The following is a 69,696-nucleotide window of genomic DNA, read 5'->3' as shown; positions in this document are numbered from 1 at the left end:
TGCACTGTAAACATTTACCAGCATTTCACAACATTTAACAGTATTATTTTACAGTGACATATTGTAATTAAGGCCCCCTGTAATATCCCAACAAATACATGTAAAAAGGACTGTATCCTTGGATTTCACAGCATTTAACTATTATTTCACAATAAGATACTGCAATCAAAATCCTCTGTAATATCACAACAACATTGTAAACATTGCAAGGATTTCACAGCATTTAATAATCATATTACAGAGAAATATTGTAATAAAAAGCCCCTGTAATATCACAACAACATTGTAAACATTGCAAGGATTTCACAGCATTTAAGAGTATCATATTACAGAGAAATATTGTAATAAAAAGCCCCTGTAATATCACAACAACATTGTAAACATTGCAAGGATTTCACAGCATTTAAGAGTATCATATTACAGAGAAATATTGTAATAAAAAGCCCCTGTAATATCACAACAATATTGTAAACATTGCAAGGATTTCACAGCATTTAAGAGTATCATATTACAGAGAAATATTGTAATAAAAAGCCCCTGTAATATCACAACAACATTGTAAACATTGCAAGGATTTCACAGCATTTAAGAGTATCATATTACAGAGAAATATTGTAATAAAAAGCCCCTGTAATATCACAACAAAATATCTATAAAACTACAGTAAAATTGGATTTGACATTATTTAACTATTATTTCACAGTAAAGCACTGTACTCAAAATCATCTGTAATAGCACAACCCATTACTGTAAAATTTGAATTGTGCAGCATTGCACATGTGCAGAATAGACTATTCTAACCGGCGTGTGTCCTGCAGCATAGCCTACTTCTCAAACCGTCTGGAAGATTTGAACTGAGACATTCTATACACTGTAAAAAAATATCCTAATTTTACAGGAAATAATTATTTTTTTATAGTAATTATGTATTTTTAAATAACTTGCAAAATCCCGTAAAATTATAGATATGAACTATAAATTAACAACCCAAAACATTATTTTAAGTATTTTGACAACAACAAATAACATTTATTTCATTTTTTTTTTAAAGTCAATTTACTATATCATATTTACAGTATTTTTGCACTTTCAGAAAATACATGCAGATGTATGTAAAATTTAAATTATTATCTGCAATTAAATATGTAACTCCTCGTAATATAAAAGTGTATTACTATTATAAGACTTTAAGATATTTCTTTGTAATTTTAAGGTACCTACACATGAAACTGTAAAAAAAAAGTGTCAAACATTTTTACATAAATAATTTTCTCAATATTCGATTGAATCCACCACAAACACAAAATATCCAATGTTGAAACAAAAGTAAAAATAAATATGTTTTCATGAAATTCCTAACTTACTATATTGTAAACATCTACAGTTGACAATATCATTAAAAAAAAAAAAAAAATCATAGAAAGTGGAGAAATCTCTGCAGGGAGGACCAAGGTTTAAAACACACACTGTTATTTACTCAACAATAAGTCACAGTTATCCTTATTTTATTTATGTGTTATGTTGCTGTGTTTTTTTTCCCATTGGTCAATATACAGTAATAAGGGTTAGTTATAGTCTTACATGCAGTATAATGTATGGTTTTCGGATTCTGGCCGACAGCCAGAACTACGGCACTTGAAATGGAATTCAGCCATAACACGGCAGACAAGTCAGGCATGTTTGGAATGAATCCACAACACTCCTGATTGGTTAATATAAACGTCATCGAAGAAACCTGCCAATGAGAACTGTCTGCGCCTGTCGTTCACATTTGAAACATCCACGTCAGTTTGAGCGGGTCTCCTGTATTTCTGCTGCAGGAGTTTATGGATTAATATCGGGATCGTTTTACATCTACACGTTAAATATGAGCATCGGGACGTCGTCAACAAAGAACAGAAGACTTGAGATCTGGTGAGTCCTGCGACTGTAATGGAGTTAAACATGTATTTAGAATATCCTTAATTTGTGAATGTTTTATTTTTTATTTAAGGTTATGTTTCTTCTTCTGGTTAGCTGAGTTTCTTCCCGTTATGATTAATAGGTTGTTAAATGTTAAGAAGCCCTGAGATGCTGTTTCTTGCAAGATGTTGCGCCCGGGCCTTAACAGGTGGCAGCTAACATTAGTTTACAGCTTATTGCAATGCTGCTGCGCCACCCTCTCGTCTCCAACACGGGCTAGATAATTACCACATATAACAGCATGCGCGGGTGTCACGTGTTGTCGCCAAGTTTATTGTAAAGTCTTCACAAGCTTTCTTACAGTGGTATCCAGTTAGTTAATGTTCAGTTATAGTTTATAGTTATGTTCTAGTTACAGCTAGCCATTAGCATAAACGAGCTAAACCGCTAACGTTTAGCTAACTTGGCTAGTTAGCTCCTGCTCTATATATTTACAAGCTAACATGACTAGCTAATGTCACCACTGTGAACTTCAAAATAGGTTTTTGTTATTACTACATCATAACCTGCTTGGGTCCAAATCACTGCTTAAAATATAGTATGTCATTTTTTTTACATGTAAAAGGAACTGTATCCTTGGATTTCACAGCATTTAACTATTATTTCACAATAAAATACTGCCAATCAAAATCCTCTGTCATATCACAACACATTGTAAACATTGCAAGGATTTCACAGCATTTAAGAGTATCATATTACAGAGAAATATTGTCTCTATATATTACAAGCTAACATGACTAGCTAATGTCACACTGTAAACTAAAATAGTTTTTGTATTACTACATCATACATGCTTGGTCCAAATCACTGCTAAAATTATAGTATGTATTTTTTTACATGTAACAATAATGTAAAAGGACTGTATCCTTGGATTTCACAGCATTTAACTATTATTTCACAATAAAATACTGCAATCGAAATCCTCTGTAATATCACAACAACATTGTTAAACATTGCAAGGATTTCACAGCAGTAGTGAACTACTACACACTGTGAACTAAAATAGTTTTTGTATTACTACATCCTACATGCTTGGTCCAAATCACTGCTAAAATTATAGTATGTATTTTTTTTTGCATTTTTATCACACTTGGCCTAAACTATTTTAGTTCATCATTTAAGAACGGGAGAATGAAAATAATGATTTGTGGTAATCAAAAACAAGGCATTTAATTAATACTTTGAATATTAATGACTAAAGGAATAGATTTGAAAATGTATAGTAAAGAAACACTCAGCCATGCATGAAATAACATAGCAAAATAATACGGATCATCTTTTTACCCATGTTGTGAAGTGTAGTGATACAAACATGATTTGTATTCAAAAAGTAAGAAAGGAAAAATTAAAATTTGGTGTTGATCCAAAACAGGTTAATTGAGGAATACCTGGAATCCTGAATGATTAAAATAATTTATTGCAAAGATATTTACAATTAAAACTAATTCGGGTCACTTTTGACGCATGTTGGTTGTATGTTGTGTAACAAAGGGTTAACATGACAGCTGTGATGTTCACTCTTTTGACAGAGCACCAGTGGACAGTAAAGACTATGGAAGAGAAGATGTGATGGCTGTGTGGAAAGCTGCTGACGCCAGCCTGTGTTCCTCATCAGTTTCTCCAGGCAGCACCCAGCTATTCTTCCATCTTGCAGATGAAAAGACTTTGATATGTGAGTAATAACTTGTGTCTAACATAATATTCAATGTGGTTTAGTAAAGTATTTAAAAATACCCCACATTGTACATGTACAGGACAATCAGACCTTTTTCAACAAAGATCATCACACTACGGTGGCCCGGAAGTGCAAGACACCACAGCATTTCAGAAAACACCGCAGCATTTCAGAAAACGCTACAGCATTTCAGAAAACACAACAGCATTTCAGAAAACACAACAGCATTTCAGAAAACACAACAGCATTTCACAAAACGCCGCAGCATTTCAGAAAACACAACAGCATTTCAGAAAACACAACAGCATTTCACATTGGACAGAAAGGGTATTCCTTTAGGGAGAACACTTCTTGTTTGTGATTGGACAGAGCCAGCCAGAGAAGCACTGCTGTGATGGTTGTTTTTGCTGCCAGTCCAAGAAATGACACTTCGTGATTGGTCAGCACCCGAGCGCAACATGTCCCAACACATCAGCCGTTAGCTATTTGCACACACTCAGAGCTCACAGCTCCTCATATCTGTTCAGAAACGGGACAAAAGTTAAACAAGTACAAACCACAGACTGTCTATGTCATGGCGAATACAGTCGCTGCTTTATTTATGTCTGTATGACGCTGTTGTGAGTGTGGACGGAGCAGCTACAGGTTAGTTTAGCCTGATCGATCCGCCCCCTCTCCAGCACGTCTTGTTTGAATGACAGGAGTAAACACTGACAGCTGCGGTGAAACTCGACAACAAAATGAACATATTGACCGTGATTTAATTGTAATACACGTTTCAAAGTGATGCCGAAGTAACTACATACTGATACCGGTTAGTAAAAACCATGAATTAATGCTTTGACAAGTCTGCAGACAAGACGGCAGGCGAAAAGCTTTTAAAATGCGTGTTTTCTGAATGGAATCGGATCCATCAGGCTAAACTAACCTGTAGCTGCTCCGTCCACACTCACAACAACGTCATACAGACATAAATAAAGCAGCGACTGTATTCGCCATGACACAGACAGTCTGTGGTTTGTACTTGTTTAACTTTTGTCCAGTTTCTGAACAGATATGAGGAGCTGTGAGCTCTGAGTGTGTGCTAACAGCTAACGGTTGATGTGTTGGGACATGTTGGCTGTCGGGTGCTGACCGATCACGAAGCGTCATTTCTTGACTGGCAGCAAAAACAACCAATCACAGCAGTGCTTCTCTGGCTGGCTCTGTCCAATCACAAACAAGAAGTGTTCTCCCTAAAGGAATACCCTTTCCGTCCAATGTGAAATGCTGTTGTGCTTTCTGAAATGCTGTTGTGTTTTCTGAAATGCTGTTGTGTTTTGTGAAATGCTGCAGCGTTTTGTGAAATGCTGTTGTGTTTTCTGAAATGGTGTAGCGTTTTCTGAAATGCTGTTGTGTTTTCTGAAATGGTGTAGCGTTTTCTGAAATGCTGTTGTGTTTTCTGAAATGGTGTAGCGTTTTCTGAAATGCTGTTGTGTTTTGTGAAATGCTGCAGCGTTTTGTGAAATGCTGTTGTGTTTCTGAAATGCTGTTGCGTTTTCTGAAATGCTGTGGTGTTTTCTGAAATGCTGTTGTGTTTTCTGAAATGCTGTGGTGTTTTCTGAAATGCTGTTGTGTTTTCTGAAATGCTGTTGCGTTTTCTGAAATGCTGTGGTGTTTTCTGAAATGCTGTTGTGTTTTCTGAAATGCTGTGGTGTTTTCTGAAATGCTGTGGTGTCTTGCACTTCCGGGCCACCGTATCAGACAATTGTTTTGTCTTTTGAGGTACAGCCGCAGCAGAGAGTCTGAGTTTGAAGAAAACCCTACAATTGTATTCAGTGTTGTTTAATCAATCAATATTTACTGGTCTTGAATTTCCTCACTGGATTACAAAATGCTCGAATCTTATTGTACAGGGACATTATGCAGATTTCATCAACTGAAGATGAAAATATAGATTCAGCGATATGTACCATTTTAAGGAAATAGACTGTTAGCGGTATTGACCGAAGTTCCGCAGCTGTAGCTAAGCGCTGCTAATGAAAACTCAAGTGCTCAATTTGTTACTTTTGCTTTTTTATTAAGAATTGACAAAGCATATCTTCCTCTTCGAAATCCCAGTTGTACTTCGCTAACACGCAGTGCCTGCGAGAGTGCGTTTGATTGTTCCCACCCTTACCCTCATTTATGGACTAGGTCATGGTAGACAAGCAATCCAGTGGTTAGTTTTAGGGTAAGGGTTTTTTTATTTATTCACTTTAAGAGAAAGGGATTTCAGAAACAAGTCTCACAAGTTTGCCTCAAGGTAACATTAACAAAAGCTAACTGTTGTTAGACTATGTTCCCCGCTTCTAAACTTATGAAATGAATGAGAAAAATATGAACAACTCTTCATAGAGCCACATCCACACAGCTTTAAAGTGGTAGGAAGCTGAAGCACTGCATTCGTGCCAGCGCCTAGTTGTAGTTTCTAAGGTATTAGAAAGTTGTTTTTTCTGGAAGGGGTTTAGCATTTGATCAATTCCCTTGGGATGCCATCAAGAACTGTTTTTACAATCAATAGTGTGTTTAAGTTTCCAACCCTGCTTCAAAGGTCCATCATACAAGATGGGGGATCTATTGGCAGCTGCTGATAATAACATTCATCATTATGGTTTACTAATTGTTGTCTTTTTGTCCTCTAGGTTGCACTGCCACATCTACAGTAGCGCAGAATGGACAGAGGAAACATGATTGGGCCTCAAGTTTTTTGCAGCCAATATACATTCTCCTACAAACTTGGGATAGGAGGGTGAGTGAACAAGTTATCCATTGGTTGGAACCTACCATTGTTAGACGTACTAAATCCTGCACACTGCTCCTTCAAATGGACAATGTGAACATATGTCTCCATTTTGTAATTTCTGTTATTTCAGTTGAGAATGTTTCAAAGTAATCTTAAAAAATTAAACTTACTTTTTGTTTATACTGTTTATAAGTAGATGTTTAAATATTAAATGCTGTATTCATTAATGGTTGTATAATTCTACAAATATTTTTATATTTTAAGTTTTAACATTTTTATAGTAATTGTTCCCTACAGAACATTTTGTGCTGTCTTTTTATTGAACGTCTTTGATTGGAAAATGTTAGAAAAAAGCTGTAAAATAACAGTATTCTACCTGTAGAACTTTAGGTTCTGCATTTACTTTTGTGTTTGATCATAAAAATCTAATAAAAAAAATGTAAAAAACAGTTTTTCTCATCAGAACTTTATTTAAGGTATTTGAATGTAACATTTTAAGACAATGGATTTTGAAAAGAGAGGAAACATCTGTAACACTACAATGTTTTCCTGTAAAATCTTTAAGGACAATTCCTGTTTATTAATTGCTTTAGCACTTTATTTCAGTGAAAGTATTTTACTTTAATTTAAGGGTTTTTGTTTGGCAGTTTTCTTTTTTACAGTGTAGCCTATTTGATTTGACCCAACTGGACTCACGGGTGAGATGCTTTTTGTGCATTTTTGCTTGCTGTATGTGGATGACGTGATTAGTCATGTCATCCAATAGTATTTGACAGGAAACCATTGTATGAGCTTCCTCCAGGAAGGACCGGAGCTGGGGAGTACAGTTATGCACGTCTATCATTGTAAATTGACAGTAAATTGCTGGCTACTCATCTGCATTACTTTCACAGTACACATTGTACATTCACAGTAAATTACTGGCAACTCTTTTGCATTACTTTCACAGTACACATTGTACATTCACAGTAAATTACTGGCAACTCTTTTGCATTACTTTCACAGTACACATTGTACATTCACAGTAAATTACTGGCAACTCCTGCATTGCTTTCACAATAGAAATGTAAAAGTACAGGCCCTTGTTGTAATGCATGTACAACAAAATGATGTAATTCCCCAGTAACATACTGTAATATCACAGTAATTCCTTAGTCATTGAAGCTGTGAAGTTACAGTATACAGTTTTACCTTTACAACAATGCATTGTAATATCATGGGTGTGAAATTACAATACATTGCTGTGAAGACATTCACAGCAATGTATTGTAATATCATGGGTGTGAAATTACAATACATTGCTGTGAAGACATTCACAGCAATGTATTGTAATATCATGGGTGTGAAATTACAATACATTGTTGTGAAGACATTCACAGCAATGTATTGTAATATCATGGGTGTGAAATTACAATACATTGCTGTGAAGACATTCACAGCAATGTATTGTAATATCATGAGTGTGAAATTACAATACATTACTGTGAAGACAATCACAGTAAATTGCTGTGAATCTTACTGTGAAAGTCATGCAAAAATTGGCCAAGTATTTATTGTGAATTCACGGTGAAAGTTTTTACAGTGCACCTACTTCTATAGAGAGGCGAAGTCCCTCCCTTTCCGGGGGACCTCCATGGGACCTTATTTCGGAAAAAGTATGCATTGAAGTCAATGGGGAGAGAAAGATTATCTTTCGATCCCGTTTGAATTGAGCCACGAATTATGATGTTTGTCAATTTAAAAGATAATTTTACAAGTCAAAAGAATAAAAATGTGTCGTAAAAATGTGAAGTAACACTTTTTTTGTGTGAAACCTCTCAATGAACTACCTCTCCCGTCTCGCACCACACACCAAGACGGCCGTCACGTTGGTACATTTCACTTCTTTCTTTCAGAATGAGGCGGAAAGTATTAAAAGAGGTGAAAATCACTCCAAGTCTGGGCATGTTGAGAGCTGTACATACACACAAGGGGAGTTAGTCGTTCCGTAAGAGCCAGCATGCGGGACCGGGATTCTGGGATTTGTAGTCTTTCTAGTTGCGTATTTTTCATAGTCTTATATTTCAACAGTTTTACGACAAACTGTGACTTTTTTGACATGGAAATTATTTTTTAAGATTGACAAACATGATATGTGTAATTCATGGCACAATTCAAACGGGATCGAAAGATAATCTTTTTCTCTCCATTGACTTCAATACAAACTTTTTCCGAAATAAGGTCCCATGAGTCCCACCGGAAGGGGAGGGACTTCGCCTCTCTATAGTAGAAGTTGTTGCAGATAAATAACAACAATACATGATCATTTCCTGTTTGAATGAATCTTTAACGTTTTTGGATATCTTGTATAATAACTGAAACCCAGTATATTATAAAGACTATACTTTATAGTGTACTGTATATACAGTAAAACACAGTATATACAGTATTTTTAATATGTGCTATAGAATAGGGACACAGGTCTCAGTCAAAATGCTGAGGATATTTGTAGATATACCTTGAAGCTAAAGATCAGAACACTTCTTCCTGGAAGCTCAGTCAGTGAATGTTGAGCTGGTTTCCATGGAAATCAACTGTCCCAGTCTTCAGCTTAACTAAATAAAGGTTTTTCAGATTGACTTTAACAGTGAGATGACATCTCAGTTACCGTGATATTATTCTTTTGAGTGGAAAAAACCTTTGGGGAAAATGTTGTTATTTACACGCCAGACCGAATATAAAGGTACAAATCTAAATCTACAGTGAATACAAAACAAAAACAGGAGAATATGATAACAAATATTTTCCTCCTCAGACCCATCATGCTGTGCGGTGGTCCCTGGTCAGGAGATGCTGCTGGAGATCTGTAAAGGAAGATCAGGACTTGGACTCAGTATAGTGGGAGGAAGAGACACCCAGCTGGTAACACACACACACACACGCGCACACACACACACACACACACACACACACACACACACACACACACACACACACACACACACACACACACACACACACACACACACACACACACACTTCTATAGTGATGTTTACTTATTTACTTAAAAACAGCTGCTCACTGAAGTTTTTATTAAACCAAACACTAGAAATTGTGCATTTGTTAGGGACTATTTTCAGCGACGGATGAATCCATATTTGGTGCTCTGCTGAGTATTTGTGGCAGCAGGACAGTGTGTGTGGGTTTGAGCCAGAACAAAGTACAGTGTGTGTCCATGAGAAAGAAGGATACGTCACACAGTGTAGCTCTTTCGTGTGTTTTTAATAGTTTTGGGCCAAAAAGTGTGCTCTATGGCACAGAAGAAGAATATTCATCAAGCTTTGATACACACAGTTCTTGTTACTGTAGCAGATATAATCACTGTTGGTTTGAGTCTGAACATGAAAGCACATTTTGAATATCACCTGAGTTTTACATCAACATTTAGCTCTCTCTCATAGTTCCTCTCGGTCTCTCAATTAGGACGCCATAGTGATCCATGAGGTTTATGGAGAAGGAGCAGCAGCCAGAGACGCACGGCTGTGGGCAGGAGACCAGATACTCGAGGTACTCACACAGTACTACAGTACAACTAGTACTGTTAACACCTGTCCTGTCTTCTTGTCTTGATTTGGTTTCTTACCTGCTAAAAATTCTGATTTAATATATTTAAACAAAAACAAAAACAAATCCCTAGTAAGAGACAACACTGTCCCATTTAAAAACTCTTTTGTAGTTGACCTACAAAATTATAATATGAGTTTACATCATAATATTAGGCCATGTGTTGCATTCTGTAAAGTTGATTTCAGGTTTTAACAGCAAATCAGGTATGAGAGATGTATTCACTGTCTCTGAAATATGGGCTCAGAACAGTCTCATAATGCACACATGCACACAGAAGGAGTCACACTTGTATTTCATGATCCACAAAAGGAGTCACACTTGTATTTCCGGATCCACACTTGTGTTTTTTTTCACACAAATGTGTTCCGTTTCATATACATGTAAATAAAATCCAAATACAGCAAAAAGTTTTACATATGTATTTTTGATCCTCACATATTTGTTTTCCGTTTAAAACCGCTGCACCTACAAACACAAACCGCTTTCTGTGCATGGATCGCTGTGCATTCGTGTGTGGGGTTTTTTGAGACTCCCCGGACGGTGACCCGATTCGTACTTGTAATTTTTTCTATCCAAATCAGATGTCTCCTCAATTCTAAGCCAATCACATGAGCACGCCCCCACGAGGGTAGATTTCTTGCATTCATGACGTAGCGCTTCATGTACGCATTTTGCGCTGTCCGGAGCTGACAGGTCCATGGAGCCTGCCTGCAGGCGCTAATCTCAGGACCGAAGGACCGTGGTATAGTCGTCTTTATTTTTACGTCATTATTATTCAAAGATAAATAAGGAAGTGTGTGTTATATGAGATGGCAGAGAGGTTTCAGCTCCGATTATTAAATCAAAGAGGCTTAATATTTTCGATTATATTATTTCACTATAGCTATGTGGACGGTATCAAGGTCCAATGTTGACTAAATTAATCAATAGCGGGTGTAACTAAAATACAAGATGTCTTTATTTATATATATATTATTAATAATAATAATATAAAAGATTGTATTTGCGTGCATTTCCTGTTCGGAAAGTGGCGCTGTACTGAGAGTGGCGATTTTATTTTGTAATTATATAATACTTGTAATAATGGTGCGTTCACACCGGACGCGATGCGAATAATCGCTCGAGTTTCACGGCGGCTGTCAGCTGTGTCTACTCGCCTCATTGATCACAGGGTGTTTCTCAATCGCGAGTAAAGCTGCTTCAGAGCCACTATTTCAAGCATACTACGTCATCGAGTGCCGCCGAAGTACTGTTCCAATCTCCAGCATACTTGGAAATCTACCGAGCCCGGCGTACTCCGTTTGGAGAAATATCGAGTGTGCACATGAGTAGACTTCGCGGTCTTAAAATCCCCACAATGCTTTGCGCACGGACCAATTTCCCCAAATCTGTGGCGGAAGATGTAAGGCGGGGCCTCTCATATGACGCACACCTGCACACTTGCTAGCGTGTTCCTCTCTTTGTTTTCCGAATGTCAGGAAGTATTCTTGACTCGCTTCTGAAGCAAGATGCTCGGCAGACATGTGCTACCAAGCAAGCGTACTCGACATTGAGAAACACCCTGAGTCAGCTTCTCGAGCTGTTGTCAGTACCATATGTGTTCGCCCTACCATATGTGTTCGGGGTCCGTCGCTTACCAATGACGTCACGCATTGTGATTGGCTGTATGGTAATCGCACGCTGATTGGTGTAACTAGGGGCGCTGACTAGGGTATACCGGGGGTCTGATCAAAGGATGAAGCTGTTAACGTGCTGCTACCATAAACTGGCTGTAGCCCACAAACTGAAGCAGAATGATCTAGGGCTGTCCCGAATACCATTTTTCGGGCTCCGGATATTCGGTAGTAATCAGCAGCGAATATTCGAATATTCGGCCCGCGCGGGGGGGCGTAGTAATCAGCAGCGAACTGCTTCAACACGTGTATTTCGGTGTATTCACGGCATTCATTTTGTTATTCTACAGTATTGTTGTTTTATAGTTATTTGTTAATGTAACCCAATTTGTGTTCTTTGAAATTGAAAAGGATATCGCATTGTGTTTGTTACTTTCGTTGCAGTTGTATAGGTCTTAAGTGTAATTTGGCTTGGCTTCCTATTTATGGACATGCTTTTATTTTGAAGGAGAGTTAGCGCAGATGACAGGAAGTTGTTGTTGCTTTGGAAACAACGTGACAGAGATTAACGGAGAAAAGTAATATCTACATAATAAAGACGGAGAAAGTAAACGATAACGTTTATGGTTAAGTCTTAGCACCCCCCCGAAGAGGCACAAGCTCTTACGTTGATATTGGAGATTTCAATAAATTCAATTTGAAAAAAAACGAATATCCGAATAACGAAATTGAAACCCGAATAGTACTCCAACGAACGAATATTCGGGTACAGTAGGGCTGTAGTATTCGGGTACAGTAGGCCTGTACCCGAATACTATAATAAAGTTATAGTAAATAATAACAAACTCCAGTGTTAGAATTCCATAATTCCATATTCATAAATAAAATGATATGCAAATAACATTTTCTTGGCTGTGGACTTGTACTCTACATAATTATGTTGAGCTCATGGTAATCTAATTCAATAAACAATAACTGCAATGAACAGATAGCATTTTCTGACTCGTAAAATGATTGGATATGGTGTAATTTGGTAAATGATTCTGTGTTGAAAAATGTATATCTTTAAAAACTGCGTTGGTGTATTAGGGCGGGCCATACTAATTGTTTTTTGTAAAACGATCGAGAGGGGTGTTCAAATAACGTAATTTGGTGTGTAGAACACACATCTATTTAGATTTATTTATTTTGAAGTTGTTGCTATGGAAACAACATGACGGAGAAAAAAGTAATATCTTCTACATATAATAACGGGCAAAGTAAAGAATGAAGTGTATGTTTAAATGTTAGCACCCCCCGAAGAGGCTCAAACTCTTACGTTGAGTCTGGAGTTTCAATACATTCGGAATTTGACCGTGTAAAATGCCCTCTTGGGTTACCGTACAGCCAATGCGTGACGTCATTGGTAAGCGTAACGGACCCCGAACACATCTGGTAGGCCGAACATATATGGTACCTAGACCGTATCTGGCCGTGCAACACTTATAGTCACATACTGTATGCAGAAGTGTTATTTTAAACAACACATTAAGTTGACGAAACACTGGAGTCAAATGTAGGCTAATTAAAGTCAGATCCACTCGTGTCTTAGATGGGGCAGTGATATCATAAACCTGTTAATGTACGCATTCAAACACTAGGTGGTTTTTTTGTACCAGCTGTATTCACCTTGCAGGTGCAGCTGCTTTATCCTGGATTAAGTGTTTAAGTCATGGATGTTTAAAGTTGAACTTCTTCATATTTGTCTGTTATTATAGTTTACTTTTCATTCATGAAGTAGGACGCTGCGCTGCCAGTACGCTTGTCCCTGTTTGTGATTGGTCAAATGTTGCTCACCCCGTCCCGCTCTCGGCCGGACAGAGAAACCCTGGGTTGATTTACCGAGTTGATAGAGAAGCCCCTCAATGCAGTGCGCAATGCCTCAATGAGCTCAATGTGGGCGGGAGCTCAACGTGGGCGGAGCTTCACAGATGACGCGTTGCATCCTGTTTCCCGTTAGCAGTACTCTTCCCTCCCTTCAATCTAACCTTTCCCTTCCCCCCATCCTAACCCTAACCCAGGGGCGGACTGGTCACTAGCACCCCCCACCCCCCCCGTCGACAATTTCCTCGCGGTATTTACTTGTGGCACCGAGGTGGGCCGGTCGGATAACTCACTAGCACCCCCCCCCCCCCCGTTGATAATATGTATGCGGTATGCGGTACCGAAGTGGGCCGGTCGAGAGTCCCGGGCTGATTTGTAATCCCAATCCTAATCTCCCTTCCTCCCTCCCAAACCTAAACCCCAAAACCTCTCCTACTGTAAGAAATTAAAATCAATGTTGATATGACGTAATTTAAATTAAATACAGGGTTTTAATTTAAAGCAGTTTTATTCTGAAAAAAACGGAAGTTCACACTAACTATTAACATAACACTTTTATTCTGAAAGGTCTTCATTTCCGGTTAGCATTAGCATGTGGCTAACGTTGTGAAAACCGTGAATTGAAGGTGAAATGACATGTGATGTTGTACACTAAACACACTGGGATTAACACTCATTTATTGATGCTGAAATAACGTTTATCAGGGAATGTTTAAATAACCACAGACATCAGAATTATATATATATTAATAATATAAAATATAATATGTTACTTTTGTGACTGGGTAAGTACACAACACGGGAGTCGGGACGTCACGTGCCTCAAAGGTAGAGCTCCCGCCCACATTGAGCTCATTGAGGCATTGCGCACTGCATTGAGGGGTACTTCAGTTGATAACCAGCATCGTAGACATACTTGCCAACATAGGCGGATTTTGCGGGGGGGAATTGTGGGGGGCAGGGGGGGCATTGTGGCTGAAATATGTTACAGCATTACTACGTCTAAAACTATTCCAATACAAATATTTCGTATATCAATATTTTAATAGATGTAATAAAATGATTGTTACAATACAAATCTGAATAATATCATGTTTTGTTTGAAATAATTTAATTATTATACACGTTATATTGTATTTCGTTGAAAAAGCCAAAACATCTAGCAGTTTACCATTGCAATCTAGTAAATCATTAACAAACAAAATACCCTTCTCATGCCAATCACTCCTAAACAAGGATTTTCTGTTTATAATAATCACTCTATTCAAGGTTCAAGGTTCAAGGTTCTTTATTGTCAAACTAACATAGCTACAGAGTAATTATGTCATTGAAAATCTTATGTCACAGGCTTCTCCAACAGTGCAACACAATAATACAGATAAGCAGACAATATTAACCAATATTAAAATATACTATATTAAAAGTAATACAAAAAGAAAAAGAGTAAAAAAAAAAGTGGGATAGTGCAATACGAGTCTATATACAAGTTATTGGAATGATATATTAGATAATAGATAAATAATTACTAATTAGCAGATGAATGTTATGAAATTGTTTCTGCAGTTCAGTTGTTAAACAGTCTTATTGCCTGCGGGATGAAGCTGTCTCTGAATCTGTTTGTTTTTGTCAGAATGCTGCGGTAACGCCTGCCAGACGGCAGCAGACTGAACAGTTTGTGGCTGGGGTGATGGGGGTCTTTCATAATCCTGAGGGATTTCTTCCTGAGCTGCTGGGAGTAAAGGTCCTCCATGGATGGCAGCTCCGTCCTGGTGATGTGCTGTGCAGTTTTCACCACCCTCTGTAAAGATTGAGGTCGGTGCAGCTGCCGTACCAGGCCGTGATGAAGCCAGTCAGGATCCTCTCTATGGTGCACCTGTAGAAGGTCAGGATCCTCTCTATGGTGCACCTGTAGAAGGTCAGGATACTCTCTATGGTGCACCTGTAGAAGTTGCAGAGTATCCTGGAATCCATGTTGAACCTCCTCAGCCTGCGGAGGAAGAAGAGCCGCTGTCGAGCTTTCTTGGTGATGGTGGTGGTGTGAAGGGTCCATGTCAGGTCCTCAGTGATGTGGACCCCAAGGAACCTGAAGCTGCTGACTCTCTCCACCGCAGTCCCATTGATGGCGATGGGGGCGTGTCCCTCTCTCTGCTGCTTCCTGTAATCCACAATCAGCTCCTTTGTTTTGCTGACGTTGAGATGGAGGTTGTTATCCTGGCACCAAGATGTCAGGTTTTCGACCTCCTCTCTGTACGCCGTCTCGTCATCGTCTGTGATCAGGCCGATGACGGTCGTGTCATCAGCAAACTTCACGATGGTGTTGGAGCTGTGTGTGGCCACGCAGTCGTGAGTGAACAGGGAGTAGAGGAGAGGGCTGAGCACGCAGCCTTGAGGGGCACCGGTGTTTAGAATCAGGGTGGAGGATGTGATGTTTCCCACCCGCACTGCCTGGGGTCTGCCCGTCAGGAAGTTCAGGATCCAATCACAGAGGGCGCTGTTGAGCCCGAGATCTCTGAGCTTGATGACCAGCTTGGAGGGCACAATGGTATTGAGTGCTGAACTGTAATCAATGAACAGCATTCTCACATATGTGTTCCTGTTCCTCGGGTCCACGTGTGAGAGGGCAGTGTGGATGGTGAGGGCTATGGCGTCGTCTGTGGACCTGTTTGCTCCGTAGGCAAACTGCAGGGGTCCAGAGAGTCAGGGAGGGAGGAGGTGATGAATGTTTTGACTAACCGCTCAAAGCACTTCATAATGATAGCGGTGATTATTGTTTTTTTGGGGACAGGAACGATGGTGGAGTGTTTGAAGCATGTGGGGTCTACAGACTGCAGCAGGGACCTGTTGAAGATGTCTGTGAACACCTCTGCCAGCTGAACTGCACACACCCTGAGAACATGGCCAGGGATGCCATCAGGTCCAGGAGCCTTGTGTGGGTTAACCCTTTTAAAGGATTTGCACACATCTGCCCTGTTTAAAACAAAAGGGCAGGATAGCTCCTGGTCCCTCTGTACCTCCACAGCCTGGCTGCTCTCAAAACGTGCAAAAAAGCTATTCAGCTCATCTGGGAGAGATGCGCATGCAGACACTCCCGCAGCACCCCCCGCTGCTCCTTTGTAGTCTGTCATTGTTCTTAGTGAACTATTTTATTATCTTTTCTTTTTAATGACTGATTTTAAATGCCATTTTTAAAATGTCTTCCATTTTTGTAAAGCACTTTGAATTGCCTTGTGTTGAAAGGTGCTATATAAATAAACTTGCCTTGCCTTGCCTTGCCTTAGTCCCACCCACATGTTCCGGGTGTTACAGCCTTTGAAGTCAGATTCCACCTTCTCTTTGTACTGTCTCTTTGCACTGCTAATTGCTCTCCGGAGATCATACTTAGATTTCCTGTACTCCTCCAAATCTCCAGCTCTGTGCGCGATAGTGCGCGCTTTCAGCTTGGTACGAACCTCGCCGTTTATCCAGGGCTTTTGATTTGGGAATGTCCGTACAGAAACCTTCGGTACCACGACATCGATGCATTTCCCAATGTAACAGATGACAGTGTCCGTGTGTGTGTTGATGTTGTTGTCCTCAAACACACTCCACTCCGTAGATTCGAAGCAGAGCTGCAGAGCTGAGTCTGACCCCTAGATTCCACCGGGTCCGTCTGCGTCGCGTTACGGCCGCGTTACGGCCGCGTTACGGCCGCGTTACGGCCGCGTTTACGGGCGCGTTACGGCTCAGAAGCGTCCCAGAAGCGTCTCTGCGCTGGGCTCCGCTCAAAATAGGATTCAAGTCTATTTTTTGACGCAACGCAAGGCGTTGCAGAGGCGCCAGGCAGGAAGTAATAAACTAATTTTGCAGACCCTATCCCTCCGTAGTCTTTCAAGTAGGAGGAGAAATGCCAGCGTTCTCCTCCGGTTTACAGGCACTGTGTAAATTATATATATAGAATAATTATGATGATGAATGCATTTTTTTACCACTAAAATACAGCAACACATCTTTGATTCATGTCGTTTATAACTGGAATATTACAGTTAGTATTAACTTTGTCTGTACAAAGTAGCCTGTCCAGGAAATATGCCCAAATCAACAAAAACTGCGAGCCGGCAGGCAAGATGCTCCGCTTCTGAAATGCTTCTGAAACGCGCCTGGTAGGGTATGACGCCGGAGGAGGCCGGACCAAAACCGCGGCGCAGCCGTGACGCGATGCAGACGGACCCGGTGGAATCTAGGGGTGACTCCTCACTCCATCGCTGTACAATCCTTGTTTCCGGTCTATGCCTTTTAAGTTTCTGCTTGTAAGCAGGCAGCAGCAGCAGAGAGATGTGGTCTGATTTGCCGAAGGGAGGGTGAGGGAGAGCCTTGTATCCATGTTGAAAAGGGGAATAAACATGGTCCAGTATGTTTCCCCCGCGCGTCGGACAGCTGATGTGTTGATAGTATTTCGGCAGGACCTTCTTCATGTTAGCGGTGTTAAAATCCCCGGCCACAACGAACGCCGCCTCTGGCCGTGAAGTCTCGGTCTTGTCGATAATCCCAAACAGCTGATCAAGTGCCGTGTTATTGTCGGTTTTCTGGCGGAATATACACTGTTGTAATCACAACAGATGTGAATTCTCTCGGCAGGTAAAAAGCCCGGTGTTCCGGATTAACTGGTTTCCCGATCAACTGGGGCACAGATGTGGGGGGCGTGGCCTTCGACTGAAATACACATTTCGATCGCTTCTTCTGTCGTTTACATAAATCTTTTGGTATATTTGGCTCGGTAGGAAGACTTTGATGCACATTCAGTACCAGTGTGTGAGGTTGTGGTTGCGATGGCGATATCCGGACGCGAACAGCGAGGACTACAAAAAGAAAAACAAGTTGACTGGGGATGTCTGTTCAAAACATTGCGAGCTCCAATAAATCATTTAAACCAGCTATTGTTGCCAGACTAATTTAGTGGGAATGCTGATACAGCATTCCAACTATATGTTATGCTACGGACAAAAAGTTTATTATTCCGCCGACTTATTTTGGCCCTCTTCTCCTCCCACATTCAACATCGCAGAAACTCCGTTCAAACATCAAAACGTTCAGCTCGGTCGGGAATCGCAGGCTATTACTTTTATCATTCATAACTTTCATAATTCCAGAGATACATCCCATCATTTTTAACCATTGAAGTCAATGGAGAAAATCTTCAGACCTGAACAATCTTCATGCGACTTCAACTGCTAACTGTTCATTCATACTTTCACTCAGAAACCTCATTCCAACTTTAAAATGTTACACATCTTTCTGACATTATTCGTGTAACACAACTTTTAAATCTGATTTTTACTTTTAGAGATATTAAACATTGTTCAGACCTTGTTAAAGAGGTTTTCTTCAGATTTTAACATTAACTAGAGTGCGTGATGTCACAGCTAGAGTGGAGCAAATCTTGAAATTTGCCTTCATATCTTTTTTTAAAACTGCCATAATTCCCAAACCCTACATTCCTGAGACATAATTTTTCATGACAAACGTAGGAAAACATCGCGTAGCTTGAAAAATGACAAATAATTAAGCAAAAATAATTAAACAAAATGCCTCTTGAGGGCATGAAGTGACAAAAACGTTAAACATGTCTCCATTAAAACCCATTGTAATTTCAGGCTGATATTTCCTCACAGCAGCAGCCGCACACCTTTAGTTAAACTGCCAAAAAGGCCACGTTATTAACCCGAAAGTACACAAAAATGTACCCTTCAGATACTCAACTTCCTTGACATGCTTCCCGTTTTGAAATTTCACAGATATCTGTTACGGTTCTTCGACAAAACGTTCACATGTAAGAGGTTTATCTCTCATTCAGAACAATGGAAACCTTTGATCTCTGCACACCTCGTTAGCTCAAATATAAACACCTGTGTCATGGAACACGATGATGTCATAACACACAGGTGTTCGTGTTTGAGCTAACGACGTGGTCACTGGAGTTTAACAGACTGTCTGAGCCTATTCTTTTCTGTCTGATGGAGACTTCATACTGACTTCAACATGTTCCACCTATTTTATACATTATTGGTGACACACAGCTGTCGTCGTTAGCTCAAATATAAACACCTGTGTCATGGAACACGATGATGTCACATTGACAGGTTTGGTAACGATGCAGCCATCAACGCATCTAAGCGTATTATGGGGTGTCATCAAATGCCGTTGCCATGGCGACAGACCACTCGCCATGAAGCACAATGTCGCTGTAAGTCCAATGGACACGGTCCGATCGTCCCCCAAACTTCGCTTGTATATCACCGGTCCAGCCCTTAACAGCTCTACGTCAATTATGGGGTTTCTTCAAATGCCGTTGCCATGGCAACACAATGCAAACACGGTTTTCTCATAACTTCAGTGAAAATGCTCCAAACGGCCCAAAACTTCACAAGTTTGGTAACGATGCAGCCATCAACGCATCTAAGCGTATTATGGGGTGTCATCAAATGCCGTTGCCATGGCGACAGACCACTCGCCATGAAGCACGATGTCACTTGTATATCACCGGTCCATGCCTCAACAGCTCTACGCCAAATCTGAGATCTCACCATGTGCCGTTTCCATGGAAACGCATCCCTCGCCTTAAAACACGATGTTGTCGTGATACCTATGCAAATGGTCTAAAACGGGGGGTTACGTATTGTAACCCTAGTTATATAAGCACAGGCGGAGCCCTCTACTGGACTCTATGGGTACTACCTTATCCCGCGTGCATTCTCCCACTGAGACTTCTATAGACGTAGCCGGCCCAGGGCGGGCCTACCTGAATGCGCGCGCATCACACCGTATAAAAGGAGGCCTCGCCTCCTGACTATCATCCTATACCTCTCTTCAGCGAGCGGAATAGAACAGACAGTGCCCTGAGTAGAGGGCTCCGCCTGTGCTTATATAACTAGGGTTAAAATACGTAACCCCCCGTTATATCTCTCACAGGCTCCGCCCTCTACTGGACTCTATGGGTACAGTGGGTGGAGCCCTGATGTATACGCGCACTGTCGTCCAACACCATTCCACCCTACTGACCCTGACCGGCTTTTCTGGTCAGCAGCTGCTGCCCCACACTCTCCCTTAACCCGGTTGTGACCGAGGAGAAATCTGGGCTGCGGCTGACAGAGCACACCCTGCTGCGCTTACCTCGCAGAAAGTGTGCTCAACAAACAGTGCCGGGGGACCCCCCGCCCATAGACGGGTGGGGAGAGCCCCCTCGGCCCCGTATGGGCTTGCTACGCACCTGCCTTCCTGAATCCCTAAGGATAACAGGGAGAGCGCCAGCGCCCATGCCTCACACTCAAGCACTGACCCCGTGCAGAGTGTGAGAGGACAAAAAATGTGGGGGGGCTATCCCCCCCCCTGCCTCTCGGCAGGAGGGGGGGCAGCCCCTCCGCCCGTAACGGGCCAGCGCGCCCCTTGCCTATCCCGGGACCCTCAGAGGGCCCAGGAAAGGTGAAGGCGCATCACGTCCGGGGAGGGGGTCAGATGCCAACTGACCCACAACCCCCCCCCCCCCTACAAATCCTGTGTTGCCCCAGCAAGCACAGACGAGGAGAAAGAGCCAGACATGTCCAAGAGATAAAACCTTATAAAGGGACCTGGCGTCGACCAAGACGCCGCTGTGCATAAATCCTCCACACTGTTGAATAAGGCTGTTGACACAGCTACAGCCCGTGTGGAGTGCGCACGAATCCCCGTGGGGCAGGCTCTCCCTGCCTGTCCATAGGCATGTGCAATGCACTCGCAGAACCAGCCTGCCAGGCGTTTCTTGGACAGAGCTTTCCCGATCACCCCGCCCCCGAAGCACACGAACAGCTGTTCGGTGCGTCTAAAGGCAGCCGTGCGCTCCACATAACATGCTAGCGCACGCACCGGGCAGAGGAGGTGCAGTTTAGCCTCCCTGGCCCCCCCATGGGGGGGAGACTAAAACCCCCTAACTGAATAGCCCTCGACCTGAACGCACTCCTTAGGTCTTTAGGCACAAAGGAGGGGTTCGGTCTAAGTGTCGCGCCGCTCCGGCCACCCCGAACTAGTAAACAACTCGGGTGCACCGACAGAGCAGTTAACTCGGACTTTTGGCTGACGTTAAGGCAAGAAGCAAAGCTGTTTTCCACGACAATGCTTTCAGAGGGGAGAGCTCCAGAGGCTCAATGGTCCCGAGGCCAGAGCCTCGAGCACTAGGGGCAGGTCCCACTGCGGGGTGGAGACGTGCACTACAGGGCGCAGTCTCCTAACCCCCTGTAAAAAACCGCGACATCAGTGGTTGATTAAAGGCTGACCTGCCACCAAAATCCCTCATGACAGGACGAGATGGCTGCTGCATACACTTTCACTATGGAATGCGCCAGCCCTCTGTCCACCAGTAAGTGTAAGAAGGATAAAATAGAGCCCAACTCACAAGATAGGGGCTCTATTCCCCGCTCCTCACACCAATGCTGGAATCTCAGCCACTTTGGCCTGTAACAGGCTGTGGTGGATTCTGCTCTAGCTGCCTGGATAGATTGAATAACGCTGTCAGACAATCCACCCTGTCTCAGCCTGTCCCTCTCAGGAGCCAAGCCTGAAGAGGACGGCCCAGAGTGGGTAATGCCCCGATTGCACCTGCCCCTTGAGACATCGCCCCCCAGAACTGGGGGATCGCCCAGGGCTGGCCCACCTTCATCTGTGTCATTTCTGAGTACCACGGAGCCCCGACGCGATTCGGTGCTACCAGAATGACTGCCAGACGTTCTCGCCTCACTCTCCCCAGGAGAGGGAGAATGAGACGCAGCGGTGGAAAGGCGTATAGCAGCTTCCTTGGCCATGGCTCGTGTGCAAACGCGTCCACTCCCAAGGGCGGGTCGTCGCTCAGGGCCATGGAGAACCACAGGGCACAGTGGCTGTTGCGCCGGCTGGCGAACAGGTCCACTTCTGCTCTCCCGAACTGGGCCCAGACCTGCTTCACCACCTCCGGGTGAAGCACTCGCCTGGCAGGGGGCCGCCCCTCGACCTGAGGTCGGCCCCTCTGTTATCCAGTCCCGGGACATGGAGGACTCTCAGAGATAACACCACCTCTGAGGCCCATAACCACAGCTCCTCCGCTGTGGTCAACAAGGAGGCGGAGCGGACTCCGCCCTGCCTGTTGATATAAGCCACTGTGGTGCTGTTGTCGCTCCTGACCATTACATGTCTCCCCTGAATTAGGGGCATGAAATGCCGGAGGACTAACACTACTGCCCGTAGCTCTAGGAGGTTGCTGTGTCGAAACTCTGTCAGAGCCCAGCGCCCACCTATAGCTCTCTTCAGGCAGGTCCCTCCCCATCCTGTTCCGGACGCGTCCGTGAACACTGTGATGTAGGAGGTCACCCGTCCCAGTGGAGACCCCCTCCGGAGGGGGTCCGGAGACCCCCAAAACCGGAGGTTGCCCCCACTGAGGGGGGGGAGGGATGGTCACCAGCCGTCGTTTGTGCCTCCAAACGCAGGCTGGGGAACCACCTCTGCAGGCGGCGCATATGTAGTAACCGGCGGGACCACCATGTGAGCAGCCGCCATGAGACCCAGAGTCTGCATGACAGTTAAAGCTGTCACTGTTGCCCCCTGCCGCAGCCTGTGCACCGCCCTGAGAAGGGGCGCACGTCTGCTCTCTGACAGGGTGGCACGCAGCGCGTCTGCATCGAGCACCACACCCAAATACAACGCCTGTTGGTGAGGTATGGGGGTGCTCTTTTTCCAATCGATCGCAAAACCTAATTTGGTTAGGTGTGTGATCAACTGTGCTGTGCAAAACATTGCCTGTTCCCGGGACCCAGCCATGACTATGAGGTCGTCTATGTAAAAGAAAACTCTCATGCCGTGTGCGCGCAGCGGTTGAGGCGCTGTGGCCACACATTTGCTGAATGTGCGTGGGGATAGGGAATAACCGAACGGCAGCTTGTTGTATTCGTAGGCTATTCCCTGGAAGGCAAAACGCAGATACTTTCTGTGCTCTGGAACAATTTCCACATGAAAGTACGCGTCTTTCAGGTCGATGGTGGTGAACCAATCGCCTGGCTGCACAAGCCCTAGTAACTGTTTCACAGTTAACATGCGGAATTTCCTGCTGGAAATATGACGATTCAGGCCCCGGAGATCTAGAATAGGTCTGAATTCCCCTGTTTTCTTGAGAACCAGGAAATACATGGAATAAAGACCCTTCTCTCTGTGCTGAGGATGCACAACAGACACAGCCTGTTTCTGCACCAGAGCCTGAATCTCTGCTAAGAGGAAACCCATCTCCTCCTGGGAAGACAGATTTACCTCTCGCATGCCCATAAAAGGAGGTGGGATGCTGCAAAACTGGAGTGAATAGCCCAGTATCAGCGTCCTGTCTATCCACCTTGTCAGTACACAGCTGAGTTTCCATTCCCCATAAAATTGTGTTAGGGGATGTGCAATCAGCTGCGGAGCCGCAGCTATGAAGCTGTGGTACTCTCTGGTGGCCCACTCCGCCGTCAAACCCTCCATAAAAGGAAGTTTGACCCATGGGGGGCTGACACAGAAAGGGCCGTTTTTCTATAATGCAGTTTCCACTCAGAGAAAAAAACGGCAGATTTTTCACTGAGGTCCCTGAACGCACCACGGCACGCTCCCGTGAGAGCGCGCGCTCCGCCATAATGCTGTTTCCTCTTAGAGAGAAAGAGGCATTAATCGGAGCTTCTTCTGTCCATGAACGCACCGCGGCCCGCTCTCGGGGGGGGGGCCGCGCGTCGTCATAATGCTATTTTCCTCACTATGGAAAACAGCATTAACCGGAGTTTTTACAGGCGTAGTGTGTTTTACTAAGGCCCCTGAACGCACCGCCACGCGCCTCTTTACAAGTGCGGGCGTTGCTATAATGCAGCCCCTATCACTATAGTAAACAGCATTATTTGGAGTCTTAGCTTCAGGCATAGAATGTTTTCTAACAGAAAAACGTTGGCCATAATGTCCCTGTACCTGCATCGCACCATAATAGCGCTGCCTGCAGTTTATCACTCTCATCTGCGCACTCCCACTAGCCTCCTCCCTAACGGGAGCTATAGCTGGGGCGGCGAGTGGGTAATTTGTACAGTCATCAACATGTGCAAGTGTATTGTGGAAACAAAGGACACTCAGACTTGGATACAGATCAACACCATCTTTATTTTTAAAAGTTTTGACAGAGATCTGGGCATTAAATAGGGAGTTAACTCCGCGAAGATGGAGCTCCCCACCCGGGTGCTCTGCTGTTGCGGAGCCTGCCTCGGTCGTGCAGCCCTTCCCCGTGATTGCCGGTATGCCGGTGCCACGGGGTGGGCCGTAGAGGTGGAGGGCGCCGCAGCTACGGGACCCCCGTGCCGGTGCCTCTCCCTCCGCTTCACTGTCGCACTACGCTCCCTCCCCTGCATGGCAACGCGAGGGGGGCACGTAGCGGGGCCTAAGCTGGACTCTCTCGTCCCCCATCGGAAGAACCGGGAGACGTCACCTCGCTCCCCGAATCGCCTACGTCCACGACGTCGAGCTCCAGATCCACCGACTCCTCCTGCGGGGTAGCCCTCGCCAGGAAGTGCTGCCCACGATGCTCTCGTGTGAGCCGCGGGATCATCTGGCAGTCTGGGCATGTCAGCGTCGGGCCCATATTACCCACCGCGTGGTCAGGCCCCAAGGACGTGAAGCAGAAGGGTAATTAGATTCGGGCATTTCGGGTAGGTCCTACACTTTACACTCTCTTTCTCAATCGTCTCGAAGCTCGTGGAATCACTTCCGCTGCTGAAGAGAAAAAGGATGATAGTCAGGAGGCGAGGCCTCCTTTTATACGGTGTGATGCGCGCGCATTCAGGTAGGCCCGCCCTGGGCCGGCTACATCTATAGAAGTCTCAGTGGGAGAATGCACGCGGGATAAGGTAGTACCCATAGAGTGCAGTAGAGGGCGGAGCCTGTGAGAGATATAACAGCACCAGACTTCAGATAATGGTTAATGGTCCGGCCCTCAACAGCTCTATGTTAATTATGGGGTGTCATCATATGCCTTTTCCATGGAAACGCATCCCTCGCCATGAAACACGATGTCGCTTTAACTCCAATGGACACGGTCCGATCGCCCCCAAACTTCGCTTGTATATCACCAGTCCATGCCTCAACAGCTCGACGCCAAATCTGAGATCTCACCATAGGCTGTTTTCATGGAAACGCATCCCTCGCCATAAAACACGATATTGCTATAACTCCTATGAAAATTGTCAAAAAGTGCTAAAACTTCACATGTGTGCTAACAGTCCAACCGTGAATGCGGTTATGGGGTGTCATCAAATGCCGTTGGCATGGCGACAGATCATTCACCATCAAGTTAGTTATAAGGTTTGCAGTTCAAATATTCTGCTGCTTTTCCAAGCCTTTTTACTTTCTTTTCTTCTCTCATCACACATTCAAGCCCCCAGTGTTCATGTATCATTTCAATCTAAATTCTTCACTTTCTTCTTACACATTACATTTCAGCATAGCAGTTTCGCGTCAGCTTTTCAGCATAAAGCATTCCCACTAGCAATTTCTTCAGAAATTGCATTCTCTAGTTACTGAATATCGTTCTTAATGTGATACCAAGTCCATCTGAGACCTGTGTACACCTTCAGACAGCCTCCAAATGAAGCGTACGCTGTTTACTCACAGTTTGAAAGCAGCGTGGAGACGTCTTCAGCTGTGGTAAACTGTGATCCGCTCAGGTAAACTACGATCCGCCCAGGGAAAAATGGGATCCGCCCAGGTTAAACTGTGTTACGACTTCTGTGGCTATCTACCAGCGATCATGTTTAATATGAAAGACTACACACACATGTATCCCTTGTAAAAACTGTATTCTGCAGCACTCATCCAGATAAGATGTGACTGTTAACTCGTTTTGCAAAGATAGCAGCAGAAATGTCATTGCTGCATGTGCAGGGATATTTAGACTTTAAAATGCTGATGGGTCATTAATGTTGGTCTCGGCAAACAATATTAGGAATCCTCTATTCAAACTACATAATATTCAGTGTCCATGGACATGAAAATAACAAAAAAGTTCATGCTGGACTCAAACCCGAGTCCCAACAGCATAAATCACTCGACATCTCAATCCACCACAAGTTATTTTGTTACATTAACATTGTTAAAAAGTTCCAGAAAAATGCAACCCGACCATCATTTATAATGTGAGCGAATGTATGTACACTTTAAGCCATATAATATAAATATTATAGTAGGCATTTGCTTATAAATAGTATATAGCCTACGGACTGAGATCTGTATCAAGCCTCATTAAGACCCACCGAGATCAGATATCCTAGTTTATCAGCCTGCGAGCCCACATTATGTTGTGATAAGTGGTCATTTTAATATGCAAATCAGGCCATGTGTTTCGTTATGGAGTAGATAGGTATAATCAGCACCGACAGATGGAAAGACAACAATACCAAGGATTTCATATTAATATTACCAAGTTACACAGAAATAGATACAAAATATAAGAACAAAGACCACAAAGATAAAAGCATAAACATTAAGATAGAAACGAAAACATGTTCACAGCAGTGTAAAAAATATGAATATGTGTTTGTAGTTGTCAACGTATGTGAGTATCCTCGTCATTCGGTTTGTTTCGCTGTATCGATGTATAACGAAAGTCACAGCCACAGAAGTCGTAACACAGTTTAACATGGGCGGATCACAGTTTAACATGGGCGGATCACAGCTCACTACAGATGCCAGTGATGCCACAGCTGTGATCCGCCCATGTTAAACTGTGATCCGACTTCTGTGGCTATCTACCAGCGATCATGTTTAATATGAAAGACTGCACACACGTTTATCCCTTATAACTTTGCAGCAAAACACTCACGTCAATAAATCCTTTACAAACTATTGTTGTTGTCAGTCTTACATTTGTATCATATATAGTTAATAATATGATGTCGATTTGATACCCTATGCTGTTAAGTATTTTATTTTGGTGAGTCTGTCGCAAGACAGAAAAGGCAGGCAGTATTGCTAGAATATAAACCTTTTTTTAATTGCATTCTGTTTCTAGCGCAACAGCTTTGGTCCAGGTTTACATCAGCTACTGCATTAGCAGACATAGCAACAGGAAATGGGGGCCTATTTAGAAAGTAGGCGTTTAAACATTTCTATATTGTGAGGCTAAATATTATATTGTATAGCATAATGTTGCATGGCAATTATATATATAACGAAACACATGGCCTGATTTGCATATTGGAACTTTATGTGTGCACTCGAACACATTTATATGTAAAATGACCACTTATCACAACATAATGTAGGCTCGCAGGCTGATAAACTAGGATATCTGATCTCGGTGGGTCTTAATTACCTCATTCATACCATAGGTGTTTCAGGGCCGATTCGGAGCTGGAGCTTGAAAAGCACCGGGTTTTCCTGTTCACACCGCAGCGGAGCAGCCTCTTAGCTCCGGAATCTGGTTCGTTTCAAGCACCAAAAAATTGTCCGGCTAGAGCAAAAGCACCGCATACGTCACGCTTACGTCAAGGCGGGGGCAGGGGCAGGGGCGGGATAAACTCCTGAACAACAACAAAAAGCCCGCGTTTTATCCAGTTTGTACACAACGATGGAGAAACTTAACAAGCAGCAGTGGTCCACTGAAGAGACCAGCTACCTACTGGGAATCTGGTCTTCCGAAGAGGTACAGAGGAAGCTGGAGCACAATCGGCCATTGTTGTTGTTGTCGGTGTGAGCTGTGAGGGGTTTCCGCGGGGATGACGCAATGACGCAGCACCAGTCGGACTCTGGGCGGTATGAAAAGAGCCGGAGCTAAACCGAAGAACCGGTTCTGAACCTGAAAAGCTCTAGCACGGAGCTTGAACCGGAGTTGCGTTGGTGTGAATGAGGTAAATGAGGCTTGAACAGACCTCAGTCCGTATACTATTTATAAGCACATGCCTACTATAATATGTATATTACATATTATATAGCTTAAAGTGTACATACATTCGCTCACATTATAAATGATGGTCGGGTTGCATTTTTCTGGAACTTTTTAACAATGTTAATGTAACAAAATAACTTGTGGTGGATGGAGATGTCGTATTGATTTGTGGCGCACTCATAGCGCGCAAGGCTCGAGTGATTTATGCTGTTGGGACTCGGGTTTGAGTCCAGCATGAACTTTTTTGTTATTTTCATGTCGATGGACACTGAATATTATGTAGTTTGAATAGAGGATTCCTAATATTGTTTGCCGAGACCAACATTAATGACCCATCAGCATTTTAAAGTCTAAATATCCCTGCACATGCAGCAATGACATTTCTGCTGCTATCTTTGCAAAACGAGTTAACAGTCACATCTTATCTGGATGAGTGCTGCAGAATACAGTTTTTACAAGGGATACATGTGTGTGTAGTCTTTCATATTAAACATGATCGCTGGTAGATAGCCACAGAAGTCGTAACACAGTTTAACCTGGGCGGATCCCATTTTTCCCTGGGCGGATCGCAGTTTACCTGAGCGGATCACAGTTTACCACAGCTGAAGACGTCTCCACGCTGCTTTCAAACTGTGAGTAAACAGCGTACGCTTCATTTGGAGGCTGTCTGAAGGTGTACACAGGTCTCAGATGGACTTGGTATCACATTAAGAACGATATTCAGTAATAAGTCTGGCAACAATAGCTGGTTTAAATGATTTATTGGAGCTCGCAATGTTTGGACAGACAGTCATCCCCAGTCAACTAGTTTTTCTTTTTGTAGTCCTCGCTGTTCGCGTCCGGATATCGCCATCGTAACCACAACCTCACACACTGGTACTGAATGTGCATCAAAGTCTTCCTACCGAGCCAAATATACCAAAAGATTTATGTAAACGACAGAAGAAGCGATCGAAATGTGTATTTCAGTCGAAGGCCATGCCTGTGCCCCAGTTGATCGGGAAACCAGTTAATCCGGAACACCGGCATGTGATCATAAGGTGCTCTAGATGAGCGGAACAGTCCGAAGAAATACCCTTCACATCTGTGCACCAGTTGTTATTAGTCATTACACACACACCGCCACCTTTACTTTTCCCAGAGTTAACAGTCCGGTCCTGGCGAAAAATAGTGAATCCGTCAGGAACAATGGCGGAGTCCGGGATAGCGGGATTGAGCCAAGTCTCACCCCTAGATTCCACCGGGTCCGTCTGCGCCGCGTTACGGCTGCGGCGCAGTTTTGGTCCGACCTCCTCCAGCGTCATAACCTACCGGGCGCGTTTCAGAAGCGGAGCGTCTTGCGTGCAGGCTCGCAGTTTGTTGTACTTCTACAGTAGTTAAATGGTTTATTTTTGTGTCTGTTTAAATTGTGTTTATTGTTGTTATTTCCTATTTTGTTGTGTTGTAGACTACAGACACAGTTAATAATAATTGTAATAGTCCAGTTATAAACGACATGAATCAAAGATGTGTTGCTGTATTTTAGTGGTAAAAAAATATGCATTCATCATCATAATTATTCTATATATATAATCAATAAATCACTGACCACAAGTTTAATAAACGTTTTAATTATTACAATTTCACCCAAAACAACATTTTAAACAGGAACATCAAATAACAGTTCAACAATTCATTAATTCATTCAATCAATTCATTAAATACATTAATTAACTTTAAAACATTAATATTCACCTTCCACTCCACAAACTCCAGCGACTAAACACCAGGTCTTGTCCTTTCTGATGTTGTCCTTGTAAAAATGATGGGTTATGTCGTATAAAATCGTTTTATATGAGTGACACTCATTCAAATTCAATCTGTGAACGCCTTATAAAGCATTTCTCGCAAAACTCTATGGTTAAACCATCCAGCCCTGGTGATTTGCCACCAGACATTTGCAGTAATGCACTATCTAATTCTTCAATTTGTAGTCGATCGTCCATATACTGTTTAAAAGAATCATCTATTGTCTTTTTGTATTCTGTAATTTTACTAAAAAAGTTATCACAATTTTCTTTAGAAAACCTTGAGTTGTATAAATTGCTATAAAAAAAGTCTAATTTCCTCATTTATCTGGTCTTGATTTTCTATAGTGACATCATTAACCTGTTCCACCCTGAGCCTGTTTTTAAGGTCTCAGGCTCGAAAATGACATTCCCAGAACAAATGACCATATCTTCCCTTCTAAAAGGGTTAAATTAATAATCTTTTTTCTCAAAGTAATGATAAACCTGTGAGTTGGATGTAGAAAAGTCAGAATCAATATAGATGTTTTTTATTTTTAAAGAAAATTCAGATTTTACATAGTAAAAAACTGTAAATTATAGTGTCCGTCCAAAAATTCTTTTTTACTTATAGTGAAAACCACCCTTGGATGATGGTAAGGTAGACTAAAAGCTTTAGGAATCCAAAGTACAACATATAATAAGTACCCTGTATGAAGATTGATGCAAAACAAGTGAAATTTGACCTTTATAGAGAGATTTAGCAAAAAGAAACCACTTCTGGGGTCATTTGGGTGGATTTTCCATATCTCTGGCCCCCCTTGGTCGATTTTGATCGACACATTAACAAATAAGGAGTGAGAGTGACGCGTGGCCAAAACCGGAAGCTGCTTACACTCTGTTGGCTACCATTAGCAGCTAACCTTTTCTCTCCGATTTTTACATAAAAATGGAATTATGGATTATAAATAATTTTTTCAAAGCGACAGATAGATTATTAACCTATGGATTAACCGATTCAGCTGCGTTTTTTCTCGTTTTAATGCCATTGAACACGTCTTTTGATCAGATTGACAGCTACGGTGAGACGATCTCCCGTAAAAGCTCCGTAAAGGTACGTGTTGTGATGTCTGTGTTTGCTTCCCCTGTCGCGAGTTCGGATCGCTCAGTGATGATACTATACCTATATAATCTGTGGAGTCTCAGCTTTAATCGGATATATTGTATGTGCAGTTACGATAAGTAATAAGGGTATCTTTATCTTGAGTTGTGTGCCAAGTGCGTTAGCATTTTTTCGCTTAGTGCTAATTCAGAGGCTTGGTATTACCCTTGTGTTTTGTTTAGGTAAAAATGGTTCGTATCTTCAGTTAGCTGAGATTCTTCCCGTTAATCTGGTGCTACACATTAATAGTTTCATAAATGTTAAGAAGCCCTGAGACATTGTCTCGAAAAAAAACGGTGGGAGGGCGATCTAACCAGGAACTACATTAAAATCCCCTCCGATTATAATCTTAACAGTCATATAAATTCCATTCCTCTAATTTTTGGCACAAGATTGAAAGAAAATTATTGTTTTGAATCTTTCTGTTATACCCATAAACACACACCAGTATGTAATTAGTCCCATGAACATCAGTCACAACCATTAGCCAATGACCGTTTGTATCACTCCTGTGGTCAATTATATTTCCAGGTAACCTGTTAAATAAAATCATCACTCCAGCCGAATGTGATGTTCCATGGCTGAAATAAATGTTGTCTCCCCATTGTACTTTCCAGAACTTAGTCTGCCTCTGCAGAATGAGTTTCTTGCAAAAAAACACAATTTGCTCTTTGTTCCTTACAACAAAGAAAAATGTCCTTACGCTTCACATTGTTTTTTAGCCCCCTAGCATTTAAGGATATAAAAGATAACATTGAAAGAGTAAAGATAGAATCCTTAAGAAAATGCACAAAAGAATGCTATATCGATTCGCAAGAGTGAGTAACGTAGCCCTTAACTAACATATTCAGTGCAATAGCTCACAACATTTTTTATATAACCTGAGAAAAGTCCAATCCTAAAAACAATCAAACTGAGAACTTCAGCATACCTACAGAACAGGACAGAAAACCCGCTCCCTGTCCCTCCAGTTTATTACTGCAGTGTTTTTCACATTATTCCGGGTCCACTCTTTTGTTGTCGATCAGCGCGAAGCCTTCCTTCAGAAAGGCTCTCTTCCCCTTTCTCCTGGCTTCTTGAACCAGTGGCCACAGCTTGGAGTGAGCCTCCCGGTCCTCCTTGGAGAAATCCTCTTTGAAACGAATGTGCATCTCGCTGCAGACTCTCGCATCTTTGGACTTTTTCCAGACCTCGTCATGAACGGTCCTCATCCCGAACTGAATGATGATAGACCGCGATGTATTGTTGGAGGTAGCTGCATTACCCTTTATTCCCAGCCGATGGACAGTGTCCACTGAGTCACGCAGCTTCTCCACAGACAGCGGAACAACTCTTGTGAGTATCCCGATGACAGCTTCTCTTGTGTTTTCTCCTTCTTTTTCAGGCAGACCATTCATCCTCAGATTCCACCTCCGTTTGTAGCGGGCTTGCTCCTCGCCAGACTTACGTAGTAAAGTGTTATCTTTCAGAAGATCATCAAACTTTTTCTGAAGAACAGAAATTTCTTTCTTATTTTCTTTAGCTGCTTCAGTGTTTGCTTCAATGCGTTTTTCAAACTTTCTTAACAGCTCTGTCTGTTCATCCATTTTTCCAGATAAGACTTGAATTGCCTGGAGAATGGTGCTGCTGCTATCCTCTGCCATTTGTTTTTCGTCATGAACCTTCGATTTCTTTGGATTCGGTCCTTGAGTTGGTGTGTGGTCCCAATTTATTTTTAGTCCCTTAGAATTGTCCGCATCCATGTCGATGTCCTCAATATCCGAGTCGTCACACGCCTCACGGAGAGCTTTTAAGTTGTAATCGTGGTCGGTCATGCTAGCAGGCACTTTATGTCAAAAGTGTTGGTAACTGGAGAATTAAAGTAAAATGTGACTATTTAAGCTTCTATAATAACTTAAAGTGTATCATGAATTATTGCCTGTCAGTTTTATATTCGTCATGAACGCAAGAAATTATACCCTCGTGGGGGCGCGCTCATGTGATTGGCTTAGAATGGAGGAGACATCTGATTGGCTATAGATAGAAAAAATTACAAGTACGAATCGGGTGACCGTCAGGGGAGTCTCAAAAAACCCACACACGAATGCACAACGATCCATGCACAGAAAGCGGTTTGTGTTTGTAGGTGCAGCGGTTTTAAACGGAAAACAAATGTGCCCTTGCTTTCAAGGGCTCATATGTAAAACCTTTTTCTGTATTTTGATTTTATTTACATGTATATGAAACGGAACACATTTGTGTGTGCATTGAAAAACACAAGTGTGGATCCGGAAATACAAGTGTGAATCCTTTTGCGGATCATGAAATACAAGTGTGAATCCTTCTGTGTGCATGTGTGTATTATGAGACTGTTCTGAGCCCATAGAGAAACCCTTCATCTATCAGATTATGGTTATTCCTCTTGTTGAAGATGCACAAAACGTAGGAATTTATTTAAGTTTATTGAATTTTAGGTGAACGGGGTGGACCTGCGTGGGGCGTCTCACGAGGAGGCCATCGCCGCCCTGAGACAGACGCCGGCGACGGTCCGTCTGACGGTGCTGAGGGACGAGGCGCAGTACAGAGATGAGGAGAACTTGGACGTCTTCAAGGTGGAACTGCAGAAGAGGAGCGGCCGGGGGCTGGGACTCAGCATCGTTGGGAAGAGGTCCGCTGAAAACTAACACTCAATGATCACTTCTCACACATTCCACTGCAGACCCTCAGTGTGTGTTACTGCTGTTGTTGGTTAAAATGTAAAACTACATTTATTAAAGGTCCCCTATTATACTGTTTTTTCATCAATATATTATAGGTCTCAGATATATACAAAACATGTCTCTGAAGTGTTTGGCTGAAAATACCAAACAGATCACCCATTGTAGTATCCCATAATCCCCTCTGTTTCAGCCCTGTTTCAAAAGTGCTGATTCTCTGTCTGTTACTTTAGATGAAAATAAGGAGCCACTCACCATGCCCCTCTGGGAGATATTTGGTTTAAAATAACACAATGGTGCTCTAGGAGGAGATTCAGGTGATAAGGTGGGGGGGGGGGGCTAATCGGCTACCTTGGTTGCTGATTGGCTAATCGTTATGACATCATTAAGTGGCCAAAATCTGATCAGCTTATTTTCAGACAGGTTTTTATTTAAATGTTTCAGGACAAAAAGTGAGCAAATATTTTTTCCTGAAACTTACAGAATCTCTTTACACCGAGGGGACACATCTTTATTTATAATAGACATGAAAAGTGGATTTTGCATAATAGGTGATCTTTAAAGTTAAGGCTGCACCACTAATAGAAATGTTATATCCTTGCGTACAAATCATATTTTAGAGACTTAACACAACATAGTGTGTGTGTGTGTGTGTGTGTGTGTGTGTGTGTGTGTGTGTGTGTGTGTGTGTGTGTGTGTGTGTGTGTGTGTGTGTGTGTGTGTGTGTGTGTGTGTGTGTGTGTGTGTGTGTGTGTGTGTGTGTGTGTGTGTGTGTGTGTGTGTGTGTGTGTGTGTGTGTGTGTGTGTGTGTGTGTGTGTGTGTGTGTGTGTGTGTGTGTGTGTGTGTGTGTGTGTGTGTGTGTAAGGAGTGGCAGTGGTGTGTTTATCTCTGAGGTGGTCAAAGGGGGCGCCGCTGAGCTGGACGGTCGTCTGATGCAGGGAGATCAGATCCTGTCAGTCAACGGAGAAGACACAAGACATGCCTCCCAGGAAACTGTCGCTGCCATACTGAAGGTAACACACACACACACACACACACACACACACACACACAAACATACATACACACACACAATAGTTGATTGCTTTCAAGGGCTCAGGTGTTCTTTTTATAATTTTCTTTGCATTTCTGCTTTAACTTGATCTATGGAAGTGTAGAACAGACAGGAAACAAAGGTCTCTGGGCTGTGGAGATTGATGGTCACATATTTGTACTTTGGAATGTGTGTTCTTGTGTCCTGCAGTGTGTTCGAGGTCTGGTCCTGTTGGAGCTCGGACGACTCAAAGCTGCATCCTGGATCACCTCCAGACGCAACTCACAAGGAAGCCAGGTGTGTGTGTGTGTGTGTGTGTGTGTGTGTGTGTGTGTGTGTGTGTGTGTGTGTGTGTGTGTGTGTGTGTGTGTGTGTGTGTGTGTGTGTGTGTGTGTGTGTGTGTGTGTGTGTGTGTGTGTGTGTGTGTGTGTGTGTGTGTGTGTGTGTGTGTGTGTGTGTGTGTGTGTGTGTGTGTGTGTTCTTGCACTGTATATAGAGTTAGGTGTTTTATATGAATAGAATAATGAAAGCAAGTGTTAAATGGTGTACATTTATTCTCTCTTAGGCTGCTTTTACACGGGAACATTTGCGTTTATGCACAGTATGCATTTTCAAAAAAGTCTTCCGTTCACATGCATTCGTTTCATTTAACGTGTCTGTTCACACGAGACCGCTGGAAACGCTGTAGTACATATGCCGGGACTGTAAGTGGCGCTGTACTTCCACACGAGACCGCTCGAAAGCGCTGGACACGCTGTAGTACATATGCCGGGACTGTAAGTGGCGCTGTAACTTCCGCCACAAAATACACCAAAAGCAGCGAAGAAGACCCCGGAGCAATGTTGCCATGGCTACCCTTCTGTTTATGCCCCGCGATGGATTTAGCAGCATGTAGTAGTTCATGTAATTCTCCATGTCCACTTGTTGCTGATGGTTGTGGTAGAGGAGCTGTAGATTTTGCCCTAACATCTGTAGCATGGTCAGTAGCAGTAGCACTAGCAGTAGCTACTGACAGTAGCTACTGGCCATGCTACAGCAGTGTGCAGCAGAGGTGGGGAGAGGTGGGGCTATCGTTATTTTTTCAGGAAATATTCGTATAGAGGCGATTACACGGAGCCTTTTGACCCCCCAGAGCGTTTCGTTTGCAAATCTATCCACCTTGGGACCCGTTATCGTTTGTGGGGTCCGTTTCTATCGTTTTGTTACGGCCTTGTGTAAATAATAGGGCTATACGCAAGAGAAACTATGCGGATACAAGCCGTTTCGTTCTCGTATAAAGGGGGTCTTAAAGTTGAACCATTATTCAAGGTGCTACTAAGCAGTGTGTGCAAACATGATTTGAGAGACAGCCTGTTGATTTGTAAACAGCTGATAACAGAAGCAAGAAATATCATGTTTTGTATAACCTGTCTTTGTTCCAGATGAGTCACGTGAGTGGGAACAGCTCAGGCATTGTGGTTCCACCCCTCACACATACCTCAACATCACCTGACCCTGTGAACTCTGACCCCCCGACAATGACCCCCACTGGCTTACTGCCCCTTAACAACAACATGGAGACCATCAGTGACATCACTTCCTCCTCTAACAGCACAGGTAGAGAGCGGAGTTATTAGGATACATGAACAAATACATAACATGTCCTGCGTGTTGGGAGTGGATAACGTTTTTTTTAACTGAACTTTCTCAAGCAGCATCAAAGCCTGAATTTTCACAAAAATAAAAAGATTAAGGGCCTTTAAGGTATCAATTTTTAATTAAAAAAAATCCTCAATCTTGTGTATGCTTTGAAATTACTGAAGTCTTCAGTATCTGTAAACAGTTTATAGGCCAGCGTTAACTGTTAAAAAAAATGTTACGGTGATAAATGATGTCTTTGGGTTTACTTAAAATGTGACAAATGTCATTAGGGCACCTTTTCAATGTCATGTGAAGGGTTACATAAAGGAGTGGATTTATGCTACTAAGCACGTTCACATGTCTCTTAAGGGGTAAAAGAATGTAGCTAAAGTATTTTAACAGGATTTTAAGTTACTTTAAAGTTTTACTATAGCTTTAAACAGGTTTTCATGGAATCATAAATAATGTAATTATATGATGTTTGTATGATATAATATGATGATAGTGTGATATTGATGCAGACACTCACTGTTATTTTTTCCTTTCTGTGTGTTTGTGTAGGGGTAGATGCTGGTATCCGAACAGTGGAGATCACACGGGTAAATAAAAGAGTATTACACAGACAAGTAAATTATAAGAATAACACAAATATAAGTATAACAATTAAAAAGTACATTGTCAGTGGAAGAAATTGAGTTCTTGATGGAGGTTAAAGTGTATATTTGTATATGGCGGGTATAAACCTGAGAGAGGGACTCATAATCCTGCGATGTGCTGACATGTAAACACTTATTTTTGCTGGATAACTTCTGATTGTTAACAGCATCTCATGAAAGAGTAACTGTTTTTTAAGGAAGCGGTGTCTGAACGCTCACATGATGTCTGGACGGAGTTCAGCTTCCTGAGGAAGACCAAATATGGTCAGATGAGGTGTTTGTGTTCTACAGACAGATCACCTGGTGTGTCCTATTAGATATTATAGTGTATCCAACATCTATGTTTATCAGGTCTACTGCAAATATGTGACCCTGTCCAAATTCTATGATGGCACAATGTTTAACAGTCTACCAGCTGTGGAAATAATGCTTGTGAGAAAGTATGATTAAAAAAAAATTTTGTGCCAATTACAGATGCGGATGAATTACATCGGCCACCCTGCACCGAAGGCCTTCTACCAACTACAGTAGCAGAAATTAAATATAAATAAACATTGAAAAGCTTTTTGCACTAAATAAATCATTTTTAAGCAATGTTTTTGTACTGAAATTATAACAATAGACTCAAAGCCAACCTGATATATAATTTCCACAAGTCTCAAAGCTGCAGAAAATAAACAATTAGGCTTCTATTACACCAAATATATTGAAACATGCAAATTCTTATATATTAAAGCAATGATGCAGTGGTGAGGGTGTTTAAAACAAACATCCACCTGACCCATCGGATAACCAATCCCTTCAGCCCAACCTGGAACGATATGCACAAACGACCACTCTCCTACACGTGCCCCTACCTCCTTCTTTGATTGAAAAGCCAGTTTTTTGCTCATATAACGAAAGTAACACCAGAATTTATGTCTAAGGTCTCATTTGTTTATTAAAGCATTCTGACGAACCAATCAACAAACTGACCCAAAGGTGTCGGCTCCAACAGAGTGAAAGGATGATGCGTAATGTGATGGGTTAGAGATGATGGTGTAACACCGGCACTTCCTGAGGAAGCTGAAATCATTGAGGGGAGATTAGCACTCGTCATCTGAAGCAAGTCTTTACAATTATGTCGACGTTTCCTCTCACTCTCACCCTTCAGACTGTCAGTGACTCTCTCGGGGTGAGCATAGCGGGGGGGAAGGGCAGCCCGCTGGGTGACATACCCATCTTCATCGCCATGATTCAGGCCAACGGTGTCGCTGCCAAAACGCACAAACTAAAGGTAGACTAAGATCATTTTGGCTGTGTGTTAGGATTTGTTATTTTTGTATCAATGACACACAATAATACCCCATATAAAATAAGAAAGCCCGTATGTGTGTGTGTGCTCAGGTGGGGGACAGGATCGTCAGTATTAACAGTCAGTCTGTGGACGGTCTGTCGCACAGCGAGGCCGTCACCATGCTGAAGAACAGCTACGGAAAAATCAGCCTGAAGGTAACACTGCCGGTGTTACACCAACCTCCCATTGTGTGGTCCTACTTTACACTTAATCCAAAAACAAACGCAAAGCAGCACTGCTGTAATATAAACTAGTTTAAAGGTCCCCTATTATGCAAAATGCACTTTTTAATGTATTGAATACATATGTATGTCTCCACTGTGTGTTAAGACAATCAGAACGTTTCAGCAAAAAAGGTTGTCTCTCTCTCCGTCCTGATCCAAGTATGTGAACGCTGCTCAAAAAACAGGCGAGAAGGTTATATCTCTCACAGGCTCTGCCCTCTAGGACTCTATTGGCGCATTTCCACTACACGGTCGGCCTCGGCCACACTCGGTACGGCTCGGTACGGCTTGGCCGCGTTGGGCCTTAACAGGGCCGACTCACTTCATGCTGCGCTTCCATTACAGTTTAGGAACTGGGGTAGTTACTATAGTAACGCAGTGTAGGAGGAGCCGTGACGTCATCTTCAATGAGAAATCCAGAAACACAACACAACCGTTAGCTGTTAGCACTCAGAGCTCACAGCTCCTTATATATGTTCAGAAACTCGACAAAGGTTAAACAAGTACACACCACAGACTGCCTGTGTCATGGTGAATACAGTCGCTGCTTTATTTATGTCTGTATAGGCCGTTGTTGTGAGTGTGGACGGTCGGGGCATATACTGCGTTAGCTTAGCCAATCTCCATCTAGAAAAACACGAATTTTAAAAGGTTTTTCGCCTGCCGTCTGTCTGCAGACTTGACAAAGCATTAATTCATGGTTTTTACTAACCGGTATCAGTATGTTGTTACTTCGGCATCATTTTGAAACGTGTATTACAATTAAATCACGGTCAAATATGTCCATCTTGTTGTAGTTCTAGCCCTCTTGCCAGCGCTCCTCTCTCTAGTTTAGCATACTCAGCCCGACTCAGCCCTGTTTGTTGGCCACAATTTTCTAGGGCCAGAAAAGAGGGGAAAAAGTGGCCCCGCGCCGTGCCGCGCCGGAACGAGGCCTAGTGGAAGCACAACCAAAAAAGGGGACGGCACGACACGGCACGCTTAAAGCGAGCTACGCGCTGCAATGGAAATGCGCCATATGGGTACTACCTTATCATGCAAGCATCTCACCTCCGTATAAAAGGAGGCCTCGCCTCCTGACCATCATCCCTTTCTCTTCAGTGAGCGGAAGTGACACTGAGCAGTAAGACGTATGAGAGAAAGCAGAGAGGCTGCGCCCAGTAGTGCACGCCTCCGCCCCGCAGTGGGACCTGCCGCTGGTGCTTGAGGCTCTGGTCATAGAACCATTTGAGCCTCTGGAGCTCTCCTCCCTGAAAGCACTGTCGTGGAAGACAGCGTTGCTACTTGCCTTAACGTCAGCCAAAAGAGTGTCCGAGTTAACCGCTCTGTCGGTGCACCCGAGTTGCTTGTTGATTCGGGGTGACCGGAGCGGCGCGACACTCAGACCGAACCCCTCCTTTGTGCCCAAGAGCCTAAGGAGTGCGTTCAGGTCGAGGGCTATTCAGTTGGGGGGTTTTAGTCTTCCACCCCATGGTGGGGCCAGGGAAGCTAAACTGCACCTCCTCTGCCCGGTGCGTGCGTTAGCATGTTATGTGGAGCACACGGCTGCCCTTAGACGCACCGAACAGCTGTTCGTGTGCTTCGGGGGCGGGGTGACTGGGAAAGCTCTGTCCAAGAAACGCCTGGCAGGCTGGTTCTGCAGAGGCATTGCACATGCCTACGAACAGGCAGGGAGAGCCTGCCCCGCAGGGGTCCGTGCGCTTGGGCTGTGGCTGTGTCAACAGCTTTATTCAACGGTGTGAGTGTGGAGGATTTATGCACAGCGGCGTCTTGGTCAACGCCAGGCCCCTTCATAAGGTTTTATCTCTTGGATATGTCTGGCTCTTTCTCCGCGTCTGTGCTTGCTGGGGCAACACAGGACTGGTGAGGAGGGGGGCTGCTGTGGGTCAGTGGGCATCTGACCCCCTCCCCAGGCGTACAGATGTAGCACTCCAGATAGGACTCCAATGGGTGTGTCCCAACCAAAAACCCAGCGGATCCCAGTGGCTGGGGGCGTTGCCAAATTGCTCGAGGGCGTTGCCAAATTTCCCCATTTGTTCAATTACAGGATTTAACCATGAGATGGCGCTTCATTCACAAATACACAAAGACAACTTGGTGTTGTAGAACTTAGTCTGTTTGCAATGTTGCAGCTCTGCAGTTGTGTTTGCTGAATACTGTAGCATTTAATCACTTATTTGTTATGGTTTTCACAGGCTGCTATAACGAAAAAACATCAATATTTTAGATCAAATAAAGTATATCTAATCTTATTATCTTAATTGTAATTCAATAATATATAGTCTTTATATATTAAATAATCATAATAATGTAAATGTTTACACTTCTTTATTTTTTATGCTCATACTTTTACCTTTACATTAGTTTGCTTTATGCAGTATATTTGTTGTAATATTGTTGTGGTGTTTTTACAAAGTACAGTAGATCGAAGTAAATCAATTTATACATTAAGATAAGATAAGATGGACCTTTATTAATCCCCGTGGGGAAATTCAGTAGTTCAAAGAGCAACAGGGTGAGAGTGAAAACCAGGACAGCACAGATTCACACAGATTAATAAAATCAAAAATAAGATCAGCGATAAAAATAAAAATAATAATAATGAGAAACTATGAAATAAGAAATGAATAAAATTAAAATGTAATTATCATATATTATAATGCATTGTATTATTAAGTAATATCATACATTAACTCCATTATAGCAGATGCCACATTGAATGGATGAACACATTAATGCATCAATAATTACAACAGAGTATTTCTAAATACAAGTTGTAAAAATACTTATATGTATTTAATACTAATAACATAATGATTAATTTCAGATGATAATACTTTTCAGGGTTAGGGTTAGGTCCGGTCTGACAGCGTTTAGCTCTCTGCTGCAGAGAGGAAGAGAATTCACTGCTCTAAACAAAGTCAAATATCGTACATCCAAACGGAATAAATATAATTAATTATTATTAATACGTTAAGTCTTGTTCATTGTTTTTCACTTTTATTAAATGTTTGATATTTCCGGCACAGACCCTTTCATACCGGCAATGCGCGATAGAAACAACAGGAAGTGCGACAGCTTAAATATGCGAACACAAACCTACAGACTGGGGGTTGGGAGATCACAGGAGGGGGGGGGGGAGAGCTGTGGAATGTGACCATCCCCCTTGGGAGACTTCCTCCACACATTCCGATGGCCAATTCGTTTTAAACAAAGAGTTCGCAACATACAGTAGGCAACATAGAGGGGTGGGGGCTGGTGAACAGTATGGTCAATGTTTGTAAACACAATCCCCAGGATGTGTCCTAATTAGGGCTGTCAAGTTAACGCGTTAATAACGCGTTAATAACGTGTGAACGCAAAAAAAAATGAACGCCACTAATTATTTTAACGCGATTAACGCATGTGTATTTTTTGTCCTCGGCCGCCCCGTAGTTTCAGAGCGCATCGAGTTTAAAATACCAAACTGATGCTGACAGCCCCGCTCCTGCCGCCCGCTTGTGGCAGACCACACTTCCACGCTCACCGGCAGGCCCGGACTGGCCATCGGGAGGACCGGGAGGGTGTGTGTATGTGTGGTGCGAGCGAGGCACACCTTACGTGTTGTTGTTGTTGTTAGCATCTGGTGCTAGCTAGCTGCGCTAACGGATATAAGGAGCTGTTTCAATGAAAACAGAGGAGCAACATTTCGCCGACAACTGCGCCGAGCACTTGACTTTATGCAGGTAGCCAGACAGTGGGACATTGTACAAAAAGTCAGCACACTCAGCACGGATAGTGCGCGCAACATGATTGCAGCGTCCAGGCACCTCCCGTTCGAGCATATATGCCTTGAGCTGCACATAGCTCCAACGATCCATCACAGTACATTCACACACACACACACACACACACACACACACACACACACACACACACACACACACACACACACACACACACACACACACTGTATTATTGTATGAGAGAGGTTCCAGGTTGAATTGAGGCGAATATTTGTAATGTTCAGAGGTTGTTGTGTTTAATATTCATGAGAATATTTGTCATTGTTCAAATGATAATAAACAAACATATAAAGCATATTTGTCCACTCATATGTTGATAAGAGTATTAAAAACTTGAAAAATATCCCTCTAAGGTACATTTAGAACAGAAAAGAAATGTGCGATTAATTTGCGAGTAATCGCGATTAACTATGGACAATCATGCGATTAATCGCGATTAAATATTTTAATCGACTGACAGCCCTAGTCCTAATCAAACCAAAAGAGAAAATGCAGATATTACACTCATAAAATAAATGGTAGACATATCAGTACTCTTAGTGCCAAGTTGTCTCAGACAATCTGCATTTCCTAATGTGGGACAGTTCTGTGCAAAATGTGGGACACTGAAAAGTCTATGTTAAAAAGCCTCAGTCACCTTAATTCATGTAATAAAAACATCTCAGGTCAGTAACACTGAAAGCTAAATGTGCAATACCATGTTCAGCTATGTTACTATTTATAATGTTATTGTTGTTACAACAGAAGATGTTTTTCTTTAAATTGAAGTTAAATGCATCAATCTGGTGCACTTTGAGGGCAAAATGAAGAGATTTATGGATACGCTCTGGGGGGTCAAACGGCTCCGTGTAATCGCCTCTATACGATCATTTCCCGATAGATGAAGCCATAGCCCCGCCTCTCCCCACCGCTTTCGAGCGGTCTCGTGTGGAAGTAATACTACATGTATTAGTGCATTCATGTCAATTCGGCGAACATATGATACATTAAATGATCGTGAGGATGATGATTAAAAATCGTTTGTATGAGCCGGTCTGCATTTCCTGACAAAAAAACATAGCGATGGTTTTGTACTTACGCCAACATGGATTAAACAACATTATTTTGTTAAATAAAAACATGGTGATGTTTTGTAAATGATTACATGTCTCTTATTTAGCACAGAATATGATCCTATCCGTGACATATGGATCTTAACAAATATCCGCTATATCAGATACCTCTACTGTAGATCTATCAGCTGTTTATTTTTTATTTCACAAGAGTTCCACTGTGGCAGCTTTTTAATCACTGCTCCCCCTGGTGGATCCATTGCAGCTGGTTTCATTATAATTAAATGTATTTATCAAGGGGGGCGTATCAAGTCCTGCGGGGGGTTTTCCTTTTCAGCAGGGGCCCGCCCCGTGCAGATCACGGACCCGCACGGGTAGGCATCTGAAATGAAGGGCTACATCTGTAAATGCGCTTACGTTTTTTCCGGGCCCCCTGGAGGGTCGCGGGGTGACGTAGTGCGCACTGGGCCCTTACAGGGCTGGAGGGCTCGCCTCGCCTGCCTGGGGGCAGGATGGGGAGAGCCCTCCACACTATAGTCTGTACACACTCTGCACGGGGTCTGAGTGTGGGGGACATGGGGGCACTTGCGCTCTCCCCGTGCTCCTTAGGGACTCGGGAGAGGTGGTGCATAGTGAACCCATACAGGGCTGCGGACTTTCTCTGTCTGCCTATAGGCGGACGGGGGGGAGCCCTCAGCACTGTTTTCGAGCACACTTTTTGCGAGGTAAGCGCGTCAAGGTGTGCTCTGTCAGCCGCAGCCCGGACTTCTCCACGGTTACAACCGAGGGAGAGGTGAGTGAGGCGCAGCGGCTGCTAAAGCCGGTCAGGGACAGTGAGGTGGAACGGTGTGTTGGACGACAGTGCGTGTATACATCGGGGCTCCGCCCACTGTACCCATAGAGTCAAGTAGAGGGCGGAGCCTGTGAGAGATATAACAGTGGGTTACGTATTGTAACCCTTGTTATATAAGCACAGGCGGAGCCCTCTACTCAGGGGCACTGTCTGTCCTATACTGCTCGCTGAAGAGTGGTGTAGGATGATGGTCAGGAGGCGAGGCCTCCTTTTATACGGAGGTGAGATGCACACGCATTCAGGTAGGCCCGCCCCGGGGTCGGCTACGTCTATAGAAATATCAGTAGGTGAATGCTTGCATGATAAGGTAGTACCCATAGAGTCCAGTAGAGGGCTCCGCCTGTGCTTATATAACAAGGGTTACAATACGTAACCCACCGTTTCGGTTCATACGTGACGTAAAAGTTCATAGTTTACGTCATTTTTGGGTTGTACAGCATTAGCATCAAACCAACTACTGTAAGCCCCTGCAGCCCCTCTGTGTGTCTGTGTCATGTGAAACGCCTCTCCTCCGCAGTGTTCAGCACTTTTAGAACAGGGCTGAAACAGAGGGGTTTATGGCATGCTACAATCTGTTTGGTGTTTTGAGCAGAAAACTTCAGAGACATATTTTGTATATATCTGAGACCTATAATGTCTTGTTGAAATACAGTTTAATACCTGACCTTTAATGAAGAACAGATGCTTTTGAAACATGTCCTAATAGTTTCCTGGATAGTAAAGCTGTGAAGGATGCTCTAAACTTGTAAAATCACTGGAGAGCCACTTTAGATGAAATCGGTTCAATTCAGTTTAAACAACTGACACACTATTTTTCTTACTGTGTGCATGTGTGTGTGCGTGTGTGTGTGTGTGTGTGTGTGTGTGTGTGTGTGTGTGTGTGTGTGTGTGTGTGTGTGTGTGTGTGTGTGTGTGTGTGTGTGTGTGTGTGTGTGTGTGTGTGTGTGTGTGTGTGTGTGTGTGTGTGTGTGTGTGTGTGTGTGTGTGTGTGTGTGTGTGTGTGTGTGTGTGTGTGTCTCTCAGGTGGTAGCGGACACTAACATCAGCGCCATCGCCACTCAGGTGGAGAGTTTGACCAGCGGTTCCATTCTGTCAGCCAACACTGACACACACACAGCCGAGCCAGAGTGAGCTCACACACACACACACACACACATACACACACACACACACACACACACACACACACACACACACACAACATACACAATACTGTAGTGCCCCAGTGTATCTGACCCCCCCACCCTCTTCCTCAGGGCCCCGCGGCCCCGCAGCATCAGTCTGGCGAAAGGATCTGAGGGACTTGGCTTCAGCATCGTTGGAGGATTCGGCAGTCCACATGGAGACCTGCCCATCTACGTCAAGACCGTCTTTAGCAAGGTCAGAGCCAGGCTAGCTGTTTCCATCTGCTGTCAGTCTTCATGCTAAGCTAGGCTAACAGGTCTGGACTTTAGCAAAAGCACGAGGTTCCATTTAATCCATCACTTCCCAGATTAGAGTTTAAACAGATTCATCTTTGTAACTGCTGTCTGCATATATGGAGAAAACTGTGGGTTTTTGAGTTATTTATAAGTCTGATTATGCTAAGCTAACTGGCGTTATTCAGTCAAACGTAATCAGTGTAATGTTTCATAAATTGACGTTTGTGAAATGTAATTTAAATCTTCCAAATTGTCGCCCTGCTCTTCAGATATTAGAATGCTAACTTTACCATTGTCACTTTGCTACTGTTCCACCTGCATTAAGTGGATATACATTTGAGTGTAAACATATATCCATGTAACAGCTACTGTAAAAGCTTCACATTCTTTTACTAAGCAATACAAATAAACTTGACAAACATACATTTTAAAATGAGAAACCTGAACTTGAGTGCCACTAGAGGTTGTGGAATTGTTTTATTATTGTTATTATTAATAGCCGCCGTTGAGAATCACGTGACACGACAGGTGAACATGGCGCACTAGGTGGCTGCTTCTCATCAGACCGAATTTGCTAAAAATAATCGGCTAAAACAGTCTTTTCCTGATATTGACTTTTTGATCTCTGCTGCTTGAAGTTGGTTCTAAGCGAATGTCTAAAAAGCATCAAACTAGGCAGACAGCGAAGTCGCAGAGGAATAAACACCACGAAGACGCTCGCACAATGGAACCAGCTGAGGAAAACACAGAGGTAACACCGCGCTGGGCCCAGCAGCTGTGCGCAGAGATTCAAGATATCAAAAAGGGATTTGAGAATACATTTGATACTCTCCAAAAGACTATACAAACAATGAATAGACACGAAAGCAGCACTCAACAGGATATCTAACGGTGAAAAACGGATAAGTACGCTAGAAGATCAAGCCAGCACCCACGGTGCGACAGTTAAACAATTATCCAAAGATGTGAAACTTTTACGCGAACGGGTTATCGACCTCGAGAGCAGAGGAAGAAGGAATAATATCAGAATCAGTGGGCTGAAGGAAGGCGCTGAAGCAGGGGACCTGGTCAGCTTCTTGAACAAAATGATATGTTGTATTTTGGATTTGAAAGAGAGCGACCCACTCCCAGAGATCGACCAGGCACACAGAGCCCTCGGACCTAAACCGAACCCAGATAAGCCTCCGCGAACCATCATCGTGCGGCTGCTCCGGTGGGGTGACAGACAGAGCATCTTACAAGCATCCAGAAACAAGCAGGCACTACTCTTCGAGGGTCAACGTTTCTTCGTCCGACAGGATCTGGCAATGGAGATCCAAAAACAACGAGCGGCCTACAAGGACATCATCGAGAAAGTTAAGAACACCGGTCTGCGATTCGGTCTGCTTCATCCTGCAAGATTTGTCATCACTATCGAAGGAGAGACTTTCAAATATGAATCACCGGAGGCGACACTAAGGGACCTGAAAGTCAAACTTCCAGACGTTTTTTGAGCTGGTTGCTCTTCTTTCCTAAAGATGACTTTCAATATTTAAAGCTCCCATGTCATGCTTTTCCGGTTATTACCCGTCCCCTTGTGTGTTATGAAGGTTTTTATGCATGTAAACGGTGTGCAGAGTCAAAACCCTCAAAGTACACCCTGTAGCGAGTAAAACTCTAACACAGAAAATACCTCCCCAAAACGCCTCGTTGGAGATACGTCACTGCCCATTTGAGTCTTCCATTTAGTTCCGGGTACCGCCTGATGTCATGCGGTACCCGGAACGAAATGGACCAATCCCGAAGAGCTATGGCCACACCAGCAGCGGCGTGTTCCTCCTCCAGAGGTTCGAAGAACCGGCATTTCACAGACGAAAGCTTCCAAAACATTGCCCAGTTTGAGGCCGGATATGCACAGCTTGTTTGGACCGTTTGGAGCAGGGGAAGATCTGGGTATACAACCTGTAAGTTTGCATTGTTATTTGTGTATTTATCAAACAAGACTGTTTAAATGTGTAAACTGTGTTGGACTGCTAAGCCATTGACACAGTGCTAACTGTGCTAACTAAGTTGCTAGAGTTTCCATATATCAACTCTAATATCAGCAGATGGCCTTGCATACATGTATCTCATAGCAGGAGAATGTCTGCATTCACACACACGGAATACTCATACAGTATACTGTACTGTGATTTACCGTACATTGTGACCGTACATATACTGCATGTAGCTAACGAGGCTAGCTGTATGCTAGCGCAAAACAATGTATTCATGCAAGTTACATTGTATGGTAGCAGAATACCCGTATACGATTGCAATTATAAACACGTTATTGCTAGCCTAATATGAACCACTAGCTTTTGTTCATAGTAGTTTTATTACACTGCATTATAGTTGCCTTTCCTCCAAGCTAACGTTCATATCGTGTTAGCTACCAAGGTAAACAAAGCTAGGTTAGCATATTAGCAGGCAAGCTGTTCATTCCACAACTACTACTAACGAATCTAAAACAACTAAGTTTCTCTAATATTTTGTGATTTGCATTTGATTTCGTCCAGCCAGATCCTGGCGGACAATCCATGACGTGCTAAAAGGCACTTCTACTACTACTGAGGCGTCGTGCTAAAAGGCACTGCACCGACTGTGCGCAGGCAAGATGCAAGGAGGAGGAATGGATGATATACCGTGTGTATATATGTATATTTATGTTCATTTTGTACATTTCTAAAAATAAAGTTTAATGGAAATACTTAGTAGGCCTATCTTTTCTTCCCTGAATTCATATATAGCAAACCATGATTTGATTTCTCATCAAACAGTAGTAGTTTATAACGGGTAAACATAACTTACTCTTTGTTATGAGCGGCTCGTAGGCCACAAAGACAAGGAGACATACACGAGTTTACAAAACCACGGCACATTTATTGTGGTAAATGGAGAGATAGGTGGTTGAGAGGATCGCAGAGTTAGTCTTCCTGCAGCCGCTTTGGAGAGAGACTGGGGCCGTAGTGTCCGGAGGTGTCCGTGATCGTGCTGATTAGCCTCTTCAGCTCCATCCCATCGTAAGACAAAGGCCCTGGGGCCGTCACACTCTTCTATAACAACAGTTAAAAATATATATGTATATAAAATATACGGCTGTGCCGACGCCATGATAAGACTGATGTTACGCTGAGAGCAGCCGGGAAAAGCACTGTTAGACATGGGCGCAGCCTCTCTGGTGGTTGACTAATCAGAACGAGTGGCCGAGCTGACCAATCGGAGCACACTAGGCTCACAGGGAGGGGGGGGCAAGAGCTCCAACGAGTCGTTTAGTGGAGAAAGTGAATACTGCTGAATACACATGCTTGACAGAGATGCTGTATGCGAAACCAATGTGAGTTTGGAAAATTGCACAGTATAAATCTATTTTAGTATACCTCAACAATGTAATTATGATCAGTGGAAATGGCCATGACATGGGCCCTTTAAGTGACTGCGCTTTAAAAATCCTAACTTGCTTGCTCCCCTTCATTTCAAACTCTTTAATTCAAGTATGTAGAGGCAACCAGAGTTTTATTTTCACTATTTTTGTTGCTCTATTCAAGTTAATGCTGATTAACAGAATAAGAAAAGAAAAAACAAAACACTTAAAAATGTTGCGGTCTTATTCTCAGGACATGCTGGTACTGTATATATAAGTTAATTTCATTTATTTTTCGGTCTGGTTGATGCAGCGAACCTGCGCCTACACAGTACTATCGCGGATAGGAGATGGGGCCTACCTTATCTCACGATTGTATTTATGTATTGTCTATGCCACTTGGCGTAGTAATGTTTGTTGTGTTTATCGTTTACGTTGTGTCGTTGTATGTCTCCCACCTCCCCCTCCGTTACAGTGCCAAGTATTCATATCGTTTAATAAGCAGTGCAGGCATGGGCGGCGCCAGGATTTTTTTGCTGCAGTAGCTTAGCAGTTGCTATATGACAGCACGGCGTTGCTAGTTAATTTTCAAAATAAATAAACAAACAATACCAGTGGGCCAAGCACGAGCCTGTTCATATTGTAGCGTTCACCGCTATTCAAGATCACAGATCACGAGCCTTCAATGTCGAAAACGTTCTCTTTATTTTATGGTATTGACGGCCACAGCCACGCCTTACAGAACCAATCAATAGTATAACACTCTTATGACTTTTCCCCACACTCGAACACAACTCCTACCGTCTCGTACTCCCTACACACACACCGGAAAACGCACACACACACCTGGAAGGGGCGATCTCTCCCTAACTCCCGCCAACATCATTGCCTAAATAACTTTACATTCCTTTGCAAGGTAAGCACAACCAAAATAAGTTTGTAAAAGCAGAATTTGAACACTGTTTCTGTGCTCCTACAATATGTGTGTATAATACCATTACACCCTAAGCGTACACAATAGCGATCGTTCACTGTTTCAACTGGCATGCTGTGGCATTTAACCTCATCACCACACCGCAAACAGACAGACACACACACACACACACAAACACACACACACACACACACACACACACACACACACACACACACACACACACACACACACACACACACACACACAGGGTTGTCCGGCTGGACCGGCTCCGTTGGAGATCGCGGCCGTTTATGCTGACTTGTGAGAAATCTTTCCATTTTCGATCTGTGTTCACATACTGAGAATTATAACAACATTAGCCAAGTAACAGTTTGCGCTTTAACTTACAATGACCCCTGATAGATCTCGCGAGAATGTGTATAAATATATATAGATATTTTCATAACAAAACAATGGGGTTGCTAAGCCGTTGCTAGGCCAATTGTTGGAGTTGCTATAGCAACTCCAAGCTACCCCCTGGCGCTGCCCCTGAGTGCAGGATGGTGTTTAGTTTTGTTCTGGGAGACGAGACTAGACACACACACACACACACACACACACGCATAGACGCGTGCAAACGGGCATACATACACACTGGTCTCCCCCCTCCTTCTCCATTCATAGACTCACTCTCTGTGTTATTTATCTCTTACAGAATGTAATATGATTAATGCTATAAAGGTAACATCATGGAATGTAAATGGAATTCAGAACATTGTCAAGAGATACAAAATCCTGTCACATCTAAAGGGCCTTGATAGTGATATAGCCATGTTACAGGAGACCCACTTGAACTTAGAAGAATCAAACAAATTAAAGCAAAGATGGGTTGGCCAAGTGTTCTCCTCCCCAGGCTCGGGAGGCACGAGAGGTGTCAGTATACTGATATCTAAGAAAATATCTTTTGAACTGACTGATTTGGTTAGTGATAAGGAAGGTCGATATCTGGTTTTGCGAGGTAAATTGCAGAATGAAAAATGCACATTAGTGAATATTTATGCTCCAAACTCTGCACAAGCTTCCTTTATGTGCCCTCTGATCACCATTTTGGCCCAGTACACTGACAGCCCTATCTTGATGGGAGGAGATTTTAATCTAGTAAAAGATGCTTCACTACACCGCTCAGGCCATCCTCTTCCAATGGACAGATCACTATCAAGTGCCTTCAATGAGCTGTTAGAATCACTGGCAATGGCTAATGTATGGCGGACACTGTACCCTCTCTCTCGTGAATATACATTTTATTCTAAGGTGCATAAATCCTACTCAAGAATTGACTACCTCTTATTATCCCACTCTGTTATTAAAAATGTAATGGATGCGGACATACATAGTATTGTCCTATCAGACCACGCCCCTCAGTCTATCACTTTTTTCCTAGTTGCTGTGAGAACAGAGCTAAACAATGGAGACTTAACAACTCTTTGTTAAAAGATGACACATTCATCTCACTTATTGAAAATAAAATAAAATAATATATATCAATAAATGTAGACTCTGTGTCTTCCATTCAAACTGTATGGGAAGCCTTTAAGGCCACCTGCAGAGGGTGGATAATCAGCCATGCATCAGCTCAGCACAGAAAAGCTATTAAAAAGAAAAATAATTTACAATCAGAACTTAAAACTATTGAGAAACAGCATATGTGTGATCCTAAAAACCCACTACTTCAGAAAACATTACTCACAGTTAGAGCGGACCTGCAGGCAATATTACATGAAGAGACGGCTTTCTCCCTCTACAGACTCCGTAAAAAACACTTTGAATGTGGTGATAAAGCAGGAAAGATGCTTGCTCTTCAGCTTAAACAGGTAAATTATCAATTCCAGCTATAAGAGACTCTGGAGGTAATATTATAAATGATCCCAAGCTAACAAACCGTGAATTCCAACCATTTTACTCCAATTTATATCAAACTGAGTGCACAGCACAAGACCATAGCCTGGATTTTTTTTTTAAGAATGTTACACTTCCTGTACTAAATCCTACTCAGAAACACGAGTTGGAATCTTCTGTCACGCCAAACGAAATAGCGTCTGCCATAAAATCTCTTACATCGGGTAAGACCCCTGGGTGCGATGGCTTTAGTATTGAATTTTATAAATGCTTTCTGGAAGTGTTGTCGCCATTGTTGGTTATGTTGTATAACGACATGATAGAAAAACAATCAATGCCCCTAACTATGCGTACCACCACATTATGTCTACTTCCGAAACCTGGGAAAGATCATCAATACATGAGCAACTACCGACCCCTAAGTCTTCTTAACAATGATTCATTTCATTTCATTTCAAACCTTTATTTAACCAGATTGGTCCCATTGAGATCATAGATCTCTTTTTCAAGGGAGACCTGCAGCATATAGGTTCCACATGAAACATAAAACAATAAAGGACATCATACATTATATTACAAGTGTTTGCAAAAATCCTAACCCTTCGCCTGGAGGAAATTATCCCATCCCTAGTGAATCTAGACCAGGTAGGATTTGTAGCTGGACGCCAGTCAGCTAATAACATGAGAAGGCTGCTCCAGGTTATTTTTAGCGCTAACACCCTCCATCTCCCAGCAATGGCAATATCACTGGATGCAGAGAAAGCCTTTGACAGAATAGAATGGCCATATGTATTTAATGTTCTATCAAAATGTGGATTTGGCCCTGTCTGTATGAGATGGTTTAAAGCTCTTTACAATAAGCCAGTCTCCTCAGTCAGAAGCAACAACATGCTTTCTGATCCTTTCCCCCTGCATCGGGGAACACGGCAGGGATGTCCAATATCCCCTCTAATATTCATTTTAGCTCTTGAGCCCTTGGCTTGTGCCATCCGGGAAAATCCAGGAATTATGGGTATCCCAAAGTGCGGACATCAGTTCAAAATAAACTTATACGCTGATTATATCCTTTTAACATTAGTTGACCCACTAAACTCTATACCTAAGGTGCTAGAGGTTATTAGAGAATTTAGCTTATTTTCAGGATATAAAATAAATTGGAGTAAAAGTGAAGCCATGCCACTAAACTGTCAGACTCACTCTAATCACTTGCTCCTTTTGTTTGGAAAGCTGATGGATTGAGATACTTGGGCATAAACATCAGATCACCAATTAACAAGATTTTCTAAATGAATGGTCCAGGCCTACTTAGAACTATTAAAGATGACTTGAGAAGATGGACTTCTTTACCCCTATCGCTGTGGGGAAGGGTGGATGTGTTAAAAATGAATGTCCTACCAAGATTGACCTATATAATATCCTCAATTCCCCTTCAAATCCCATAATATTGGTTTAAAGAAATAAATACTATATTCTCTCAATTCATATGGAAGGATAAAAAACCACGAATCAACCATAAAAAGTTGTCTATGCCGAGGAGAACAGGTGGACTGGGGGTACCCAATTTATACTTATATTATCTCTCATATAATGCCAGATTCCCTATAGTATGGGGTTATGGAGCGACACCGAAAAAAGCGAACTGGGACTGGCTGGAAGGACAAATAATTACAGAAAACAATAAATCAATATCTTTAAATTCATTATGGCACTCCCCCAAATCCAATCTGAATAATCCATTAATTCAATTTTCTATCAGTGGTTAAATCTGTACAAAGGAGGCATCACTGGTATTTCCCTCCCTTCATGCCCATTATGGAAAAACCCAATATTCACAGCGGGCGGTAATCCATTGAATAATATACATATGCAAGCACATGACATACAACACATTGGGCAAATAGTAAAAAACAATATCATAACTCCGTTCACAGTGTTGATGGAACATTTTAATCTGTATAAATCCCTCTTCCTCTCCTATATGCAATTACAATCAAATATAAAAAACTTAACATCAAAAGGTATAAAGATAGGTTGTCATGAAAACCTTGATATGAACCTAAAAAGACTTGCAAACAAGAAAGGAATGATTTCAGGTATATATAAACTTCTCCTTACCTCAACCGCCAATACTAATCTGCAGTCACAGAAAAGATGGGAGCAGGATTTAGGCATCACCCTTACCCCAGTTGAGTGGGACAGAATCTGGTCGAACTCGACATCAATCTCCAAGTGTGTCCAGTTTAGAGTAATACAGTTAAAAATCCTTCACAGAGCATACATGACACCCTGTAGACTCAAAAAGATGGATCAAACACTCTCGGGCCTATGCTGGCATGGTTGTGCGGAAGTGGGTACCCTTTTACATTGTCTTTGGTCCTGTCCGGCTGTAAAGTCTCTATGTGACGTAGTTGGAGATACTCTCGCTGAGATTCTGAACATAGAGATACTCTTAACTCCAGCTACATGCTTGCTGGGATCCCCGCTCAATGGCATAACATCAACATTTGCAAGTAAACTTATAGCCCTAGCATGCCTTTCAACTAAACGCCTCGTTCTTAGGAACTGGAAAGTCAGAAAGCCCAACTACTTCAATTTCAATAGATGGCTGGAGGACTTCCTAAACATCTGAAGTATGGAAGAAGCTGCTTTCTCCCTGTTATATTTGGTTAAGCCAGACAACAGGCTTTGGGATAAGATAAAGGCTTTCCTCAAACCATCTCGGCTGCCAACAATAAATATAATAATATTAATTAATAATATTAATAAATAAATATAAATAAAGAGAAATAAGCTATGAAGAAACAGAAAAATAACGGTAATAATAATGAAAGAAGTTAAATTAAATGGGAAATGGATGAATAGGTGAATTAATCATAAAAGGAAGAGATGTGTGTGTGTATATGCACATATGTGTGCATATATATATATATATGCACATATGTGTGCATATATATATATATATATATATATGCACATATGTGTGCATATATATATATATATTTGACTATCTATCTATTTATTTACCTATTAAAGGTAGGGTAGGTAAGTTTGAGAAACCGGCTCGAGATACACTTTTTGTTATATTCCATGGAATGCTCTTAACATCCTGATAGCAATGAATATCTGAAGTGCTTTGACAACAAATCCATACAAAATATCATCTGTGGAAGCCGTAGTACTGTAAAAAGCACGACCAATCATTTTAGCCGGCCCGGCTAAAATAACTGGATGGCCTACCTGCCTGTCAGCCTTCCATCTGTGCACAAACTTATCTTGTGCCCTCATTGGTCATGTGCGCGTTCGTGTGTGTTGGAGGAGGGGCTCTGTAAGGAAGTGGCAGATTTTCTCCGGTTGTGTATTTTCAAATTCTAGCGATCTCGAGCCGGTTTCTCAAACTTACCTACCCTACCTTTAAACAATGAAGTATACCTATATGATGAAGCAAATCTTGTATAAATACAACGCCATATGCATACATCAAATGTAACTGACACTGTAATCCCCATACCCCCCACCCTCCATGTTATGTCCTGTCCTACTTGTAATGTATGTGAGCCATGTCCATGTCCGTGTGTTTTTGTCTATTGAAAATGTTTAATAAAATATAAATGTTAAAAAAAATAGCCGGCGTTGGGAAATGTAATGTAAAAGGTTTCAGATTAGTAGTAGCCCTTGAAATAGTAACACTAACAAGTAATGAAACTATTTAGCTAACTCCATTAAAGTAATGCAACTTATTACATCAATTTCTTTTTTATGTTTTAGACTAGGCAACTGGCATCTTGTCAGCATTTTCACTGTCCATACTACCCGCTGGTCCCAGGCAGGACAGATGAGAACCAATGAAAAACTAGGAAGGAAGTATGCAATGAGTGTCTCCCCAACACTGTTAATGCAGCATGGTGGTGTGTTGGTGTGTTTCAGGGCGCGGCGGCTGTGGACGGGCGTTTGAAGCGAGGAGACCAGATCCTGTCTGTGAATGGAGAGAGTCTGCAGGGGGCCACGCACGAGCAGGCCGTCAGCATCCTGAAGAGACAGAGAGGAACCGTCACACTGGACATCCTGTCATAACACACACACACACACACACACACACACACACACACACACACACACACACACACACACACACACACACACACACACACACACACACACACACACACACACACACACACACACACACACACACACACACACACACACCACACACACACACACACACACACACACACACACACACACACACACACTTTGCATGCATACACACTCTTTTGACTCTTGGAATAATTGTGGATCAAGAACTCTGAACTTTCCATCGTGCAAAAACAAAGCAACAGCATCAGACGGTGTCAACATACACACACACACACATTTCCTGTGGGTGAAACCGGTACATGCCGATGTCTGTGTGTCTTACTTTAATACCTTAAACAGAGTTTCTTAACTTTGGGGTCGGGGGCCATAGATGTGATCCTGAGAAACATGTGACACCAAAACATCTTTAACTCGACAACTATAACACATTTTAGCGTGAATGTTTGAACTACATTTTATGACAATCCATAAAATAGATGGAATATTTTAGCCCAAACCATAACCTCATGGTGACACCATAGAGTCCGTGGGATTCATCATCTGAGTCACATGAATGGCAAAATGTCAAATCCATCCAACGGTCTCAAATACGTTTTAGTTAGCTAGTGCTAACCACAAAAATGGAAATACTTGTACATGGCATCCCCAGACAGAAAGGTTAAGAAACTCTGTTACTAAACACACTACCAACTCATAATAACATCTAAAAACAAAACACTATCAATATGGAGTCACGATGGAGCAACATTTAAATTTAAATCCAACCTGTGCTGGTGAATGCAGTCATACACATAGACAACTTTATAATCCAGAGGAACAAAAGGGAGGGGAAATATGTTTTCTCTGACACTGCTGCTCACGTTAGCTTAGCATCTCCTCTGTGGTCCAAGACTGGTGAAATTTAGCCTCAGAGGAAGAGTAACTTTAAATATGGAAGCCACCAGAAGGGAGAGTGTAGACTTTAACACCACTGATTGTTCCAACACTATAACAGAAACTGCTGTTATAGATAAGAAAACTAGTCATCAAAATGGAAGAACACTGTATTTTCAAACATGGTAATGGAAATGTGGGACTTTAATTTAAAATATCTCCTACATCTTTTGGCACAAATATAATATTTCATTTCAATTTAATTGAAAAATGTTACTAACATATTTGCAGTCCCAGACTTCTACACATTTTAAAATACTTCGTTATCAGATTACACACGTCTTTTTTCTGTGGAACATGACTTATTGTTTTCAGTTCAACATTTTCAGAGAAATCTTAAGTTTCTTATTTTGAAAATGATATTAAACAAAAACCAAACTGAACATTGAAAACAATGATCCGTAATAGAGACACAGTTTGATGTGATAAAGTTTCCCTATGTATACAAAACATATCCTGAAGTTTTCCATCCATTTTCTGTTTAATCACAGAGTTAAGTTAAAGTTTTTGATTTAATTATTCGGCTCTCATAAAAAGTGCTATATTTTGATAAACATTTAATTTCTCAAACAAACACATTTTTCTTCCAGTAATAAATCCATACTGACACACAAAAGAGAACATTATATAAATGTTAATGCTCATGTGTCTCCATGGAGATGATTCTCAGGACTTGGTGGTCTTGGAGATCCCCTGTGGCCCGGCAACAGATACAGTGTCTTCCACATGATGTTATCATGGACAGAAAAATTATAATACAAATTATCCGTGGAGATTATATATTGGCTTTCTAGATGTAGACGTCAATAAAAGCAACAGACTGACAAATAAAGTAAAGGGATCTTCACTTAGCCGTTTCAGATATCAGTTTCATCTCTGCTTAGCCTTGCTTTGCACAAAGACTGAAAGGAAACTATTAGCCTAGCTTATTTGACGGAAAAAAAACCTTCAACAACACCAAAGCAGATTATATTTAGAAACATATATCTATTTAGTTAACACTCACATTAGCACAAAGTTTGAATTCAAATGTTTGAATTGATGAACACCTGCTGCAACCTTATTCTTAGCTAGCATAGTACTTTAGCTTTAACAGCTAGCTGGTTGAAAAGACAACATTTAAATTGGCTAAAATTCTAAACTGCCAAAATGTTCCCTTTTCTTCATTTAAACTAAGTAATATTTATATATAACCTGTGTTACTTATAAATGTTGAAAGCTATCTCTTGGTAGATTTGGCTAGGTAGGCTTCAATAAAAAGCTAATGAACATAGCCTTAGTTTAGAGGGAGAACAAGAGGACGGTCCAACATGTCAGACTGTTGCTTTTAATCTTAAATTCTACAACGAGAAGGTAGTATTCTTCTAGTATTGCTAACATCTAGTCTGGCACCACAGTACTCTGGTCAGATATTTCGATTTGTAAGTGAAGTATTTAGCAGCAGCTGTAGGTGTCAGAATGGAGAACAGTTTGTCTCCGCAGGGTCCTGTGATAAACATATCAATCAAGTACAAAATACAAAATGCTCAGCTTTTTTGTTGTCATAATTACTGTCTTAATTTGTGCTACTTTTATTTGTTTGTCAAAGTTGATGAACTGTAATTTATTTTTTGATTTTGCCGGAAATTAACGATGTCTTTTTTTGTTAATATTATGAGCACCGATCTGTTTGTGCCAGTGTCTGAATAATTGTGTGAACAGTCAGAAACCTCTATTGAAACCCTGCAGCTTTGGTTAGCCTTCACACCGGTCTCTTTCAGAGTCGCTGCCAAAAACCAGCTGAGGTTGCACTTTATTTTACGTAATTTCTTAATCATTTCCTCAGTTTTCATGTCATGTCATTGGTACTATTTGCAGAAAAAAAGATCTTGTAGTCAGAGCACAATAAAAAAATAATGAATAGACACACTGAAGTAAATTCTTTCGAAAAGTACAACTGCTAAAATGAAATGAGGACATGCAAGGGGAAGGAATTATTTAGTGTGCCTCTGGTTAACTAACGTACCCTTCATTGTTTATATAAAAATGTTTTTTTCCCCCCTACATTCGTTAACATTTTGTCAAATGTTCACTAAGTAAGCAGAACTATCTATTAGCTACTTCTATTTGCAGTTGAACTATGTTCACATAGCTGTCACTGGAGTAATACAAAAGAAAAATAACCTATAACATGATTCTCAGGCAAGTTCTCAAGCGTCTTTTTTCCATGCCTAAGTGGATTTTTTGGTTTATTCTGGAGGGACATCAGAAGTAACGATATACTCGGGAAGGTTAGTCACACTGAATGATATCAATATTTCACATGATCACATTTCGCTGAGGAAAAGTGTGAGGCAAATAAACCTGCAGTATATTTTGTCTTCCATTTAACTCCCTTATCTTTAAGGCTTTTGTTGTTTACTACAGTACAGATCTTAATATCCTGTCACTTCACCATTGTTACAATGTCCTGAACGATGAGTTACTATACAGTGAAAATGTAATTCTCTGCCTCCTCCTTTAATGTTAATCCAGTCTGAACAATCTTTATAAATGACTAGGAAAAAGGACCTGATGTGACTCGGTGACAACACGCTGCACTTTTGAAGCAAAGTGGTGCAGGACAGGACTTTCTTTTCTCTTGTTTCCTGGTGTTGTGTCAGTGCAGCAAGCCACAGTACCAAAGTCCCTTGAAAAAAATATATAATAATAATATAACATATAATAGTTTTTCTCTTGTACTCCCTCGTCTTTTGTTACAATAGTGATGTCTTTGGTATTTGAGTCTCGCATGTTGAACCTTTTAAGCCCACCCAAAAAGACCTTCCAAACTAAAACTGAATTTTTCCCAAAACAGATTTGATAGACTTTGTTGTCTTTTCTTTTTCCTAAAATGTTGATTATCTACTAAATGTACAGCAGAAAAGTAAAATAAACATTTGTCTGCTCACATGAACTGATCAGATACTTAATGAGTATGATGAATAATATATCAGTCAGACTCCAATTATACTATTTGTCCAAATATAATGTTTTTGAGGAATGTGCATAAATAGTACATCAGAAACCTGTAAGAATACAAATGATAAAAGGATTAAACAACTCGAATGTCACTAACATTTTCAAAAGACATCCAGCTAAGGCTGTCTATCACTCAGTGAAAAACTAAAACTGCTCAGTTTGATGTCATTTAATGATCCAAAGAGACTGAAGGCTCTGAGGTAACAGAGACATGTTGTGAATGATCTGTCTGTTCTAATTATTGAGCATCCACTCTGTTTGTTTTGTGCAAAAATGATCTATGTATAATTAAACCATAAAGAAAACACAATGAACTATAATATGATTGGTGTGTTCGTATGTTCCACTTCAGGTGTGAGGTCAGTGTGTTCGTATGTTCCACTTCAGGTGTGAGGTCAGTGTGTTCGTATGTTCCACTTCAGGTGTGAGGTCAGTGTGTGCGTATGTTCACTTCAGGTGTGAGGTCAGTGTGTTCGTATGTTCCACTTCAGGTGTGAGGTCAGTGTGTGCGTATGTTCCACTTCAGGTGTGAGGTCAGTGTGTTCGTATGTTCCACTTCAGGTGTGAGGTCAGTGTGTTCGTATGTTCCACTTCAGGTGTGAGGTCAGTGTGTTCGTATGTTCCACTTCAGGTGTGAGGTCAGTGTGTGCGTATGTTCCACTTCAGGTGTGAGGTCAGTGTGTTCGTATGTTCCACTTCAGGTGTGAGGTCAGTGTGTTCGTATGTTCCACTTCAGGTGTGAGGTCAGTGTGTTGTACTATCAGTTTCTGATTCACTCACACACCAGGGTCAGTACTGCTCACTGTTTATTGTAAAATGTGCCATACTGTCGGAGTGTTTTATTCATAATGGCAGGTCAGTCTTCCATTGATCAGAAAGGAGGCGACACAGCAGTTTGTTAGAAAACATAACTTATGAATCAGCAGAAAGATCATGGGATGGACAGCTGCTTGTCCTCATGTTCACTGCTCCAAATCAACTAACTGATTAACACAACAAGTATTAACAATACATATAATATAATTTAAATATTTAAAAAAATCAAACAGTCTTAGAAGATATTTGTTAGCCAGGTAAATGATATCTTAATTGATTCAATCAACTAAAAATAAAAACGAACAACAGTTAAGGTATTGTTTTCCCTGTCCAGAGTTGGTGAGGACGGCAGCCAATAGAATCAGGGCAGGAGGGTCACATGGCGGTAAGTTTGTCATCAGTGCTGTCCATCACCACGTTGTCGTAAGCATTCCTCTCTTCTTTGCTTCTAATAGACACACGCAATAATAAAACGTAGTTATCAGTATTCATATCCTTCTCTGAAATAACATCACTTATACCACACTGTGGAAATACAAATATAAGTAAAAGTGTGTAAGTATTCTCCAGGGATGCAAACTCATCAGGTATGAAAAAGGTGACAAGGATCCGAGCCCCCCGACCCCACGGAATATCGGCTTTAAAATGAGGAATAACAGAGGATTTTAGCAGTCAGAACAACTAAAGCAGCAGTTAATAATAACAGAAACGCCAAAGAGTCACATCTAATAGAAATGTATAAAAGCATTTATTTGAATTGTGTAGCAGTCAGTTTATAATTTTGGCAGCACTGTTGAGCATTTTGAAAATGTATTTTCATGCCTCTGTGCAAGGCTTAGTCTTTCTATCTGTGGTGTAAAGTAACTAAGTTCATAAACTCAAGTACTTGGGTACAATTTTGAGATACTTGTACTTTATTTAAGTATTTCAATGTGTTGCTACTTTGTTCTTCTTCTCTACAGTTCAGAGGTAAATGGTGTACTTCTACTCCACTACATGTATTTAATAGCTTTAGTTACTTTACAGATGTGGATGAATGATGTGAAATATAATCAAGTGTTAAATCAGACTTTAGTTCCACCTGGAGTAAATTCACAAGCTACCCTGCAGTATACAAAGTCATTCAAACTAGCTGCACCTTTACCAGCTTTGAGAACACTTTCATGATCAATCATTATAAAACATATCATATATATTATTCTGAAATGGACCAATCTGCACAACGACTACTTTTACTGTCGCTACTTTAACTATATTTTGATGAGAATACTTTTCTACTTTTACTTGAGGAACATTTTGAATGCAGGACTTCTACTTCTACTTTTACTCAAGTACAAGACCTGAGTACTTCTACTTTTACTCAAGTACAAGATCTGAGTACTTCTACTTTTACGAACAAGACCTGAGTACTTCTACTTTGACTCTAGTACAAGATCTGAGTACTTCTACTTTTACTCTAGTACAAGATCTGAGTGCTTCTACTTTTACTCAAGCACAAGATATATACTTATACCACCTCTGTTTATAGCCTATGAAAAAAACTATTAGAAAACGAAGGCTAAAGCTAACGTTAGCAGATAGTGACAATGTATGCTAGTTAGCTAGCTCAACGATAATATTGCGACAGGAACACTTTTCAGTGCACATCACGCTCTGCCGCTCCGACAGGGAGCTCTGATCTGAACACCTGAACGGCCCGTTCTAACAGCTGTTCACCAGCGGTCCAGTCTGTGCCACAGTGACTCCGGACCGCACAGTTAATATTAACGAACGCACCCGTAGGTAATGTAGCTGCTGAAGCTAGACCCTCATCCCGGAGCAGCAGAGCCTTATTATACATCCATGAGCAGAGCTGACAGGCAGGAAGACTTGTGCTCGCGCTTCATTATAATATATAAAAAAAGAACACCATGCGTGTCATGATGGCACATAACAGCTCGCGGCCGCAGATTACTCCGGGTCCCAGACCCCCCCCCATATCCCAAAAATATTTTTATTGCAGATCTACATGAATCACACAAACTACCTATTTTGGATTCAAAACGGCGAATTTCGCCGAAAGGTGACAAGTTTGCATCCCTGAATTCTCAGAAAGTTTTTCATAAAGAATAAGGTAAAGGGGGGAGAACATGCTAATGATTTAGTTGGGTTGTTCCTACCTGACCATGTCCAGGCTGGTCTCGTACGCGTTTTCCTCCGTCATGACGTAATCATTTTCTCTCACCGACTTCACAGTGCTCTTCTTCCTGCAGACAGATGCACTTTATTACAATGCATTATTTTAAAGGTAATAAGATGTATCTATAAAATTGATCAGAAAGTTCAGATGTTAGATATACTGGGGTCATAATCCCCTGACACAAAAACTGAATAATTTACACAAGAATTTCTATATGTTGGGATTTTTTTAGCATTTATTTTCTCAGTATATGGCTTAAAATCATGATTAATATAAATATTAAATTACTTTGATTATATTTTGTATCCATCTCTATTTGCACGTTTTATAAAATAATTCAAAAGCACCCAGAGTTCAGATGTTCGCTGTACTGGGACACACAACTGAGAGTATTTGTCATTGTTGCTCAATGGAAGGTTGTCGATTAACTTTACTACTTTGATTAACTGACTGATTTATGTAAATGTTAACCTTAAGAATATTACAATTCTAAAGTGAAGTGCCCCTGTAACACTGAACTTTGACCACTCTGTGGCCCGGTTTGGCCTTTCTATTCTATTCTTCTCTTATACTGAACTAAAAGTGCTGTACTCTTGAACATTGTCTTGTTCTCCTTTGTCCCCCATTGAGTGTGCCCCTCACATTAAAAAAACGTATCTAAAAACTGCCACTGGATGACCTGGTCAACTCAACCAGGCTTCTGAAGCTCTTCTCTGACCTGGGCTCCTCGCACCAGGCCTTCTTCACCAGGATCCCGACGAAGGACAGGAAGAGGAAGCCGCAGAGGGCCATGATGCCGGTGAGCCACTGAGGCAGCGCTCGCTCACTCTGAGCTGCACACAGACACAGGTCAGAGGTCAACATAACTCTATAAACCATTACCTCCAAGACATGCCTGCACAACCCAAACGATAATAGTGAAGTAACAAGTATAATGTTTCCACTAAAATGTAGGGAAATAGATTTACTAAAAATAATAAAATACCACTAGCACACATTTGAAATGAAGTGCAGTACATGAATCAGTGTTGGGTTTAATAAGAGACGACTAACTCGTTTCACAACGTGTCTTCTTTATATGACGCCAATAACGATATTAACAGTAAATAAAAACTGCTTCCTTGTACACTTATCTATATAAGCAACACTTCAACCAACTTATCACTAATATTGTAAAGCTGAAACATTGATCAAAAGCAATATGGTAATACTATCACAGTCTGTTTGTTATAGTATTCACTCTGGTACACATGCCGAACATTGCTGGTGTTATCTCCTGAAAGACTATTTCTCTCTTGCTTGATATTCAGTGGATACTCAAGAGCAGTAGTACTTAAAGGTCTTTTCTTCTACTCTCTATTTCTATTTCTACTAGATTCTTAAGTTACTCAAATCAAAAACATATAATCAACACGATGATGGCATATTGCTCCACCTTTAGCTGCAACATTGTGAAAAACAGTATGAATGAGCATAGTGAGTACTTTTATTTATTTGAACTGTGTTTGTTATGATGGAAATACCTTGAATACATAAATATTTCTACAAAATATATTTTAACTGAAGTAAAATATTTGAGTACTTCTTCCACCACTTATTGATAAACTAACATATATTTTTCAATGTCAGTACATTCTGAAGTTTATATATACATGTGTTGATAAGAAAACAAGCAGAATGATTGCTATTGAAAATCTCTGTGGTGGCATCTCTGAAACACTCAGTGACACTCAGAGACACTCTGAGTGTTTCAGAGTGTCTCTGAGTGTCACTGAGTGTTTCAGAGTGTCTCTGAGTGTCACTGAGTGTTTCAGTGACACTCAGAGACACTCTGAAACACTCAGTGACACGGCTATATTATGTTCCTTTCATAATGTCAGCACTGCTGTGACTAATATAAAGAGCTGTCTGTGTCTTCATTGTTATTGTCAGTAAATGTGGAACAGTACCTGTCTGGGCCGTCACCGCTGCCACGCTCAGCAGCAGACAGCAAACCGCTGCACACACTTTTCCCATGGCTGGTCCTTTGGCTCTGACTGAAGAAAAACAGAGTTATAAAAAAAGAAAAACAGAGCTAAACCTGAAGCTTCAGACGGTGTTAAGCCTTCAAACCCGAGAGTGGAGCGAACAGCAGAGTAGACCACTGCTCAGGTGTTCTGTTAATGTTTAACAGCCTTTATCTGCTCTGTGTGTATGGCCTATGTCTCTGTTTCCTCTCAGACACTTAGAAGTCAATAACCTACAGACTAGTTCTCATCTATAAGTTTGACATATGCTCAGGTATACTTTATACAACTTGGGATGGAAAGATGTGTTGGCTTCATATTTAATATATCTTATAGTTTTAATCAATGTGGTTATAATTTGATATACTGATTAAGAACTCTCTAAACAAGTTAACAAAACACATCTTCTCATTTTTAGCAATCAACCGTTGATTTGTTAAATGTGAACATTGCCTGCAGATTTGACCACTTTAGCTTTCGAGCTAATGAATATATGCTTAAAAAAAGCTCTAGAAGTTGTTAGTTGGGTAAAAAGGGCCTAAAAGAAGCACTTGCTGTTTCTAAGAGGGTTTGTTGGGAAGTGGTGGGAAGTCAAAGGTTGGTTAACAGAAGGTCTTAGGTAGGCAGTGTATGATGGTGAAACTCATTGTGTTGTCTTTATTAGAATAGTCTGTTATTTACTCTTCTATCATTATCTTGGTATACAAAAAAAGTATGCGCAAATGCTCACCTTTAATATCCTTCAACATGTTATCATATCGGGACACCCTTGAAAACGAGATGGTGCATCTCAAGGGGTTTATCCCAATAAATACATTTCTATATATAAAAAATGATTCACAGTAATTCTAACTACATTTTCTAAAATTAACAATAAATCAATGTGTTGGCCTTAGAGGTATAAAGTTAAGTTTTGGCTAAGTTGTAAGCTAACATTAGCTCAGGTTTTAGCAGATGAACCCAGGGTTAGTGCTTTGCAAAATTTAAAGGAACAATACTCAGAAAATATATATTTCATGAATCAAATACTCACCCCCTTCCATCTGATCACTTTGTAGCTTCCGTCTTCACAGAGGGCGGCAGCTGAAGTCACTGACAGTTTCCAGACAGAGTCCTGCTGTATCTACTTCATTTCAAAAACACTCATATTTAGGCTTACATTGTTGTATTGCTGTTGTTGCTAGCACCCTTAGATGTTACGTTTTTTAGCCATGATTTTATAAGAGTCTAAGGATTCCAGAAACCTTAGAAATATGTTATTTTACAAGCATCCTGTTTATCTTAGTTATAACTTATAATAATAATAATTCATTTATTTTATATAGGCGCCTTTCAAGGCTTTCAAGGTCGCCGTACAAACACACAAAAAACATGATACACAATACATAACACCAGCATAAGAAACATAAACAAGACAATGCAGTATATAACAAATCAAATAAATAAAACAGAGGATGTGTGATGGATAATGATCAGGGTGGATATGCGAGTGTGAAGAGATGTGTTTTGAGACGTGATTTGAAAATGGGGAGAGAGTCAGTATTGCGGATGTCAGGTGGGAGGGAGTTCCAGAGGCGGGGTGCAAAGCGGCTGAAGGCTCTAATAATAATAATAATAGCTTGCATTTATATAGCGCCTTTCAAGGGACCCAAGGTCGCTGTACAGTAATAGGGCAAAAACAAACATAACAAAACAAAAGTCAGACAGACAAAACAACAGATCGATTAGGGGCCGAAAGCCTTGGCAAACAGATGGGACTTGAGGGCCCTTTTGAAGGCGTCGAGTGTGGGGATGTTGTGAATCTCCGCAGGGAGAGCGTTCCAGAGGGTGGGGGCTGCCACACTGTAGGCTCTGTCCCCGAAGGTTCGCAGTTTGGTGCGGGGGGTGGTAAGCAGGCCAGAGTCTGAGGACCGCAGGTTCCGGGGTGGGGCATGTGGGTGAAGGATGTCCGATAGGTACTGGGGGGCAAGGGCATGGAGGGACTTGTAGGTAAGGAGGAGTACTTTGTAAGATATACGGGACTTGACCAGCAACCAGTGTAGGTGGATGAGGGTGGGAGTGATGTGCTGCCACGGCTTTGTGTGTGTGAGTACCCGAGCAGCACAGTTTTGGACATACTGGAGCCTGTCCAGGGTTTTTTTGGGAACCCCGAACAGGACACCATTGCAGTAGTCCAAGTGGGTGGTGACAAATGCATGTACTAGGATTTCGGCAACCGACTCCGTGAGTGACGGTCGGAGTCTGGCAATGTTCCTCAGGTGGAAAAAGGCCGATTTGGTCACAGATTTGACGTGGGAATGGAAGGAAAGGGGGGAGTCAAGGATGACACCCAGGTTGCGGGCTTCAGGAGATGGGGAGATGGAGCAGCCGTCGACCTCGAGGATGAAGTCACCAACCTTCTGGAGCAGGGCCTTGGGTGCCACAACCATGAGCTCCGTTTTATTGCTGTTCAGCTTAAGGTAGTTGGAAGACATCCATGTTTTGATGTCATGCAGGCAGTTGATGAGAGACTGAGGGGGGAGCTGGGAGGAGGGAGTGGTGCTGAGATACAGTTGGGTATCATCAGCGTAACAGTGGAAATTGAGTCCATGATGTCGGATGATCTGGCCGAGGGGGAGCATGTAAATGGTGAACAGGAGGGGGCCAAGCACAGAGCCCTGGGGTACACCGTGGTATCTTATGACTAAGATAAACAGGATGCTAACTGTCTACTGTTACAAAGTGATATTTGTGTTGTAAACCTGTTCATTAGCCCTGCTCACAACTTCATGAAATCATTTATGAACTATAGATATATTTGCGTTATGTATTGTTTCCTCTATATTTGTGAAGCCTCTGGAGGTGTTTGGCGTCCTACAGCAGGAGGCAGGTGGAGGAGGGTCTGGTTCTGAGCATGCTCATGAGGTTCAGGTTCAGACCGGCTGGGTTGAATTCCTGAAGGTGGGATCCGGAGCTCTGCTGGCCGTCCTGGCTCTGCTTTGCCCTGGAGGAGACCCGGTACTGGGCCTTGACGTTCCTCAGAGGGTTGTAGTCCGGACTGATGAGCTCCGGACAGTGGAACACCTCCCTGATGACGGAGCCCTGCTGGGACAGCGCCACAAAGCCGTTCCTGAAGGTCACCATCCTGACAACGGGGGAGTAGACGTACTGGACATACAGCAGGTTTCCTGACAGGAAGAAACAAGAAAATACAAACCGGTGAGTGACAGCCTCTTTATTTCAAAGACCCTCAGCTGATCATCACATGGAATAGTCATTTTGATCATGTATGAAGATTTCTGTATTCGAGTGACCCTCGATGTCCTCTTCAGTGGACCTAGAGGCTGTGGTAAACTGAAGTTTTAGCAGCAGTTAACTTAAAGGTCCCATGTCATGGCCATTTCTACTGATCATAATTCCATTGTTGAGGTCTACTAGAATATATTTACATTGTTCAATGTTCCAAACTCACATTGGTTTCTCATACAGCATCTCTGTATGTGTATTCACTCTCTGTCCTACACGCCTTGTTGGAGCTCCTGCCCCCCCCTCCCTGTGAGCCCAGTGTGCTCTGATTGGTCAGCTCGCCCACTCTGTTCTGATGAGTCCACCACCGTTACAGCGGAACATCAGTGATTATGTGTTACAATGGCGTTTGTTAGCAACCGGGAAATGACACCAGTAATGACAAACAGATGAGAATGCTGCGTGGGGTCTGGGTGCCGTGTTGGAGGGACGTTGCGCAGCTCGCTGCTGCGAGGAGCGGACAGTGTGAGCTGGGTTAATTTCCTGCTTGCTGCGTGGGGTCTGCGAGACAGCGAGACATCACGAATGGACGCGGGAAGGGGGGGGGGGGTGCTGAGGGGGCTGCAGCACCCCCATATGCGAGGCTCCATTCCGTTAAGCATTTTACAAAACATGTAAGCAGAGCCGTTAGAGCTGCCACCGGTTAGTAGAACACACTCCAATCCTGTATTTCAGAAATAGTTTAGGAATGTGTTGGATCAGTGTGTACCTGAAGCGACGTCCCACACTTTCACTGTTCTGTCCTGAGATCCAGTGAAGACGAACTGGTCGCTGTCAGAGAAAGCAGCAGAGAGGACGCCCTCGAAGAAAAATCCCTGAACATCAAGAAAACATTTTTCAAAAACTCTAACTCCTTCTAAGAAGCATTCATAACATGCTTTAGTATAAATACATAATGAATGACAACAATATATAACATATATTGTGTCTTTATTTGAGAAGTTATATAAACGTGACAAATACTGTACATTATTAAACACTTAAAAATTTCCTTATATCTGCTTACAATACTATGTTAATAGCACTGTGTACAAATGATGAATGGGCTTATTTCATAAGTTAAATACACATTTGTACATATTTGGCTTATTATTGTCTGATAGAAGATATTGTTCCTAACAGAGTATTCTGACCTACGGTAATAGCACTGTGTTTTTAGGTGCAGTGTGTGAGACTTAT

The 69,696-nt window shown here is 42.1% G+C and overlaps 3 protein-coding genes across 4 annotated transcripts in view; 1 reads left to right on the top strand and 2 right to left on the bottom strand.

The window, feature by feature from the left end:
* Window positions 1–9,195: 9,195 nt before the first annotated feature.
* Window positions 9,196–56,281, top strand: LOC117491041 (multiple PDZ domain protein-like; the record flags this gene model as incomplete). Its single annotated transcript, XM_034140862.1, is given in 12 exon segments — window positions 9,196–9,302; window positions 9,865–9,948; window positions 33,783–33,976; window positions 34,892–35,039; window positions 35,270–35,356; window positions 36,481–36,655; window positions 37,241–37,278; window positions 38,489–38,611; window positions 38,722–38,826; window positions 45,609–45,712; window positions 45,842–45,965; window positions 56,125–56,281. Coding segments are annotated over 12 exon segments (1,436 nt in total), but the record flags the coding sequence as incomplete, so codon positions are not given.
* Window positions 56,282–61,024: 4,743 nt separating this feature from the next.
* Window positions 61,025–65,365, bottom strand: pdzk1ip1 (PDZK1 interacting protein 1). Of its 2 annotated transcripts, none has more exons than XM_034140923.1 (4): window positions 65,176–65,365; window positions 63,906–64,059; window positions 63,207–63,293; window positions 61,025–61,495 (listed from the first exon to the last, which is right to left on the bottom strand). In XM_034140923.1, exons 1-4 carry the CDS (start codon window positions 65,240–65,242, stop codon window positions 61,423–61,425), a joined length of 381 nt encoding a protein of 126 aa, XP_033996814.1. In that variant the 5' UTR covers window positions 65,243–65,365; the 3' UTR covers window positions 61,025–61,422. The 2 variants fall into 2 exon arrangements, with proteins under 2 accessions (XP_033996814.1, XP_033996815.1); XM_034140924.1 differs by having other exon boundaries at window positions 63,945–64,059.
* Window positions 65,366–68,085: 2,720 nt separating this feature from the next.
* Window positions 68,086–69,696, bottom strand: part of nwd1 (NACHT and WD repeat domain containing 1) — a 21,602-nt gene continuing 19,991 nt past the window's right edge. The window contains exons 18-19 of the mRNA XM_034140926.1: window positions 69,227–69,332; window positions 68,086–68,399 (exon numbers count right to left, since the gene is read on the bottom strand). Of these exons, the coding sequence (XP_033996817.1) occupies window positions 68,086–68,399; window positions 69,227–69,332 (420 nt within the window). The remainder of the gene's footprint in view (window positions 68,400–69,226; window positions 69,333–69,696) is intronic.

The sequence above is a fragment of the Trematomus bernacchii genome, unplaced genomic scaffold (genome assembly GCF_902827165.1).
Source record: "Trematomus bernacchii unplaced genomic scaffold, fTreBer1.1, whole genome shotgun sequence".
NCBI lineage: Eukaryota > Metazoa > Chordata > Actinopteri > Perciformes > Nototheniidae > Trematomus > Trematomus bernacchii.
Note: the sequence above shows the minus strand (reverse complement) of the source record. Positions and strands in the feature narration are given on the sequence as shown.

What these genes read in the sequence shown, in the direction of transcription:
- pdzk1ip1 (XM_034140923.1), bottom strand. Translation starts at nt 65,242, where the DNA reads ATGGGAAAAGTGTGTGCAGCGGTTTGCTGTCTGCTGCTGAGCGTGGCA. An exon ending in AGCCTGGTTGAGTTGACCAG is followed by an intron (nt 63,294 to 63,905) that starts GTCATCCAGTGG and finishes ATCTGTCTGCAG; the next exon opens with GAAGAAGAGCACTGTGAAGT. An exon ending in ACCAGCCTGGACATGGTCAG is followed by an intron (nt 61,496 to 63,206) that starts GTAGGAACAACC and finishes TGTGTCTATTAG; the next exon opens with AAGCAAAGAAGAGAGGAATG.